The sequence below is a fragment of the Hippopotamus amphibius genome, chromosome 2 (assembly GCF_030028045.1).
Source record: "Hippopotamus amphibius kiboko isolate mHipAmp2 chromosome 2, mHipAmp2.hap2, whole genome shotgun sequence".
NCBI lineage: Eukaryota > Metazoa > Chordata > Mammalia > Artiodactyla > Hippopotamidae > Hippopotamus > Hippopotamus amphibius.
In genome coordinates, this window is record NC_080187.1 from 184054071 (window position 1) to 184123015 (window position 68945).

The 68945-nt window shown below is 52.1% G+C and overlaps 4 protein-coding genes across 7 annotated transcripts in view; all 4 read left to right on the top strand.

Annotated features, from left to right (window-relative positions):
- Positions 1–2727: 2727 nt before the first annotated feature.
- On the top strand, positions 2728–14584 carry DISP2 (dispatched RND transporter family member 2). Its single transcript, XM_057724811.1, has 8 exons — positions 2728–2837; positions 7961–8290; positions 8570–8599; positions 8750–8873; positions 9147–9262; positions 9440–9567; positions 9950–10047; positions 11318–14584. The coding sequence occupies exons 1-8, from the start codon at positions 2728–2730 to the stop codon at positions 14582–14584; spliced, it is 4203 nt and encodes a 1400-aa protein (XP_057580794.1).
- Positions 14585–22825: 8241 nt separating this feature from the next.
- KNSTRN (kinetochore localized astrin (SPAG5) binding protein) lies at positions 22826–31712 on the top strand. Its single transcript, XM_057722316.1, has 9 exons — positions 22826–23034; positions 23202–23296; positions 26105–26234; positions 27116–27163; positions 28010–28115; positions 28283–28376; positions 29377–29432; positions 30205–30279; positions 31004–31712. Exons 1-9 carry the CDS (start codon positions 22826–22828, stop codon positions 31133–31135), a joined length of 945 nt encoding a protein of 314 aa, XP_057578299.1. The 3' UTR covers positions 31136–31712.
- An 8395-nt stretch (positions 31713–40107) lies between these two features.
- Positions 40108–51615, top strand: IVD (isovaleryl-CoA dehydrogenase). The gene is made up of 12 exons (XM_057724545.1): positions 40108–40264; positions 41873–41962; positions 42201–42252; positions 44278–44447; positions 44903–44996; positions 45201–45337; positions 46648–46744; positions 48417–48510; positions 49003–49084; positions 49737–49841; positions 49952–50024; positions 50710–51615. Exons 1-12 carry the CDS (start codon positions 40112–40114, stop codon positions 50841–50843), a joined length of 1281 nt encoding a protein of 426 aa, XP_057580528.1. The 5' UTR covers positions 40108–40111; the 3' UTR covers positions 50844–51615.
- Positions 51616–67707: 16092 nt separating this feature from the next.
- Positions 67708–68945, top strand: part of BAHD1 (bromo adjacent homology domain containing 1) — a 24610-nt gene continuing 23372 nt past the window's right edge. For 3 of the 4 annotated variants that reach the window (XM_057724174.1, XM_057724179.1, XM_057724178.1), the window contains exon 1: positions 68928–68945. This exon is cut by the window's right edge and continues 333 nt beyond it. The gene's annotated coding sequence lies outside the window, so the exon portion shown is untranslated. Of the gene's footprint in view, positions 67948–68927 lie in introns of those variants that run through there. The other variant, XM_057724175.1, reaches the window with a different exon arrangement.

Here is a 68945-nt window from a genome sequence, read left to right on the forward strand (position 1 = left end):
CAAGCACATCCTTAGCTTGCCACCCCCTACCTTTGTCTCCTCCCAGCCTCCAGCTGCCTCCTCCTTCTCCTCGGCTCCCCCGTCCCCCCTCACCCTGCCTCCTATCTCCTCCTTGCCCCGGCCCTCACTGAGTTTCTCAGTAGCCTCCCCCAGCCCCACCTTCACTTCTAAGTAGTCAGCGTGGCAAAACCTCTAATCACTCTGCAAGGGTTCCTGGGTGAGGCGAGAGAGAAGATGAGATAATTCTGCTTCTTAGTTACAGATAAAATAAAGCAAGGTCCAGGGAGTGGGAATCTCAGCTCAAGGAATGGAACCCAATGAATCTAGGTTCCTCCCTTGTGTGTGCTCTGTGCTCTGGCTTCATCGAGGCAAAAGGCCAGGGCTAGGAGCAGTCCCTTGCTGTCCCTGTCTCCCAGACGTCCATCATGAGCCCCTGCTAGTGCCCAGGAATCCTGAGTCCTCTAGAGTAGGGCCTGGAGAGGGGGAAGGGAGAGGGAGAGTTGATCACAGGTAAGACTGGACTGACCTCTGACTCTAATGTTGTTCATCTGGCTTTCCACAGGGGCACTGCCACGGTGGCGGGCACCCCCCTGGCCCTGGACACTGCCATGGTGGTGGGCACCCCCCTGGTCCTGGGCACTGCCATGGAGGGGGGCACCCCCCTGGCCCTGGGCACTGCCATGGTGGCGGGCACCCCCCTGGTCCTGGGCACTGCCATGGAGGGGGGCACCCCCCTGGTCCTGGGCACTGCCATGGTGGCAGGCACCCCCCTGGCCATGGAAACCATCCTCCAGGTCCCCAGCCTGGACCAGGGCACTGTCCTGGGGGGGGCCCCCCCCCAGGGCCTTGTGGGCACCCTCCTGGTCCACATCACTGAGGAAGCAGAAGAAACAGGACACAAGAATGGGGAGGCTGACCTGGCATGGGATGTGAACCAGAATCTTCTGTTCCTAATAAACAGCCTCCTGGAGGCCATTTTCTACTCTTAAAAGAGCCAGTCTTCCTTCATAACCAGCCTGGCACTCAGGGGACCCAGTGGTCTCTAAGTTCCTTAGTTGTGAAAATCAGCACCCAGTCAGGCATTCTCATTAGTTTGGCTCAGTAGTGTCCATAGCATATGGTTGAATAAGGTCACCCCTCCTTTTGTTTTCACTTCTGCCCCACCCCCCATCAAAGGGTCTCAAGTATGGTCCCATCACATCTACCCCATCATATATACCCAGACCTGGTGGGCCTGCCAAGGTTCCATCTTGCATGCCTCACCCTACAGATCAGAAGCCTTCAATGGATCCCTAACTCTCCAGATATTATTTCTCATTATCCCCTGACAATACATAGAAATTTCCAACCCCCGTAACTTCGCACAGGTTCCCCACCACCATCACCTCCACCTCACCCCCGGATCAGGAATGCCTTCCTTCCCAGCCAGCTGAAGCTCCACCATCAACAGGAAGCCTTCGTTAGGATGAGCGAGGTCCTCTCTGTCTTTGCACACTGCCCCCTTCTCTGCAGCTCATATCAACCATCACATGGGCCCAACCACACCCTACCCAGTTGGCATCAATTAATGGGCTGGCTTTTTATCTCTCTAACCAAACTAAGCTACTCAGGGCAGGGCCACCACTTCTACACCTCTAGACTCTCCCACCCTCACCCCCTTCCGGTCTATGCCTTGCATAGAGTGGCGTTTGCGCACAGTTTAGACACACCCATAGTCCAAACACTCCTGGGTTCTGACTCCCCAGCCCCATTCTTCAGCCAAGGCACCTACCATACATACAGACAGCATGCTTGCTGTAAAGCCCCTTCTGCCCATCCAAATTCTACATCTGGGAATCTCTCCACTCCCCAAATCCCAGGCTTCTCATAGGGCCCATATCTGTTCTAGTGCTACCACACTAGCCCTTCTAGCCCCACAGCCCTCTAGCCAGGCCTCTCCACCGCCCATCCTCTCTCACGGCCATTCCCTGATGGGGAAGCAGCAAGCACCCTGGAATGAGTGGCTATTGGTACCTTCCAGGCTGACGAGGGGTGCGCACAAGAAAAGGAGCTGCGGTTTCTCTGGGTGTCTCCCTTCTCCCTACCCCCAGCCATACTCTGCACTTGAATAATAGAGTCGGGGCTCCACATCTGAGGGGCACAGACCCAGGTCCAGACCAACGTGAAGAAAGACCCAACTTGAGTAGGTGTCTCGTCTCACTGGGAAGGAAAGTGGGGACGCTGAGTGGAGCCGAGAGAAATGCGGGGTTAAAAGCAGCCCAACCTCTCGACCCCTCAGCGTCCGGGAGCAGTGACGTGCCGGCATGAAGCGCTCTCTCTTTTGGGCTGGAAAAGTCTGAGCTACAAGTTATGAGGCTCTCCACACGGTGCCTGGGGTCGCGTCTCTGGTCCCTCACGGGAAGACGGATGCCCCCACCCCGGAAAGGCCGGTGTGCGAACTACAGTCAGACAGCCAGACTCCTAACAGCAGCTCTCAGACCTGGCCAGAGTACAGGGGCCCGCGACACCAACCCGGGGGTCCTAAAGACAGTGAGCCTCTAGCTCCGGGCAGCGGCGCGGCGGGAAGCCTCTGCCCCGCCTCCCGGTGCCGTGCCCATTGGCTGGGCTCCTCGTCGGCCCCGCCCAGCGAGCGGCCCGCTTGGCGTCGACGCATGCGCAGGAGCCCGCCGCCGCCGCCGCCGCCGCCGCTTCAGCACCAGTGCCCGGACAGCGGCGCCGCCCACGGGCATGGACGGCGGTAGCGGCAGCAGCAGCGATCCGGCTCCCCGCCCGGGTCCGGAAGGGGAGCAGCGGCCCGAGGGGGAGCCTTTGGCCCCAGACGGCAGCTCCCCGGACAGGTAGGGGCGGACTGCTCCGCAGACCCAGCTCGCAGACTTCCCAGAACCCTCGCCCCAGGTATCCCCAGTAGCCGCCATATGTCGCCCCATTCATTCCCAACCCCTCCCAGAGCCCCTTCTGGAGCCTCCAGACTCTCGGCTCCCTGGTCACGCCCTCATTCTGCCGGGTAAATTTTCTCTCTCCCCATAACCCGTATTGTCAGCCCTCTTCGCCCTCACTGCCCCCGGGAACCTGCCCCACCCACTGTTCCTACCATACCACTAAGGCCCCGGTTTCCCCCGCCCCTCCGCCTCCAGAGCCCCTCCCTCTAGGCCCTGCCCCCGCGTCTCCTCTGTAAGCCCCAAGCCTGCAGCAGCCTCAGTCCGGGTTCCAGCGTGTCAGTCTGTGTGCTCGAGGGTGCGCGTGTATTATAGGCGAGAGACTCGCCAAGGTGTGTGTCCTGGGGGGAGGGCAGACACTCGGCCTCCAAGGTAAGGTCTGTCTTTGTCCATCACCGTCAGTCTCCAGTCTGCCCTGCATGGCCAGCTGCGCACGTGTGGGCTCAAGTCCCCACGTGTGGCAGCCACCTGCACTCTTTGGAGGCGCTGGGTGGGCAGGCTCTGAGGCTCAGGCTGCGGTCAGTACTGTCCCTGAAGGAGCACCAGACTGGCAGAACAGAAGGAACTCCTTCCCGCTGAGGGCGCAGATCCTGGTGCCTCTCCTCTCCCTTCCTCCACCATATGTGTGAGAGAACAACCCAGCCAGGTAGCAATATGGCACGATTTCTGTGCCCTGCCTGGTCTGCTGCCCCCAGAATCCCTCACCTGACATGACACCGCCTCTCTCTCCTGCCTGGACTGAAATAGGAAGCATTCTTTGGGGGCAAAATCAGAGGTGGACACATTGTCTCCAGACTGCCCCAGTTAAAATATGCATTCTGTACCTCAGAGTGAAGAGGAAGCCCCACAAGTGGAGAGAAATGTTTTCTCCCCTCTGTTGTTAAAACATCAGCCTGGGTAGATTTAGCCACCTTTCAGTCTGAAAGGCACAGAATTTGCTCAACGGGATGGTACACAGGATTAATGTGTTCCCTGGACCAGGGGGCTGCCTGAGACTACAGTCCGACCGAAGAGCCAAGGATGGACAAGGCAGAGACAGTGACGGGGCAAGCAGGGGCCAGGAGCATCCCTAGAAGAGGCTGGAGAGTCATTTGCTGCCTTGGATATTTTGCCAAGGATCAGCCCTCTCTGGTCTGCTCACCTCCCCTGCACATGGGGGTCAGACTTGGGCACAGGAACAACTTGCTCTCTCCTAGCAACTCCCTGAGACCTCCAGCCCCTCTCTGCACTTCCCCAGAGACCCTGGACAAATCAAGCAAAGGGACTCATTTCAATCCAAGAAACAAAAATACATTCCTGCTAAACTAAGCAGCACTCTGGGGAGTGAATAAGACAGTGCGCATGCACACACACCCCTTTACTAATGCATTGACAGCAGGGTAACTTGAAATAGTTCATTCTTTGTGTTTAAAATTACCTTTTTATTTTCCTAGTGGTGTGAATTGCTCCCTCATCTGTCCTGGCCACTCTGCAGGATCACATGGATGTCCATATGGCTATGTGTCTGTGAGCTTGGGGGCATGGTTAATACACATGTACATTTTCCCCTAACGGAGCTCCCAAGTGAGGTGTCTGGGGCAGACCCTGACTGCTGTGACTTTGCCCATGAGTGAGGCCTGTGTCATCACTTTCCATTAACCTACCTGTCTGCCCCAGTCACTTGGCTTACAGGCCAGTGGGCCCAGGCAGGAAGCCCAGGAAATTGCTCATCCCAGTCAGACCCATGGAACTGAGAGGGTAAGAATGAAAGCCCCCTGGGGAGGCAAGGCCTGGGGTGCTTAATTCATACTATTATCAAGTCTCCTGAGAACAGAGGACAGCAGGGACTGGCAGGAGAAAGCTTTTATTCTGATGACAGTTTGGCTCTTCTCCTTGGGAGGGTTGAGACAAACTCCTGGTTCTACAGCAGTCAGAATGTGGAAAGTTTCAAATTCCGCCACGTTCACAATGGTAGGCATGGTCAAGAAGGGTGAGATTTGGGAGCAGCTGATCCTAGGTCTCTGGAGAGGGACAGAAAGGATTGAGAGGAAGGGGCTGGGGCCAGGGAGACCCAGTAGAAGCAAACCAATGGTGGAGGCTGGAATCCCCCTTGAATAGGAGCCTACTAAGGAAGGAGGTGGCTTATGAGATTTGGTAGACTTGTTAAGGAGAACTGGAGTTCCTAGTCTCTGCCAGCACCCCCTGGAGTGCTGGCTTCCCTTAATGAAAAAGAAACCGAAACTCTAAGTGGGGGCCTGGCTCCTAGGACAAGCCCAAAGCTCAGAGAGTGCTCTAAGACCATGGGCAGCTGAAATAGGCACCCTGGCCGCCCAACCCTCCTGTCTCTGTAAAACAGGCCCTACTCTAAAGAGGGAGACCCAGACTAGGGGGTCACCTTCATGCCTTCAGGATCCAACCCAGACCAAGCATAGAGCCCAGCATATGGCAGGTGCTCAGAAAAGACCTGCAGAATAAAAATCTTAAAGTATCAGATGTCCACACTTACACACATAAACCCAGGTCATTTTTCCAGCTTCCCTTTCGCCCATGGGGATGGGCCCATAAAGTATTTTGTCTGCCAGGACACTGGTTGCTGTGTCATTAACTTTTATGGGGTCATCTGAGGTCTTGAGGACAACTTTAGTCAAATTCCTATTTTTCTAAATGTGGAGTTAGTTAAAAAAAAAAAATCAGTGGTTTAAATCATGAGACAAATTCTGATGCAGCTTTTGGATAACATAAAGAAAAGTACTTATAATTATATATGTAGTGAGATTCTCAAGGTGTGAGACATTCTCAAATGGAGATATCTTACCTGAGGTGCCTAAAGAGGTCAAATTGTAAATATAAATATAGTTCTTAAACTATACACTCCCTGCAGCACTGAGTGTGGGAAGAAGCAGGAAAGCAAATGTCTTCCACATGCCAGGCTCCATGCCAGGCACCTCACATATGTTACATCAGTTAATGCCCATACTGAACCTGAGAGGGGGCCGTTATCATCATTCCCTCACTCAGCGGACAAGGATGTCAATGCTTGTGTGCCTTTCCCAAGACGCAGAGCTAAAGGATGATGGAGCCAGGATCCCACCTCCACTGCACCTCCATTTTAGTCAGCCTTCTGGGAGGAAGAGGAGGAGCTTGCCTGTTCTTTCCAGTTCCTCTACTTGGTCTCTGGACAGAACCCAGCCTCTGTGGGCAATGTCCACTTGCCACCACAGCCAGGACACTGGCCCATGGCCCCTTCAGCAGTGCAGCGGGCAAGACTGGAAGCCAGGGTTGGCTGAGCATAGACCTGGCTCTCCCATGGGAGCTATGCAAGTTCTAGCAGGCCAGGTAAGCCAGGCAGATGGAGGGAAGGAGACTCGCTGGGGGGGGCCCAGAACCCCCTGGGAACCCCCCACTGCCCTCAGGCACTCTGTTCTGTGGCCGTCTTCTCCTGTCCTAGGTCTGGCAATCCTGCCACTGGGGTGGGACTCCACTTTCCCCCGCACCCATGGAGTGGGGCTGTGTCTATGCACAGAGTGCTGCCCTCATGAGTAATTTGGAAAGAAGAATCTATTGCTGACTCCTCCCTGGCAAGTTCCTTGGGGGTCCCAACTCCCTCTCCCAAGACTGCATACCCTTGCCTGTGCATACCCTTGCAACCCAAGGCCCAGGGTTGGTGAAAAGGCAGTAGTTGTCTCTGTCAAACTTTCCCTGACTCCCCCACCCCTATCAAAGTTGGGCCCTCCTCTGGGCCCCTTCCGACCTCTGTGACTTCCTCTCCCACAGCACTCCACATAGTGGCCCATCCCCATCGCACACCTACCATGAGTGCCTGGAGGACAAGGACCGGGCTGTATTCATCCTGACGCCACTATTAGCAGCCTACCCAGCACTCAGCATTCACTCAGCAAACATCCCTGGGGCACCTTCTGTGTGTAAGGCTCTGCTCAAGGCACTGGGGACACACAGATGAACAAATGTACCAGGCCCGGCTCTCCTGGAGCTCACATTCTATAGGAGAGACAGGCAGTAAACACGACAATATATAATACAATGTCTGGCTCTGGCAAATGCTAGGAAGAAATATAAAGCAGATGGGGCATAGCAGCTGGTAGGTGGTTATTTAGAGAGGGTAGTCAGGGAGGGCTGTTTAAGGAGGTAATGCTGTGAGCTGTGCAATTATCTGGGGAAAAACATCCCAAGCAGAAGGCAAAGAAAGTTCAAAGGCTCTACGGTGGGAACAAAAGTGCAGCAGGTTCTCAGTAAGTGTCTGACAAGAGGATGAAGAGATAACTACAGCAGAGAGAGCGCAGGGCTGCGAGTCAGAACTGGGTTCAAGGCCCAGCTCTTCAGGGCTCACTGAACCTCAGTTTTCAAATCTATAAAAGAAGGAAAATACTTCTCCTGTATGGTTTTTTTTTTAAGCAATCTTCTATTTTTATTTGTTTTTTTATTCATTTATTTATTCATTTTTTCATTTTGGCTGCGTTGGGTCTTCGTTGCTGTGCATGGGCTTTCTCTAGTCATGGCGAGTGGGGGCTACTCTTCCCTGCGGTGCACGGGTTTGCTCATTGAAGTGGCTTCTCTTGTTGCGGAGCACGGGCTCTAGGTGCACGGGCTTCAGTAGTCGCGGCACACAGGCTCAGTAGTTGTGGCTCACGGGCCCTAGAGAACAGGCTTAGTAGTTGTGGCACATGGGCTTTGTTGTTCCATGGCATGTGGGATCTTCCCGGACCAGGGATTGAACCTGTGTCCCCCGCATTGGCAGGAGGATTCTTAACCACTGCGCCACCAGGGAAGTCCCCCCCTATGGTTTTTAAAGGAGTAAATAAGATCACATGTGTTTTGGGGTGCATGGACAGATGACTGAATGAGATAATGAACCCCAAGAATAGGCTGGGGGTGTAGAACCAGAGCCCACACCCTCTTCGCCTCTCTCCAGGACTAGTAACAGAACAACCAGAGCCTCGTCCATCTCAGCTCACTAAGCAATGCTGGGGCAGAGTGTGGACCACCACGGTCTCCCACCCCATTTTCTCTGCCTCCTCTCTCCCCAGGTCCCAGAACAAGGCCGTGGCCCCTGAGGCAAACCCAGAGAGAAGCTGCTCCCTCCACAGCTGCCCCCCTGAAGACCCTTCCAGTTCTTCGGGACCCCCACCAGCAACTTCCACCCTCCAGCCTGTGGGCCCATCCAGCCCCTTGGCCCCTGCCCACTTTACCTATCCCCGGGCACCGCAGGAATACCGGGGGGGCAGCTCCCTGCCAGGGCTTGGGGACCGGGCAGCTCTGTGCTCCCATGGCTCCAGCCTCAGCCCTTCCCCAGCTCCCTCACAGCGCGATGGGGCCTGGAAGCCAGTGTCTGTGCAGCACCACGTGGTCAGCGTCAGGTAAGGAGGGGTCCAGCAGCCTGCCAGCTGCCCTGGAAGGTGGGCCAGGGCTTAAAAGCGAGTCTGACCCCTCCAGGCTCTAGACTCCTTCACTAGGAGGCAGCCCAAGATGTCCCCTGCCTCTGATGGAGGAGGCAGCCTGGATGGAAGAGAAAGGAAGCTTGGGAGTGGGAAGGCCTAAAAGGGTTGATGCCATCTTCCTCTATCTTCCATCCCTACCCCAACCTCGCATCCTACAAGAAGACTCTATCAAGCAAGTGTCTTTTCTTCTCTTCATAGGCAGGAACGGGCCTTCCGGATGCCAAAGAGGTAGGCCTGGGCCTTCTCTGGACCCCTAGGGGTGACCAGGCCGGTGCCCAGTTTAGCCCCACAATCCCTTCTTGGTGGCTTCTAAGGCTCACCCATTCCCTGCTAACACACTCAATAGTAATTCATGTGGAATCTCTTCCTCTTTCCCAGCTATTCCCAGCTGATTGCTGAGTGGCCAGTGGCCGTGCTGCTGCTGTGTCTGGCTGTCGTCCTCCTCTGCACCCTGGCTGGACTGCTGGGGGGCCACCTACCCGATTTCTCCAAGCCCTTACTGGTGAGGGACCAAGGGAGAGATGGGGCCCCCAGGCCTGGCCATCTCAGCTCAATCTGGGGTGGAAAGTTGGAGCGCTCCAGCTGGGAGAGGGGTGACAGCAGTGGGCTCTCCAGAGAGAGTTGGGAGATTATATAGAGGTGATCCTCGTGTCCAACAGTCCAGGCAGGCAGGCCAGCCTTCCCTGCTCCAGGGACCCAAAAGGTCAGAGCCAAGAAGGGAGAAGGAGAACTCCCCCTCCTGCCAGCCTGATCTTCTCTGCCCTCCTCTCTGCAGGGCTTCGAGCCTCGGGACACGGACATTGGGCGCAAGCTGTCGGTCTGGAGAGCGCTGCAAGCCCTCACAGGCCCCAAGAAGCTGCTTTCCCTTTCCCCAGACCTTGAGCTGAACAGGTAATGGGTTCCCATCTTTCTACTATTGGGGGGAGCCGGGGAAAGAACGAGGTCTCCAGAGAGGAGCCAAAGGCAGGTCAGAAGGCCTTGCTGGGGTCCCCCGGGCAGTCGTGTCTAGCCTCCTCTGAGCCCCCCACCTCTTGATGGTGCCTGGTATAGATTTTCTCTCTACATCAGCTCAAACCCCCACACCACTCTGAGTCCCACACCCTGGAGCAGTGCCCAGGAGGGCATGGTCTGGCCTCGGAGGATGGTGGAGCCCCTGGAGGACAGAGGGCAGGAGAGCTTCTTCTGTGGGCCCCCTGGTAAGCTGCAGCCTGGCCAGTTCCCGGCTTTAATGGTGGTCCCCCCCCCCCACCCCGCCCCCCGCCACCTATTAGAACAAGAGGGCCCAGGAGAACAAATCTGGGCAGACAGAAGGGGAAGGAGACTGGCCAGTCACATTCAAACCAAGGAAGTTGGGTTACAGCTGGGAGGACAAGGCAGGTCTCAGGTGCTTCAGCCAGCTTGGGGCAAGCTGGATAGGGGTGTGGCACTGGGGAGGGACGCAGGCCCAGGATCAGGTGGCCAGGCACAGGTTTCAGGCTCCTGAGAATCTGAACCTCATATAGCCCTGGGTAAGCATCTTCCCTCTGGTGGGCCCGGGAGCTGGGGCCAAAGGGCTAAGCTCTGAACGGTGTGTTGCAGAGAAGAGCTACGCACAGCTGGTGTTCATGTCCACCTCAGCAGGCAGCCTGTGGAACCTGCACGCCATCCACTCCATGTGTCGCATGGAACAGGACCAGGTGAGCTGGCTAGGGAGGTGCCACGGGCTGGGGGGGTGGGGGACCAGGGACACCAGGGACCTGATCATAAGGAAATACAGCTGAGCCAGGACTGCCAAGCAGGACTAGGAAAGAGCATTCCCTGCTCAGAAAATTACTGCAACCCTGCTGCGAGGCTCCGGGTTGAGGTGGGAAGAGAAGAGCCAGCTGTTTCCAGAAAAGCCAAGACACAGGTGCTAGAAGACAGACCCTGCAGAGCCTGGGGATTTTCGAAAGGTCCTGAAAAGGAGCCTCAAGAGCTGTTGAAGAGGCCCCGGCCCAAGGCCCTCAGCCCCCATAACCCAAGCAGTGCTGATCCAATCATGCTAACTGGAGAACCACATGCTGTAACATCTGAAGAAAGCTTTGCTACTAAAAACAGTGTGAACACTACTGGGTAGCCCAAGCCACCCACTCCACTCAAGGGTACTGAAGCACCAAAAGAACATGTGCTCTGGAGTCAGATCCCTGAATTCAAGGCCAGCTCTAATATTCCTTGGCTGTGTGACCTCAGGCACGTTTCTTAACCTCTCAGTGCCTCAGTCTTTGTATATATAAAATGGGGATAATAACAGTACTTTCCTCATAGGAGTGTTGTGACAATGAAACAAGATAGAATTTATAAAAATATAGCATAATGACTGACAACAGTGACCTCCCAGTAAATGTTACTATTGTCCCCATGATCTCAGGCCCAATATCATGCATCCAGTTGATGACAGTACAAGGCCTCTGATTCCCAGGCTGGCATTCTCTGTTGTGATGTCAGCATCAGCGTAGGAGAGAAAAACAGGCATGAGGTCTGAAAAAGAAACAGCCCTGTCCCCCAGAAGGTTTAAGCGGACCAGTAGACAGAGGTAGGGGGGCTAGGGTTTGGCATCGACCCTGATTCTGGAATGTTTGGGCCTGCACTTCTCCTATCTGCCCAGTTGCCTGGACACTTGGCTGCCAATTCCACTCCTGCTCCTGTCTCAGGCAGTGCAGAGTTGGGGTGTGTGACCTACTGGGGCCCTTAGGGCAGGACCTCTCAGGCTGAGGCCTCCAGCAGCATTCCTGTTAGTCTCCTCTTTGACGGAGTCAAGATGTAGCTGCTGAAACCTGGGCCTGACCAGTCAGGTTTGGCTGGGCAGTCAAGATATCTCTCTGCCTCTGCCCTGCAACCTGAAAGGAGGTGAGAGGGCCCCGGATGGCGCGGGGAAACCTGGGCCCCTGCACTGCCCCTGAGCTCTCTCCTGCTGTGTGTGCCCTACAGATCCGCTCCCATACCAGCTTTGGGACTCTGTGCCAGCGTACAGCAGCCAACGAGTGCTGCCCCAGTTGGTCCCTGGGCAACTACGTGGCTGTGCTCTCCAATCGTTCCTCCTGCCTGGACACTACTCAAGCTGACGCAGCCCGCACACTGGCCCTGCTGCGGGCCTGTGCCCTCTACTACCACCGCGGTGCCCTGGTGCCCTCTTGTCTGGGGCCCGGGAAGAACAAGCCCCCACGCTGTGCCCAGGTTCCCAGGAAGTGCTCCCGGAGCACTGCTGTCTACCAACTCCTGCACTTCCTGCTGGACCGGGACTTTCTGAGCCCCCAGACTGCTGACTACCAGGTACCCTCCCTCAAGTACAGCCTGCTCTTCCTGCCCACCCCGAAGGGTGCCTCCATGATGGGCATCTACCTGGACCGCCTCGCCGTACCCTGGGCACTCTCTGACAACGACACCTCCATCACGGGCATGGACCTGGGCCTCAAGCAGGAGCTGCTGAGGCACTACCTGGCCCAGGACACGGTCTACCCCTTGCTGGCCCTGGCGGCCGTCTTCCTCAGCATGGCTCTCTACCTGCGCTCCCTCTTCCTCACGCTCATGGTGCTGCTGGGGGTGCTGGGCTCCCTGCTGGTTGCCTTTTTTCTTTACCGCGTGGCCTTCCGGATGGCCTACTTCCCCTTTGTCAACCTGGCGGCCCTAGTCCTGCTGAGCAGCGTCTGCGCCAACCACACCCTCATCTTCTTCGACCTCTGGCGCCTCAGCAAGAGCCAGCTGCCCTCCGGGGGGCTGGCGCAGCGCGTGGGCCGCACCATGCACCACTTCGGGTACCTGCTGCTGGTCTCGGGCCTCACCACGGGCGCGGCTTTCTACGCCAGCTACCTGAGCCGCCTCCCCGCCGTCCGCTGCTTCGCGCTCTACATGGGCACGGCTGTGCTGGCGCACCTGGCGCTCACGCTGGCCTGGCTGCCCTCCTCCGCGGTGCTCCACGAGCGCTACCTGGCGCGCGGCTGTGCGTCCCGGGCGCGCGGCCCGTGGGCCGGCAGCGCGCCCCGGCGACTGGCGCTGGCGCTGCACCGGCGGCTCCGCGGCCTTCGGAGGGCGGCCGCCAGCACGTCGCGCCTGCTCTTCCAGCGCCTCCTGCCCTGCGGCGTCATCAAGTTCCGCTACATCTGGATCTGCTGGTTCGCCGCGCTGGCGGCGGGGGGCGCCTACATCGCCGGCGTCAGCCCCCGCCTGCGGCTGCCCACCCTGCCGCCGCCCCGCGGCCAGGTCTTCCGGCCCAGCCACCCCTTCGAGCGCTTCGACGCCGAGTACCGCCAGCAGTTTCTGTTCGAGCGGCTGCCTCAGGGCGAGGGCGGCCCCATGCCCGTGATTCTGGTGTGGGGCATCCTGCCGGTGGACACGGGCGACCCCCTGGACCCTCGCAGCAACAGCTCGCTGGTGAGCGACCCTGCCTTCTCGGTCAGCGGTCCCGAGGCCCAGCGCTGGCTGCTGGCACTCTGTCAGGGAGCTCGGAATCAGAGCTTCTTTGGGGCCCAGCCAGAGGGCTGGCCCACACTGTGCTTCGTGGAGGCCCTCCAGCGCTGGATGGAGAGCCCGGGCTGCGCCCGCCTGGGGCCTGGCCTCTGCTGTGGCCACTCGGGCTTCCCCTGGGCCCCCCAGCTTTTCCTGCACTGCCTCAAGATGATGGCTCTGGAGCAAGGCCCCGAGAGCAGCCGGGACCTGGGCCCCCGCTTCAATACCCAGGGCCGCCTGGCCGCCCTGGTCCTGCAGTTCCAGACCAACTTCCAGTACAGTCCAGACTACAGCCAGGCCCACCACTTCTACACTGAGGTCAGCCACTGGCTGGCAGCGGAGCTGGGCAGGGCACCTCCCGGCCTGCGCCGGGGCTGGTTCACCAGCCGTCTGGCGCTGTACAGCCTGCAGCACAGCCTGAGCACCGAGCCTGCTGTGGTGCTGGGCCTGGCTCTGGCGCTGGCCTTTGCCACACTGCTGCTGGGCACCTGGAACGTTCCACTTAGCCTGTTCTCTGTGGCAGCCGTGGCTGGCACTGTGCTGCTCACGGTGGGGCTCCTGGTTCTACTCGAGTGGCAGCTCAACACTGCCGAGGCCCTCTTTCTCTCCGCCTCTGTGGGCCTCTCGGTAGACTTCACCGTCAACTACTGCATCTCCTATCACCTGTGCCCACACCCTGACCGCCTGAGCCGCGTGGCCTTCTCGCTGCGCCAGACCAGCTGCGCCACGGCAGTGGGGGCCGCAGCCCTGTTTGCGGCGGGCGTGCTCATGCTGCCTGCCACGGTGCTGCTCTACCGCAAGCTGGGCATCGTCCTCATGATGGTGAAGTGCGTCAGCTGCGGCTTCGCCAGCTTCTTCTTCCAGTCTCTCTGCTGTTTCTTTGGACCAGAGAAGAACTGTGGGCAGATCCTCTGGCCTTGTGCCCACCTGCCGTGGGACGCCAGAACTGGGGAGCCTGCTGGGGAGAAGGCAGGCCGCCCACGACCAGGGCCAGTGGGAGGGGCGCCCGGGCCCTGCTCAGAGCAGTACGAGTTACAGCCCCTGGCACGACGCCGGAGTCCCAGCTTTGACACCAGTACAGCCACCAGCAAGCTGTCCCACCGGCCCTCAGTGCTCTCTGAGGATCTACAGCTGCATGATGGTCCCTGCTGCTCCCGGCCCCCGCCGGCCCCTACCTCCCCAAGGGAGCTGTTCCTGGACCACCAGGCCGTCTTCAGCCAGTGCCCAGCCCTGCAGACCTCCTCCCCCTATAAGCAGGCGGGCCCCGGCCCCAAAACCCGGGCCAGGCAGGACTCCCCAGGGCAGAAGGCTGAGCCCGTGCAGGTGTCACCAGCAGCCCCAGCCCACTCCCCCAAGCCCCAGCCCCAGGTTGCGGAGCCTCCTGATTGCCTCTGCTCCTCAGCCAGCACCCTGGAGGGACTCAGCGTCTCCGATGAGACCTGCCTAAGCACCTCCGAGCCCAGTGCCCGTGTGCCGGATTCCATGGGTGCCTCCCCAGAGGACCTGGACGAAACTGAGCAAACAGTACCTGAGCGGGGCCAGCTGAACGGGAAGCGGGACACGCTGTGGCTGGCGCTGAGGGAGACTGTGTACGATCCATCACTGCCCGCCTCCCACCAGAGCAGCTCATCCTGGAAGGGCCGCGGGGGGCCAGGGGACGGCAGCCCTGTGGTGCTGCCCAACAGCCAGCCAGATCTGCCAGACGTCTGGCTGCGCAGGCCCAGTACCCACACTTCAGGCTATAGTAGCTGAGGGAGGGCCAGGGAGACCGGGCCGGGGCCCAGAGCCTGTCGGGGATGACAAGGCAGGGGCAGCACCAGGTCAGAGCCTGCAGGTGTTTTCCCCATATCAGCACGGAGAGGTCTCACTCTCCAGCTGTGGATTTTAAACCCTGCCAGATGATCCCGTCTTGGTCAGGGTTGCTGCTTACTCCCCACGTCTGGAGGACCCAGTGGTGTGGGGGGGTGGTCTTTGGAGTGAAACACCAAATTCTCCTTGTGACCTGCTAAGGGCTCATCTGCCCCCACAGTGCCAACCAGGACCCACCCTCTGGAAGGGGGAAGGCCACGTGTGTAGCTCCATGTATCAGGGGATACTGACCTGGCCCCCATGCCAAGTGACAAGAAGTTCAGTGGGACGAAGGGACCCAGTCCTTGGGACCCTGCTGGGACACTTCACCAACCAAAAGAGCCCTGGGAAACCTCAGCAGCCTCCCGGGCCTCACGGCGTCCAGGGGCTTTTTATCAGAACACTTCCTTCTCTTTGCGGAGCCTCTGTGAGCCCGAATTGGGCTGGGGCCTCTGTCCTGAACTGCCTGTGCCCCTCACACTCCCCGGTCTGACCAGGAATTTGTCAAGGCCAGGCAGAGATGGCTGCTGGGAGGGAAGCAGGAGGAGGAAGAATGGTCAGCCGCAGAGCACCCCTAAATTGCTGATGGTCCCTCATGGGAAGCTGCTCCGGCATGGAAGAGTCCTCTCCCCTGTTCACAACAGTAAGAATCCTTTACATCCTGCATCTTTTAGTTTGCAGGACACTTCCACACCCATCGTGTCCTGGGAGGCTCACCACTTCCATACGAGGTAGCCTGCAGTTGGTCAGGTCCTTTTGCCCCCAGTTTACAGGTAAAGACATTGAGACCAGGTAAGGTTAAGTGACCTACACAAAGTCACATAGCTAGTACATGGCAGAACAGGTTTCTTGACTCATTCCACCTCAACTCCCACTCTCCTCTTATCTACCTGCCCCAGAGATTTTGGCCTGTGGCTGTCTTGATCTTTGGCCTCTGACACCCTCTAACAACCTTCCTTCGCAGGTGCCTCTCAGTAAACTCCCCTCCTTCCCCACTTTAGGCTTCCATCTCCGGAAAGAGCTACGCTCTGAGCAAGCCTGGAGTTCCTCCCCACCTCCCTCGTGCTTCCCTCCAGCTCCAGCTGAGAAGCCTATCATCCGTAAGGCATCTCCGCTGATCTGATTCCCAGGTTCAGGGTCAGGAGGAGGCCTCTTCCATGGGCACAGTGTGTGGAGAACCCCTGCCAGGAGAGGCACTGAGGGCAGTAGAGGCTGAGCAGAGTTCAATTAAGGCAGGACCTCAAGCCTGCTCTCTTTGGGAATGTGTAAGTCTGAAGCTGTTTCACAGGTCAAGGTCCCAGCTTCCTAAGGACAAGTCTTTCTAGGGGCACTCAGCAGACCAAAGGCTGACTCCCCACTCCCCAAAGCAAAGGGTCACTCTGGAAGGTTTTATCCCACATGAGAGCTCGTGACAACTGGAGCATCAGCAAGTTTACTGAACACCAACTCTCCCTGTGGCACCACAAGGGGACAGAGGCATGGAGGGAAAACTGGACATCTGACCTCAAGGAGCTCACCGTGTAGCTAGGGAAAGAGCTTGCACACACATGCAGGCATCGATGGGTCACTGATAGTACCATGAGCACGTGCTGAGGGCCATATGCCCGTTACCATGACTATTGCTGGAGCTCAAGTACTATTCCTCAAGTACAGGAATGGTAACTAGGAAAGCTTCCTGGAGGAGGAACGACTTGAGCTGGGCTTTAGAAGTCCAAGTATCTCAGACTGGAAGGGACTTTTACAATCATTTATTCCAGCAGTTTTCAAACTTTGAAGCCTCAGGACTCTCTCTTCAAAGAATCCTTCTGTGGAAGCAGTATATAAAGCAGATTAAAAGCAGCTACTCTGGTGGGTGCTGGGGGTGGGGGAGTACAGAGCCAGGTCAGCCTCCCTTTCTACTGCACCTCTCAGGGGACCCTGGGGAACTCCTCAAGCTCCTGGTGGCTCTGAAGAATGTGGTGCAAAAACCACTGATCCAGGCCACGTTATGGATGAGTGTCACAGAGGGGAAGGATTTTTCTAGGGCCAAAGGGACCATCTGTGGCAGAGCAGGAGGCAAATCAGGGGGTGTCTGGGTTTTTTTTTCCTACATTGTTGACACCTACCTCCCACTCCAAGTAACCCATAAGAAGTGGGGCAGGAGCCCCAGTGAGGTATGGGAGTTGTGGAAGAGACAGAAGACCGTGGGCAGGAATGACCAGTTCTATCGGCTCCTTTGCAAGATAATGATACCCATTTGACTCCTGGCACCAGGAAGGAGAGACAGTGACTAGGACTAACTTGGACCATCTCCCTAGAGGTCTGCTAGGACCTCTCTCTTCGTTTCCAAGTGGAATTCAGCCTCTCTGGCCTGGCTTCTCTGCACCATGGACTATATCCTTCTCCTATCACACAGCCAGGCTGAGAGAGCTCTGATCTCATCTGGGACCATCAGCCAGAGGGAGGACAAGGTGAACCCTTCTTCCTGAGCATAAGCGGAAGTCTGGCCTTGACTCAAAAGAGAGTCCAGCATCTTAGTGGTCTCTCAATGACTCACCCCGGCTCTTCTGCCCCATGTTGTGGGAGGGCAGCAGGGCCCTGGACCAAAAGAACCTGCTCCCCCACACCCTCTTTTGTGTCTTGCAGGGGGAGACATTGATGTCTGGGACTGGAGCTTCAGAAACTTGGCCTGAACACAGCCCCTGAAATGTTCAACAGAGTATGAAGGGGTGGGTGGGGTGGGCATCGGGGATCTGGGCACAACTGAGGGCCCTCCTCAGGGACTTCTGGGTCCCCTTCTTGCAGGCTGTGGCCACACAACCCTTCAGGAAGGCAGATGAGTCAGAGCAGCTGAGGCACTGACTGGATTTTCTTTACACCAGCGGGCCAAAGGGCTGGAAGAATCCAATGGTTATCCGAAACAGCGCCTCACACCTGGAGTGGCCGCCACCAACAGCAGGCATCTCACAGCACTGGGTAATCGCACCCACCTCTCTAGCCCCAGCTTTGGAGATCTGAAGCATTTTCCATTTCCTTTGACTTTCAGCAGATCAGTTATTATCGTTACGGGTGGTTACAGTGAGTGTATGGCCCTGGATACACGTGGGGAGAGGCTTAGAAGCATGCTGTGAGGCTGGGGAAAACCAGTCAAAGCATCCATGATTGCTCTGGAAAATTCAAGAAATGGTTTCTTAACACTGAGACCCTGCATTAACACTCATTTGGGACTTGAGGTCATTTCTCCTATTTGTGCCACAGACCCTTGAACTCACACCCAGAGCATGAGTATGTGTACTGTATGTTTTAAAAATATAACTTGGTATAGTTTGTTACTATGGGAACACCCATCCTTCCATGGCTGTGGCACTTGGTGACAATGTTAGAGATTGATTTGACTGGCAGAATCTTCGGTTTTACGGGCACATGGCCTATCCCATTCCATGATATTTAGGCAATATCTCAGCATAAGCCTGATTCTGAAAGAGACATCTCACAAGAGATTTATAAGCCAAAAGCCCTCAGCCCCCTCCAACTCATTCCCTCTTTTCCCAGTGCATGACAAGACAGGGAGGCAGGTGAGGGGTATCAGGAAAGAAGACATACTGGAGAGTTTCTGATCTTTTCTTCCGTGGTGGCCTTATCTCAGGCCTTTGATAATACACATGGGCAATGACAAGCTCTCTGGCACCCATGCCACGCATCAAGATTTGCTTGGGGGTGGGAAAAAGCCATTCCTTACCCTTTCTACCCTCACCCTTGTTCACAGGGATGACAGTAACTCAAGGTGTAGAGATGTTTATGCTTAAGAGAAGTTGTAACTCCGTTCACTGGGGAGATGTGAAACGAAAGAAAGCTACTGTGTGCCATGTAAACGGCTGGCTGTCCCCAGCCACCTTGTGCTGAGGAGCCCTGGAAGGACCTTGATAAACTTATGATTATCATGAGGGCTCTGTGTGGTTATTCATGCTATACCTCAACGTAGGGAAAAGATCAACATTTTACCAAATTCACAAACATCAGTCAGGAGCTTCAAGATTGCTAAAGAAAATTGCTCAGCTGGGCAGACTGATGTAGATTGGAATTCATGACCACCGGCCTCACCTGCAGCCTCAGCCCTGCCTGGCTAGCTTCCATTCCAGTTACTAGTTTCCGTTCTTTGCAATGATGATCATGTCATCCTTTCTTTACCTGCTTCAAACATCAGATGCCCTTCACTTCCCTGCACCCCCACTTTCAGTAGACAAAAAACTCACTATTCATAAAGAAACCTGGAGGCATCAGATAGAAATTTGCTCACCTTCAAGGCACCAAGTCCCCTACTTACCGACTCGCTTCTGCTGGCTTCTCAACCCGTCCCTTCTATTACCAAGAAGGAAGCAGTAATGGCCCCATCAATGGCTTCACACACTTTGCATCAGAGGCCTTCAGCTAAGGCTTGCATTCTCACAGAGACATGAACGCTTTCTAGAGGGTAGATGGACACAGATAGCTTTAAGGGAATCAATTTCAAGAGCTTCCTTCTTCATAAGCTCCTCTCATATTGATAAGCCTAAGAAGGAGCCTTAGGTCAGCAACTTCTCCTCCCCAACCTCCCTTTTCCCAGTTGATCCTTCCTTCATTCTGACTCCCACTCTGGCACCGTTCTCTGCAGTATGAAAAACATAAATAAATAAACTACTTGAGAATGCTCTGCTTGAGGTAGTCCTGGAGAGAGAAAAGCCAAGAACATCCAAACATTATTATACTGTATTCCATATGTTCACATAGCTAAGAAGAGACTTGGGGAAACAAATACATATATATATATTTTAAATACCCAAATTGAACTTGTACAGATGAAAACTAAAATGTCTGAAGAAAAAAAAAAAAATCCCTGGTTGGAATCAACAGTTTAGACGTTTTTGAAAAAAGGATTAGTGGACTTGAAGACACAGCAATAGAAATTATCCAAAATGAAACACCAAGAGAAAAAAGGAAGTTTAGAAATGAGTAAAGAGCATACATAATATATCACAGGCAGAAAATATGTCCTTTATAACTATTTAAAATCATGAAATGATTTAGGCATCAACTAAAAATGAAGAGGGTACATTTTAAATGTATATTTTGTGAGGGTACACAAACAAAGGAGTTTGAAGATGCTACTCTGGGTACCATCTCCCTTGCCCCTTTCTCTATGACTTTGCTTCTTCAATCATCCCATCTCCCCCTCCCCCTGCCCCTGCTTTTTTTTTTTTTTTTTTAATTTTTTGGTTGCAATGGGTCTTCATTGCTGTATGTGGACTTTCTCTAGTTGTGGCGAGCGGAGCAGGGCTACTCTTTGTTGTGGTGCGAGGGCTTCTCATTTCCGTGGCTTCTCTTGTTGCAGAGCATGGGCTCTAGGCGCGCAGGCTTCAGCAGCTGCGGCATGTGAGCTCAGTAGTTGTGGCGTGAGGGCTCTAGAGCACAGGCTCAGCAGTTGTGGCACATGGGCTTAGTTGCTCCACAGCATGTGGGATCTTCCTGGACCAGGGCCTGCATTGGCAAGTGGATTCTTAACCACTGGGCCACCAAGGAAGTCCCCCATCTCCCTTCTGAAGCATCCTTTTCTTCCTCTCAGGTGGCTCATTCCCATAAGCACAAGTATCCACTATTATCTACATCTGCAAGAAAACCCTTCCTTGACCCCCACAACACACCTCCAGTTACTGCCCAATTGCTCTACTCCATTCACAGACAAACTCTTCTGCAACTGCCATCTCTGCTTCCTTTTCTCTCATGTACTTTTCAGTGTTTCAATGTGGCTTCCACTCCAGCCTCTCCACCAGAATTCCTCTTCCTATACTCGGCAATGACGTGTGTGTGTGTGTGTGTGTGTGTGTGAGAAAACACATGCATGAGTTTATTCATTGCAGGATTTTGTACACACCAATGACTTCTTTGTTGCTAAATTAAAAGGATCCTTTTAAATTCTCATCTTGCTTGCCCTTTCAGTTATTTTCTTTTTTAAAAAATAAATTTATTTATTTATTTGTTTGTTTATTGGCTGTGTTGGGTCTCTGTTGCTGCTTATGGGCTTTCTCTAGTTGTTGAGAGCAGGGTCGACTCTTCTTTGGGTACTCAGGCTTCTCATTGCTGTGGCTTCCCTTGTTGCAGAGCACGGGCTCTAGGCTCATGGGCTTCAGTAGTTGCGGCATGTGGGCTCAATAGTTGTGGCTCGAGGGCTCTAGAGTGCAGGCTCAGTACTTGTGGTGCACGGGCTTAGCTGCTCCAAGGCATGTGGGATCTTCCCAGACTAGGGCTTGAACCCATGTCCCCTGCATTGGCAGGAGGATTGTTAAGAACTGTGCCACCAGGGAAGCCCCTCAGTTATTTTCAATAGTTTATCACTCCCTTCTTTAGCAGTTTATCGCTTCCTCCTCCCTAGCTTCCAGGACACCACCCTTTCTTTGTTTTCTTCTCACCTCTCTGGCACCTCTTTATCAGATTTCTTGGCTGGCACCTTCTTATCATTGCAACTTCTAAGTATTGCCATCCTTGTCCTTGGTCCTAAGGCTCTCTGTACACTTCTTCCCTTGGTGATCTCATCTAATATCACAGCTTTAAATACATGACTCCCAAGAGTATGTCTCCAGCCCAGACACTCCTCTGGGCTCAAAGTTTGTATTTCCAACTACCTACTTGACAGCTCCACTTGAATGTCTCAAAGGCATTTCAGGTGTGCCATGTTCAAAACTGAACTCTCAGTCTCTCCCAAAACAAAATAATGACTCTATCCACACAATTATTTAAGCCTGGGAGTCATCCTTGAGATCTCCCTCGCTCTTACCCTCCTTCCCCCACATCCAATATAGCACTGAGGCCTGAGATTCTGCCTCCGAAAGCTGTCTGAAATGTGTCTGCCTCTCTCCATCTCCAGTACTGCCACCCCATCCTGGCCAAGCCCCCATCATCTCTCACTTGAATGATTAGAGTAGCCTCCCAACTGTCTCTCTAATTCTGCTCTTGCTCCCTTTCCATCCATTCTCCATGGAGTAGTCAGAGTGAAGTTTTTAAAATATAAATTGAGGAATTCCCTGGTGGCCCAGTGGTTAGGACTTGGCATTTCCCCCTGTCAGTGTCTTGGGTTTGATCCCTGGTTGGGGAACTAATAATATTCCACAAGCCGCACGCAGCATGGCATATATATATGATACTCTCCTGCTCTAATACTTCAATGGCTTCTAATTACTCTTAAGAAAAAAAAATCTCTTTACGCTTGGACTACAAAGCTCTTTACCTTTGGCCTACAAAGACTGCCATTTGACTTATCTCTCCAGCTTTATCAGCACCATTCTCCTCCCATCTTTTAGTCCCCCTAGGAAAAGCCCATTCCTACCTTGGGATTTTGCATTTCTCCCCTCTTCCCCATTGTTCTTCTGATTAACTCCTACTCATCCTTTGTTAGTCAAACATCACTTAAGATGTCTTTTCTGACTTTGCAATTTAAACTAGGTTTCCCTGCTTTTCTCTCACAGCACTTTGTACTTTTCCCTCATAGTTTCACTATAGTTGATAAATACAGATCTATTTGGTTTCTTCCAGCTTAATTGAGATATAATTGACAAGTTTATGTGATTATTTGTTTGTTGTTTCCTGGATTTTACAATCCAGGAGGGCAGAGCCTAGTGTTGATAGTTGCTACCCTCATCCCATCCGCCCACTTAGAATTGTGGTCTGGCACATAGCAGGTGCTCAATAAATATTTGTTGAGTGAAATGAATTAATGCACTAGTGTTTGAGAACTCTGCCCTGTTCGCTAGGAGTAGCTTTGAATCTCGGCTTAAATTCTGGATAAGTGTTATTAAAGTTAGGACTGATGGTAGGTGTCTCAGATATTTCAGCTCACAAACCTCGCCTGCCACTCTCCACCCTGTAACGTGTAGTTTTCAGCCCATCCCTCTCTGTGGGCCTGGCTATCGGGCATCATGCATCATCCCTAAGAATCACAGACCAAATAAAGAGAAGGATTGTGACATGGACTCTAAACGTGACCGCGTTTGCGTCCCAGGGCCGGAATAAGACGCGGATAGCTCACAGCTTCATTTAGGCCGGCAAAGTGCACCACCCCCCTCCGCCGCCCAGACTTGGGGGCTGCCACACCCATCGCCAGGAAGCTCACGCTTCCGCTCGGATCTTCCGTACAGCATGGCAGCCCCCGAAGGCGTCGCCCACGGCAGCGCCTGCCGTACAACATGGCCGCCTACGGAGAGCGCACCGCCCCCTCTCCCGCCCGGCGACCGGAAGTTTCCATTTGAAACCCAGGCGGCGGAGCTGGTCTGCGGTACGGCAGTTATTGCCGAGCATCTTTTGAACCAGAGCGAGGAGGCCTGCGGGCAGGAGCAGCAGGCGCCTGGGTTCGGCTCTCCCGGGGCCGGGAGACTGGGCTGGATGTGGGAGGCCGATGGGCTGGGCTGGGAGCGGAGGATTTTCTCTCTCCCAAGTCGCGCTCTCCTGGGGCCCTCCGCATGTTCGGGCCCCCTGGCCCAGCCTGGGTAACTAACATTCACCTTGTACTTTCCAGGCCTCAGCCGTGCCGCCTCGTTACGATGACCAGCGTGGTTAAGACAGTGTACACCCTGCAGCCCCCCTCTGTGCTGAGCAGCGGCGTGCCCGCAGGTGGGTGTCCATGCCGCCCCTGTCCCCGGGCACTGCTTACTGGCCCGGGGTTGATCAGGCCAGGAGTATGGGGGATCAAATCGGTGGCTGGGAGTCGGGGGGGCGGGGCGCCGGCAAAGGAGGGCATTCTATCGGCTCTGAGAGCCGGCTGACTCCCCTGTAGGCGGGCTGTCTAGGCTTTTGATGGGAGTTAGGGGAAGGGCCATATGGTGGGAATTGACTTGCCCCGCACCCCTGCTCTCCCTGCCCGAACTCTGCTGCATTCACCAATTAGATTTAAGTTGCTGATTATTCTACAATATTATTCCCATTAATCTAGGAATCCCTTTTTAAACATTTACCTGTTTTATTTCCAGGTTTGAGCTATCTGGAGGATGTAGGTTTGTTGTCAGCGGGGAGAGAAGAGATTTATTTGAAAAGCGAGATACTTAGGGAGAAGCACCTAGTGTGTCTGGTTCACGCTTGTAACTGCACAGTGTCTCGTATATAGTACATTCTCAGTAAACATTAGTTGAGTGAAGTGAGAGAGAAGGGTCAGGCCTAACTAATATTCTAGAAGCTTGGGAGAAGAGACATGATTAAAAGCAATATTTGGGATTTCCCTGGCAGTTCATTGGTTAGGTGTCCACACTTTCAACTGCTGAGGGCCTGGGTTCGATCCCTAGTCAGGGAATTAAGATCCCATAAGCCGCCCTGCCTGGCCAAAAACTAAAAAATTAAATAAGTAAGCAAGTAAATAAATAAATAAATAAATAAGCAAGCAATATTTGATTGCTTTGCCATATTACTTTGTGTTACTCAGCTTGTGGTTGAAAGTCATCTCCTAAAGTCTGCAGTTGTCAAGCTGCCTAATCTAGAGATTATAGCACAGAATAGGCTTCAAACATCAGAACCTGTGGTGGGAAATTTTGAAGCAGCTAGTTAAGATCCCTTCCCAGGTGACTCCATGTGTTGGTTGATGAGCAGTAGCAGGATTGATCTATGAAGTAAATAGGCTTTTCTCCAAAGGCTTTAAAGCGTTCTGTTTGTCTTATGTTGCTTCAGAACACCTGAATGGCAATCCTGGCATCAGCAGGGCCTAGGAGTTGATGAAAGAACTAGAACTGGTCTTATGCTGCCTTTCCCTTAGCAGCGTCTCTTGTTCAGTGGGAAGTGACTGGCATTTCCCAGCCAAGTTGGAAGTTTTCATCTCCTTGCTTCTTTTCCTGTCGCAGCTTTATGATCATATGTAACCTCAAAGGTTGAACATTTTTAGGCTGCCTCTCAGGTTTTTAGATTTTAGGCATGGGTTGGTTGTTTTTTAGTTTTCTGAATAGGTAACATACATATAAAAAATATCCAAAGTGGGGAAACGATATACAGTGAGAAACAAGTCTTCCCTTCCTTGACACCAGCCATCCAGTTCCCTCCTTAGCATCTCTCATTTTAAGGAGACAGTCTTTGTTAAATCCTGCTAAATATTTCCGATGATGCAATCCTTAGGATCTAACACTATGAGTTATTGAAACCAATTCCAGTCAATGAAGAGCGTTAATTTTGATCAATTTGGTATTGACATGTTTTTACATGAAATAGACTTCTTATTGTGTATAACTTATTAATACTTGAGAGAGGAGAAGGTAAACTCATTCACTCAAGGTTACCTTTTACTTCCAACAGAGACCTCAGAAAGAACCCTTTTAATACTTGTTTTGTGGGTAGGAGTGAAAAATAGGATGTAAATGCCCATTTGGTATACTATAAATGAAATAATTTGTTAGCCTGAGAAATCATATGTATTCCAAACTGTTGTGCAGCTAGAGTCATCAAAATAAATCTCTATCAAACACAAAGTTTCTTAATCCCTGTGATCCAGTGCTTTGTACCTCATTTCTTCAACTTGAATTAATTGTCACGGCTCTTAATTTAGGTCAAGCTAAAAGGAGCCACTTTACAATGAACAAAGTGAAGTTAGTATAAACTAGAAGAATCCTGTGCATGTGTTAGGGATGCATGCTTAACTCCAGAACCAGTTACCTGAATTTGCTATGGAATGTAAGTGGTAGACGTGTGTAGTGGAGGGCTAGCATAAGGGCTAGGGGGAAATGCTCTCCTGTGGGGAAGAAGAGTGTCATGTCAGGGCCATTTCTCTGGTTATCTGGCAATAGCCTAGCAGGATCAGAACAGAATGCCAAACAGGGAACCTAATGAACCTCTAAACCTAACAGTGGATAAACAAATGATAAGGGCTGGTGGTAAAGGCACTCAGCATGGAAGAGCGGAAGAAGCTAGTTTAGAGATGGTCTGGGAAACAACCCATGACACTGTGATGTGTTCCATTTATTCAATAAGCAGGTTTTGAACCTCTGATAATATGCCAGATACTCTCCTAGATGCTGAGGCACAGAGGCGTCTCTTAGAGTCCTAGTTAGGGAGCCACTCTGGTCAAAGCAACTAAGCAACAGCTGAAACGCGAAGCAGCTTGCGTGTAGTCTCAGGAGAGCAGGCGAGTGCTTAGGAGGTGAACAAGGTGGCTCCCTTCCACTGCGGTGTGAGGAAGGGCTCAGCCGTGTTTTGCCTTGCTGACGGCCACACTGCCTCTCATCCTCTTTGCTTGTATGAATCTCCACTTTCACATCTATACCCTTTGGACATTCAGTTTGCTGTATCATCAAGCTTTTAGCTACCCTCAAACACACTGCACTGTCACATTTAAAGAATTTTGGTTTCTATTCCCAATTGGTCTAGAGGTCTTATTCTCCTGAATTTGTAGCGTTGCTCTGTTGCGTCATGATGCATGAGGTTTTACCCTCTTGTTTTCCTTTGCAGACCCGCAAACTCGAGCCACTTCTAAGAGCCTATTACCTGTGAAGTCCAAAGAAGTTGATGTTTTCAGACCTCATTCGGGAGGTTCCGAGAATGATGTTACCAGAGTCATCAAACCGAGACGCGAGAACGGGTAAGAGTTAGAGCCTTGGTGTCCACTCAGAACGTCTTGCTAGGAATTGCGCAGTACCAAGAATTGGGACTTTTGAGAGGACAAGGTACCTGAAGGATTGGCCTGTGGTCAGTGGCCCGGAGCAGTACAGCGGTACTGAGCTGTTTGTCAGAACCTTCTGTGTTGATCAGCCCAGAAGAGGCACAGCCGGGGTTATGATAAGAGAGAGTCTTTCCTCTTGCAGCATTTGCTGTGGGTGTGCAAATAACAGCACTGCAGTCAAACACCAGCCGTAAGTGGGAGTCCTGGCGGGTGGGGGCGCGTTGTCAGCCTGGGTTGCTGGCCTGAGCACGGCCCAGCCCCGCGCAGTGTGCGTGCGTGTCCGCACGCCCGGCGCTCAGCTCCCACGTGAGTGAGGGTGACGTCAGGTAGCCACGCTATTTTGAGCAGAAGCAGGTGTGTCAGATTGTCGAGGCGGTCAGGAGGGGAGCCTGCTCCCCGTTCATAAGCCTTTTTCAGTAGTCTGGCCTGACGTAGAAGTGCGTGGGCCCTCAGAGCTCCCCAGGCCTGTGCTGTCTGGGACTTCCCTGGCGGTCCAGGGGCTCAGACTCCGTGCTTCCTCTTGACGGGGCACGGGGTTCGATGCCCGGTTGGGAACTGGATCCCACATGGCGTGGCATGGCCAAAAAAAAATACACAGAAACAACAACAATAAAATGATGTGACAACAGTAATGTGATTCTCTGATTTCTTTGTTATTATTGTTTTAACTGAGGTATAGCTGACATACAACATTGTATTAGTTTCAGGTGTACAACATAATGATTTGATATTTGTATATATTGCAAAATGATCACCACACTGAGTCTAGTTAACATCCTGATTTGTTTTTGCTTTTCTAGGCAGGTGAAAGCTACAGACACTGCCACCAGGAGGAACATCAGGAAGAGGTGAGTGTCAGGATAGATGAAACCTGGCCACCGTTTTAGGGTAGTGGAGCTCCATCCTGATTGTATGTTGGAATCACTCACAGGACTTGTTTTACTGTGTTGGAGTCTGGTGCTGCCCCAGAAATCTAAATGGAATTTTCAGGGGTAAGGCACAGCCAGGTTTGAGAACCACTGTCAGGGCAGGAATCAGTCATGCTACCATCTTGAGTACCAGGCAAGAGTTTGGGTGCTCCATGCCAGGACCACCGCTCAGACCAAGCTGTGGCCCATCAACAGACGCGGGAAGCCCTCAGGATGGGAGGGGCTGCATGTGGTTAGTGATTTGGAGATGAGTGTTTTGCTGCTGCCGCTGTCTCAGGTGGTAGTGGTGGTGATGAAATCCTGGAGGAGGATCCATCTCTCTCCATTTGAGGCTTGCTCGAACGTTTTGCAGTCCTGAAGACAGAAATAATATAAGCCAGAAAGTTTGTAGAAATAGGTTTTAATTCCACATCTATTATTTGGGCATGACTTAAAAGTTCTGAAGACAAAATTCTATCAAGAAGGACTCAGAACTTTGAAAAGACTTAATATTGATGATGATAATGGCTATCCCTTATTAAAAGTTTACTATGTGTCAGTAGCTGTACTAAGAATTGTACATGTATTCTCTCATCCCTCATGATAATAATATTACGAGATGTGTGTGTTAATTCTAGAAATGAGGAAGCAGCCTCAGAGAGGTTACACAACTCCCTGAAGGTCATTTACCACCATGTGGTGATGCCAGGATTCGAACCAACCCAACTCCATAGCCCATACTCTTAACGCCTCCACCTCTTCATCTAAGTACAATTATCATTACAGCTACAAGCCATTGAGTAAACAGAAATCAGAGGAAGAACTCAAGGATAAGAACCAGCTCTTAGAGGCTGTCAACAAGCAGTTGCACCAGAAATTGATTGAAACTCAGGTAAGCGACCCACCAGACCTGCCATCAGCTGCACTGGGTGATGCGTGTGGAATCCTGAGGGAGCACGCCAGGTGCCTGAGGGCAGAAGGAGAAGGTGCCAGGCTTGTGCTGTGGCTGCCCCCTGAGGAATGGGACAGGCCTCACCTATCTGCCTGGCACCCCCACAGGGAGAGCTGAAGGACCTGACGCAAAAAGTGGAGCTGCTAGAGAAGTTTCAGGACAACTGTTTGGCAATTTTGGAGAGCAAGGGCCTCAACCCAGGTAAGAGATGGCACCCAGCTGCCTTCAGAGGAGTCAGTGCATGTGTCCCTTCCTGGGTGATTCTGGACTGCACGTCAGGAGTCTGGCATGGCGTCAGCTGACCCAGTCAGTGCAGGGGTTGCCTAGCAAAGATCTGGGGAAGCTCCTCTCTGTTTTCTTGCGATGTCGACTTTGCCCAACAGAGTTTCAGATTGTTGTGGAGAGAGGATTATCTCTTTCTTATCTGAACGCTTTATGCCATGCGTTCGGTGCTGACAGGTATGATCTTGCAAATAGATCAGAAATATTTTCTTTCTTTCAAGGGATATAGCATACAGGTAACCTTCACAGGTGGAGAGAGAGAGATGATACTGTTGAAAGGGCTCCTAAAGCTGGCTAATCACCAGAATCATGGTGGTTAAAATGTGATTTCTGTTCTGACCCTGTTGCTAGAGGTCAGAGTCTGTAACAGAGAGGAAGCGGAAGAAGGATTACCCAAAGATTTTAAGAGAGCCTGAGGATGCCCAGGGAAGGGGCCCAGGCTTCTTTGAGTTAAGGAGTTGACGTCGAATGCTGCCACTAACCTGTGCATTTTAGGGTGTATTCTTTATAGCCACCATACATGTTTTTGGATGATTTTAATTTCCGATGTTTATGTACTGTTTTTACCAAAATAATTATTTTTAAGGCCTGAAAAGCTTTTAAAAATAGTTTTATGTATTGTAAACAAAACCAAAAAAACACAACCTATACATTTCTTTTGGACAAATTTTTCGCTGAGCTGAGGACAAAGCAGAATGAAGTTTTGGTCATATCCGTACCTAGAGAGGAAGGAGGGATGAAATCCAGCTCTGGAGGCAGGCGTGGGGGACTCTGCCAAGGGGAAAACTCAGGGGAAAGAGTCCGGGACCAGAAGCCTAGAGACGTTTCCCTCACGAATACTCCTGTGGAGGGGTTTTAATTTTCTTTCAAGTTGCAGTTCCGCAGACAAGGCTGACTTTGTTGTTTCCGCTGGTTTTAGGCAGTGAGACCCTGGCGTCACAGCAAGACTCTGCCACGGATCCCGTGGACTCGATGGTGAGGGTGTGGGTGTGAATGGGAGACGGCCCAGTGGGTGTGGGGCCCTGCGGCTCTAAGCAGGGCCCTGCCATATGCTTGGCCAAGCCCACAAAGCAGCTTTTGGTTACGCAGGAGAGCGGAATAGGGTGGTGGGTGTGTACTCACAGTAGCATGTTTTACTTGAAAGATAACTTTGTGCTTACAAATAGGAGTCTAAGTTGAAAATGTACTACTTTAAAACCCATAGTAGGGTGGACCAGTAGAGACGGCTTTCTGGTGTCTCTAATTTTACGCTTTACCAAATTTCTCCCCTTATTCCTTTCCTGAGCATTGTGTCTTACAAAGGTCCAGCCTGAATTAAATGTGCCTTCTCTTTGGTTCCTTCCCTGAAGTAGGAAGGCAGCTGTTTGAGAGTAAAGCCTTTTGAGCTTCTATGATCTCTTCCCCAGGAAGATCAGTTGTCATCTTAGAATCCTAGAATACTAGGTATGGAAGCCATCCTCAGCTCCTCCAGGTGATTTAGTCACCCCTTCAGTGGCTACTGCCTTTCCTTCATATTACCTGTGTGGCACAGAGCACGTGGAGGTGGGGTCCTCTGTCTCTCCTGTGGACTTAGTTCCTCCCAGGCGCCCATGAGAAAGCCTGGCATGTGTGTGGACACTTCATAAATGACTGGGTAGAAGGGGTATTAGCGATCATCTGATTCAGCTCCGATGAAGAGGTTAGTTTATATGAAGAAGGTTTTCACATTTCAATAAAGATTTGTTACAACACTGTGCTTTTCTCTTAGTTGCTGTTAGAAACTTTGCAAGATGAACTGAAGCTTTTTAACGAAACAGCCAAAAAGCAGATGGAGGAGTTACAGGTGAGAGGCAGACATCTCCCCAAAGCAAAATTACCATTTCCTACCACAACAGGTGGATCTGTAGAGGGCGCTCTTATTTATCTGTGCATTCATTTTTAATAAACTATTTTGTAATAATTGTAGATTGCAGAAAAATTGCAAAGATAATAGAGAATTCAACTCTCCTAATATTAACATCTCACATTATCATGCTATATATGTCAAGACTAAGAAACCAGTATTGATACATTACTATTAACTAAATTCCAAGACTTTGATTTCTCCACTTTTTTCAACTAATTTTCTGTTCTAAAGACTCTTAAAAATGTTCACATCTGCAGGGCATGAGGCAGTGTGCAACATGCTAGGTTGCTCCAGGTTGAAAGTTGACACCTGTGTGAAATCCATGCTGTGGAAACTTGATATTTCAAGGAAACCTGTAATAGGAAACCCAGATTCTTTGGTCTGGACTGTTTTGGATTGCTTGGATGAACCATGGGATACTACATGGAATCCTAGAGGATTCTCTTGTTCCAGTTGAGATAACAGATTCTGTAGTAGAGAGACAATTCCCAAAACCAACACAGATAAACAAATCTAAGATAGAAAAGACAATGTCGGTATTCCAGTGGTGGTCCTCAATGAAACAGAAGTGTAATCTTGTGGTTATGGTTTTGTCTTTCCTGAAAGTGAAAGTTTTGTGGTTTTTTTTGTTTTTTGTCTTTTTTAATGCCTTTCCATGCAGGCCTTAAAGGTAAAGTTGAAGGTGAAAGAAGAAGAGAGGGCCCAGTTCCTAGAACAACAGACCTTATGTAACAGTCAAGTAAATGATTTTACAACAGCCCTTGAGGAAGTAGAGCAGCTATTAGAAATGTGATCAAAAGCAGGTGCCACATGGCTCCTTCCTGGGGATAAACTCTCAGAGGAAGCCACTTAGGACATCTGCTTCTTGGCCATGATCTTCTAGGACTCACCATCCCCGGAATGAAAACAGTTTCTGCAATAGGATTAAGGACAGTTTATGCTGGAATGGTGATTCCTCCTTTAAACAAGCGTTCCCAGCCTTCAGATTGGCCGGCTCTCCTGAACCTCACAGTATGTAATTAAGGTCTACAAGAGAGGGAGCCTGAAAGCTTGGATCAACCTCCTAGGCGACAAAGCAGCACAGCATTAGAATCAGGAGACTTAACCAGCCACAGCCAGAGAAGCCAGAAGGTGACATTCAGACGTGCAGGAAGAAACAGTGGAGCACAGGTGCTCCATGGGAGACATCCCTGAGGAGCCGTGTGGTCCCCTCCTAACTTGGAATACATTCTGTCCCATCCTGGTTGGCTCTGTAACCTCACTGTTAATTTATGAACTGGAAGTTACCTGAAATGGCTTACTAAATGGGGTGAAGGCATAGATTGCAATAACACCTATGAAACAATACACCTTGGAGCTTTTAGTCTAAATCACTTCTGTTTGTTTTTTTTATAAAGTGTTACTTAAATAAAATAAATATTTCTGTAACTATTCAGACTGAAACATTGACAAATGAAAATAGCCTTTTAATCTAAATATGTCCACTGAATACTATTGAACTAATCTAGTTAACAAGTTCAAGACTCCAATCCCAACCAGAATATTTTTCTTCCGTTTAACCCAGAGTATTTTTCTTGCACTCATTAAGTGCTCCGTGGCTAGCGCCCCCTCACCCCCCATCCCTCCGTCTTCCAGGAGCATTAGCTAGTCTTCTGTGGGTGTTTCCTGTTTGTAGCAGTGGGTGCGGGACTCTGTCCGCCGGGTTTGTGTCACTAGCGGCCTGCATTCCCAGGTATGCTCATATCTCTGCTATTGCTTTGCACGGCCCATCCTGGACCTGGGCCCCTGGATCCTTAGTCAACTGAAGCCCACAGCGGGCTGCCCCCACCCCGACCGCCTGCCAAGTTCACCAAAGGCACAGCCATACTTCATTTCTTAGTCAAACTAGGGAGACTTTGGCTTTGGCCGTCTCCCATTTTTTTCTGCACCTCTCCCAGTTTCTTCAGCTCCGCCTACTCTTCAAGCATTGTTAGGGCTGCTCAGAGCCACCCAATGAAGTCAAGTAACGTCCCACCCTAACTTACAGGGCTAGAATTCTTTGCCTTCATGCACATAAAACATTCACACAGTTGGTTATGTCCCAAATATTTTGAGGGGGAAACCCAGTTAAATAATTCTCACCAGTGAAAAGGGCTGAATATTTTCTTGTATCCATTTTCAGGATGTTTATAGTTTAAAAGACTCTTTACCCAAGTGAATTTGTGGTTGGCATTTGTGGTCCCCCCAAAAGTTCTACTTCCTTCTTGGAGGGAGAGGGTGAGAAACTCAGCTGTGAGATCCTCACCTCCTTGCCATGCCTCCCTAGTTAACCCCTAAAAAGAACTATCTCAATTCCTCTATTACTCGTCTTACCCAATGTAGAGACCCTGTTTGCTCGAGGTCTGGCCTCACAAGGGGCCTTTACCTCATGACTCTGCTTTGTACCACCAGCCAGCATTTGTGCACTCTTTCCTTTTCTCATGTTCCCTCTGACCTCTACTGCTCCATCTTCCTTTTGTACGTGTGGAGGTGTTGTGGTGCTTATTCTGATCTGGAATCTGAATAAATTCATGCATTACATGAACTCAATGTGATCTACACCCTCCACTTTGCTAGATGCTGTAGGAAACTGATGTAGCATGACATTCTTTTTTTTGGACTCATTTTATTTATTTATTTATTTATTTATTTATTTTATTTATTTATTGGCTGTGTTGGGTCTTCGTTGCTGCACACGGGCTTTCTCTAGTTGCTGCGAGCGGGGGCTACTCTTCATTGTGGTGCTCAGGCTCCTCATTGTAGTGGCTTCTCTTGTTGTGGAGCACGGGCCCTAGGCATGTGGGCTTCAATAGCTGCAGCACATGGGCTGAGTAGTTGTGGCTCACGAGCTCTAGAGCACAGGCTCCATAGTTGTGGCTCACAGGCTCAGTTGCTCCATGGCATGTGGAATCTTCCCAGGGCAGGGCTCCAACCTGTGTCCCCTGCATTGGCAGGCGGATTCTTTACTACTGCGCCACCTAGGAAGTGCTAGCATGACATTCTTAACCTCAAAGATGCTTACAGTATATGTGGCGAAACATTGCACAGGTGATATACAAGTTGAATAAACAGTAAACTAAATAGTAATACTAAACAGTAAACTATTGCCTTTGTGTGGTATGGTTGTGTGCTATAGCAGTTAACTCTGAGCTAGTTTGGTTGGGGAAGGCTTGATGGAGGAGGTAGACTAGGGGTTGAAATAAGAGTAATATTTAGAGAGGCTAGTTAGAGGGTGGAGAACTTTCCAGGTTGGTGAACACGTGGAGATTTGAGGACAGTAGCGCACGCAGAGCATGGAGGCTTCATGCCCTTTCCCCATGCCTTGCCCCATGCATCTCTTCCATCTAGCTGTTCCTGAGTTATTTCCTTTTATAATAAACCTGATCTAGCAAATGAAGTATTTCTCTAAGTCTGTGAGCCATTCTAGCAAATCAGTCAAACCCCAGGAGGGGATCATTGGAACTTCCAAGGAGAAAATAAAATTATGAGAGACTGAAGGAAAAAAAAAAAAATTGAGGGGATATCCAGATGAGTCTCGAGGAACTGAATAAGAACGCTGATTGGGCTTGTTTAGAAGGTTCAAGATGAAGAGGGGAAGAATTCCCTGGCAGTCCAGTGGTTAGGACTCTGAGCTTCCACTACGCGGGACATGGGTTTAATCCCTGGTCAGGAAACTAAGATCTCACATGCTGCATGGCAAAGCCAAACTATAAAAAAATAAGATGACGGGATTATGTCTGACACTTAACCGAGCACTTGTCATACTCCATATGTGGTGTCTGTGTGTTCCTCCTTCTGTTCATCCCCATATAATGCTTGTTACAGTCGTGCAAGGTAAGCACTATTACCCCTTTTTATAGCTAGAGAAAGGGGCTCAGAAAAACTACATGAGATTAATTCATATAATTAATTAATGAAATTAGTTAACGAAATGAAGTTGATTTGCCCAGGGTCAAAAAACAAGTATTGGAGAAAGATATGAGCCAGGGAATAATGGGAGTGGAAAGTACATGGTGTTGGGGCTTCCCTGGTGGCGCAGGGGTTAAGAATCCACCTGCCAATGCAGGAGACATGGGTTCGATCCCTGGTCTGGGAAGATCCCCACATGTTGCGGAGCAACTAAGCCTGTGTGCCATGACTACTGAAGCCCGCACACCTAGAGCCCGTGCTCCACAACAGGAGGACCCACCACATGCGAAGACCATGCATTGCAGTGAAGAGTAGCCCCCACTCACCACAATTAGAGAAAGCCCGCTCGCAGCAACGAAGACCCAACACAACCAAAAAAATAAATAAATTTAAAAAAAAAGAAAGTACGTGGTGTTACTAGAAGTTTTGAAAAACTTTAAGTGCAAGCTAGGAGCTGTGGATTTTTATCATCGAGGCCAGAGGTTTACAAACTGTCTCAGTTCATGATGCTGCTAGTGTCTCAATATTTTATGACACACCAAAAGAAATACCTACAAGTTCTATTTTTAAGTAGTTAGATCCAAACAATAATCCTAACAACTTAGTAGGTATTTGAAAACATAATACACATAAATGTAAAGAAAATATTTTTATTTTTAAATAAGTACAATTATTTACTAACGGGATCTTGGGCACAGCTTAACTTCTGAAGCCTTGGAATCAAATTGGACACTACCACCTTCCTTCCCTGTTTGATACTGAGAGGAACATAGTGTGATCTAACGTTGAAACAGACCTACTTTGAGCTAGAAGTTCACATGTTGTCTAACATGTCATGTATCATTGTGATTCCCGCAAAAGTTTATCCCATGGCATCCCAGTGAGCCTGCTGTCCAGGGGTGCCTTGGCTCACAGCCTGGGGACCATGATTCTAGACAATAAGGAATCACCGACAGCTTTTGAGCAGATAATCACCATAATGAATGTTTTAGAAAAATGAATCTAGGATTGTGTGAAAGATGGATGGCTTGTGGGATCTTAGTTCCTGAGCCACTCCTTGGGCATGCAGGAGGTCATGGGGCATTACCATAGCACCTTTTCTTTCTTTCAGTTTTATTGAGATATAATTAACATACAGCACTGTATAAGTTTAAGGTTTACAGCATAATGATTTGACTTACATACATCATGAAATGATTATCACAAGTTTATTTTATTTTTTTGGGCGTGCTATGTGGCATGCAGGATCTTAGTTCCCCGACCAGGGATCAAACCTGGGCCCCCAGCACTGGACGTGCAAAGTCCTAACCACTGGACCACCAGGGAATTCCCATTAATTTACTGTTCTTTTTCTAGGTTCTTAAAATAGAAGATTAGATAATTTCATTTCAATTTTTATCTTTTCCAGTATATGCACTGACAATTATAAATTTCCCTCTAAGGGATGGGTAGCTGTACCCCAGGTTTTGCTAGGTCCAATTTTCATTATTTGTCTTTCTGTTTAAAATATGTTCTCATTTCCATTGTGATTTCTTCTTTCATCTGTGGATAATCCAGCTTCCTGTCTCATTACACTACCAAGACAGTTTTTGATAAGGGTGTGAAATAAAATTCACATTTTATGGCAAGACAAGAAAAATTTAAATATAAAAAAATTTCCTCTGCACTTTAGCCTCCTCTCTCCCCTCTACTATGCATTGTATATCTGCATTTTGCATCAACAAAACGTTCCCCATTGGCAGAAATACCTGCTCAACCATAAACACCAACATTCTCCTAGCAGAATGTTGGTATCTCCTGAAATTTCTCCTAGCAGAATGTATCTCCTTAAAAGATAACATTCCTTCTTGATCTTGTAAGGGGATCACAATGACCCATCAGTTTGTACTTGCCAATTTGGATTGTGTAAACTGTCAGTAATACGTCTTCTAATGTAAAGCCCTCTGTCTCAAAAAACTTATGTAACTATGTTTTAACTTCTAACAGGCAGAATAGTTATTGGAACCCAAACTTGAGTCCTCAAATTTGGCTCAAATAAAATTTTCCATTTGCTTCATAGATTGACTATTGATTAATTTTTTGTTAACATATGCTTGGCGTAGTCATCAGGATACTGGAGACACCCACCAGAGGACACCTGGAAGATGCCTCACACAGGCACTCGGTACCAACATGGGTGCTTTGAGCCTCACTGGCTTCTGGGCATCTCTCAGGTGTTCTGGTGAGCTCTCATGATATCCAGATCTCATTGTTTTGGTGATGATCTTGAAAATTTTATTTCAGCTGGTTTTTACTTGTCTTAAGAGGCATCCATGCATTTCCTAGGCAAGGTTCTAGGGGGATCTTGGAGAGGAAGTCCAGGGAAAACGGGTGGCTGGTTTTTGTTAAGTTTGGCTTAAATTAAGGGGAAAAAAGGGGTAAATTTATATATGGTTGGAACAAAACTTTTTGTTAGTGAAATGAGAGACTGAGTTATTTGGCTCTGAAGAATAAAGGGACTTGCTCCTTCCGGCCACAAGGCATCCTCAGGTGACTGAGGACCTCACAGAAGTGTCTGAGGATCAATCCTCACTGTGTGCAGCAGTCCTACAAGGGAGCCCCACTATGACCATTAAGTAAATACTGCTCATCTGGAGGGTGCAACAGAGGCTGAGAACTTAGCACTCCCAGCACCCAGGAGAGTTTTAGACTGTCACAGGGAGAAGCTGAGACACAGAATAGAGTCAGATCGACTCAAGGGTCACTCCTCGGGGAGCTAGATTCAGAAGCAGCACACCAGTCCACCACACTGTCCTCAGAAAATTGTTCAGATCATATCTCATGCCTGAAGCAGACTGCAAATTAATAATGGGACATTGTGCCTCAAGGGCCAATCAGCTCCTGGATGAACAGCCACCTATGGGAACCCCAGCTGGATTTATGTATAACACTATGAAACTGACACTCGCAAGCATTTAACTTAATGGGAAGTTCTGACCAAAAATCATTTGTCCCTGAGATGGCTCAAATGGGGCACTTTCGATTTACTTCAGTTGGTTTATTGGCACACTAAACTAGAAAAAGCCGGCTTAAGATCAAACAGCTGGAATGGAAACATTTTAATTGGTATCTGGAAGCCTCAGAACAAGGGAGTGATAGAATGGCTTCATTGCAAGAGACAAATCAGAAATTATCAGAACTGGTAACTAGATTAGAAAAGACCTTAGAAGTCATCACTGCTTCTCTTCCTTTCTCTCCTCTTTCTTTGGCTCCTTCGTAACCTCTTCTTTCTGAGCTCCCCTAGCCTGACCTCTCTGCTCTTCCATCTCTAATCTCAAAGGAAGAACTTGTCGAGTCTAAGGGAAAGGATAAAGGCGACCCTAAGGTAATAGCCACCCCTTTACAGAGAAATCTACAGGTAGAGGGGAGCCTACTCTTACCTATACACCCTTGGACTAGGACAGAAATTAAGGCCTTAACTAAGGAATTTCCAGATCATTCACAGGATCCCTTGGACTTTACTAAACAATTTCATCTTATAGTAAGAACTTATGAGCCTAGATATTCAAACTTGCCCCAGCTTATACATTTACTAGTCCCTGAAAGTAAAGGAATGGCTCCAAGAGACAAATTGGAAGGTGCCTATGGAAGATTTCTGCAAACGTGAGACTGCAGATCGTCAGAAATGTAGAGAACTTGCCCACAATCTATATCAGGTTGTTCCAAAAATCTTCTTCACCTGGGGCCGGGGGTTGGCCGGGGGCGGGGGTGGGGGTGGTTCCTGCGCGGGTGTACCCTTGATATGAAAGGCAGTGAGCTGAAGAAGAAAGCATTTTGGTCTGGACAAGTTGACAGAGCCTGGCTTTTGTCTTAGCTGTGTTTCAGATCTTGGACTAATGGGGCGCTGTAAGAAGGAACAAAAAGTGTTCTCATTAAATATGTAATCTCCTTTATCCCTCCTTGCAATGGGTGGTATTGTTTTCATTGAAAGATGATGAAAGGCAATTCCCTGGAGGTGCAGTGGTTAGGACTGTGTTGTCTCTGCTGAGGGCATCGGTTCAATCCCTGGAGGTGTGGACAAGGGGAAAAAAAAAAGATGATGAAATAGAGTCTGAAAAGATCCAAAGTTGCCCAAAGTTCCACATCTAAATAGCAGGACTGCAATGCTGTCCCTGGACTAAGGGCGCTAAACTAACTGAGATGAATTGTGCAAGGGTATTGACTGCCCCACAGAGGAGGAAATTAGCAAAGTGAGGAAAGGGATAGAAGCTGAATTCTATCAGCCCTCCTCTTTCCCTTCATATACATTCTTCCTTTCCTGTCTCCCTGAAATGGAGCAGGACTCTGTGAGGCCCTCCAGGGTACCAGTCCTTTTGTGTCCCCATTTCTTGTTTGTAGGAAAGAGGCTTCAGCTTCATAGACCTTCCCTGAGTGCCAAAGGGCACATCCAAACAGTTGCTAAACAGAAAAATGAGAGAATGCAGAAACAAAGGAGGTGCAGTCAAGAAACTGTAGTACAACAATAAAGCAGGGTCCTGATTCCTCCTCAGGGAATATACACCTAACAATATCTTTGAGTTCTTTTGCTTGAACTAAGGTCCCCACTCAGGTGGAACTTCAGGCTGAGCACCAGATTCCTGGAACACCACCTTGTTACCTCACCACCAACCAGTCAGAAGAAAGTCTGCTCGTAGTGGAAGATAAAGAAGACCCTGACCCCCTCTTCCCAAATGATTAACTGCAATTAACTTCCCCCCTTTCTCCTTTAAAAATCTTCATAGTGGAGCAGACTCTTCGGAGTTGGTTCTTGGACACCAGTCTGCCTTCTCCCCAGGTTGCCTTCTGAATTATGCAACCCTTCCTTTCCAAACAACACTTGTCTTTCCAGCGGGGAGCAACTGAACCTGAGTTCGGTCCACCACCACCCCACCCCTGTTAAACGTAGGTCCTGACTCCTATTCTTAGGTACATGGAATAATTTGGAAGACAGAAACCCCTTAACAACCCCTTTCCCATAAAATTCAATCAAAGTCAACAACCCTGTTACATAATAAAGCAAATTTTACTGAGTTATAACCAGAGTGCACCCTAGAGCAAGCGCTCTTTTCCCAGATTTGCTTTAACAATGTATCGTCAAGCGTGAAGCATTTGGAGCTTTTGCTGTTTTAACACTTGCTTTCCCACAATGTCTGCAGTTAGGGACTGCTATTTTCAGCGCAGGCGGGATTCTTATCCTCCACCCAAAAAAGAAGACACTGGGCTTCCCTGGTGGCGCAGTAAAGAATCTGCCTGCCAATGCAGGGGACACCGGTTGGATCCCTGGTCTGGGAAGATCCCACATGCCGTGGAGCCGCTAAGCCCGCGCCACAACTACTGAGCCTGCGCTCTAGAGCCCTGAGCCACAACTACTGAGTCCACATGTGGCAACTACTGAAGCCACTGCAATGAGAAGCCCAAGCACCATAAGGAAGAGCAGCCCCGGCTCTCCGCAATTAGGGAAAGTCTGCATGCAGCAATGGAGACCCAACTCAGCCAATAAATAAATAAATTTATTTTTTTTAAAAAAGAAGAAGACACTCCTCCTGCTGGTTCACTTTAAAAAAGACCTAACCAGGACAGGACGCCAGCAGGTCCTGCTCCCCCAGCAAGCCCTCCCGCCTCGCGGGGAGTTTGCCCCGGGAGGTCACCGCTGATTGGCTAGTGCCAGGGGCCGCGGAAGCGCGGCCTTCAGCGGGCAGCGGAAATGGATTGGCCGCTGGAGACCCACCCCCTCGCCGATTGGCTGCAGCGAAGCCGGGGATTGGTGGAGCGCTCAGGGCTTGTTCACAGCTGCTGGGGCTCCAGCTCCGCCCACAAGGCAGAGATGGCGACTGCAGCTTGGCTGCTGGGTCGGCGTGTGGCGAGCTGGAGGCTGCGGCCGCCACTGCAGCCCCTCGCCGGCTTGATTACCCAGCGGGCCAACTCGCTGTTGCCAGTGGACGATGCAATCAATGGGCTAAGCGAGGAGCAGAAGCAGGTAGGGAGCCTGACCCCCTTCCCGGCCCCTTCTCCGTGCTCGGTGGTCGCCCCGGCGCTCTTCTGCCCTGCGCGCACCCAACCGCGGTGTGTGATCCGGGGGCTGCGGGAGCGCCAGCGCGGGGGCGGCCGCGGGCCCCAGCCTCCCTTCTGTGGCGGCAGCAAGGCCCAGCTGCCGGAGTTAGACGAGGAGTTGAGGACAGGAACGGTCCCGGCGGGGGGAGGGAGGTGTTTCGGTGGAGAATTGGCAGGACTACCCGCGTGTGGCAAAAGGGCCCTTGATCTGTCTGAAGTCCTCTTACACCTTCATACTGTGTAAGGCCGTGGTTCTCAAACTTGGTTAATCATCACCATGCAATCTTTTTCAAATACACACCTTGGGGTTGGGGATGGAATTAAAAGGCCGTGTATACCCGTCAACCTATCGGGTCAAAGCGCAAAGCTGGAAAAGAAACTTGAAGGATGTTGTCACTAATGGAGCTGAACCAGAGCCATTCCTTGACCAGAGCCAAACCAGGGTCCAAACCACTTGGACCCTGGTTTGGAGTTCCCGGGAATGTGAGTCTCCTTTTCTAAGCAAGTGCTTGAGCTTCCCCAAAACTCCAATGTCCACTTGCATTTACAGTCTGCAGACAAGAGTTTTGAATCACCTGAGGCAGGAACTGTTCAATCCTTGTTCTCAATCTCTTTGGAATAATTCTTTTAGCCAATGGCTCAGGGGCAAAAAAAGAGCCTGACACGAGCCAAGAACTGAAGGGGGCGTGGCTGGAGCACAGTGAGTAGGGGATGAGAAAGGTACTGGGGAAGGCTGGAAGGGCTTCAGGGGTCACCGCACACAAGGGTCTTCCAGTCCTGGGTAAGGAGTTTGTCTTTTTTTTTTTTTTAACCATTTTTAAAAAATTGAAGTATAGGACTTGCGTGGTGGTGCAGTGGTTAAGAGTCCGCCTGCCAATGCAGGGAACATGGGTTCCATCCCTGGTCTGGGAAGATCCCACTTGCTGCAGAGCCACTAAGCCTGTGTGCCACAACTACTGAGCCTGCGCTCTAGAGCCTGCGAGCCACAACTACTTAAGCCCGTGCACCCCAGAGCCCGTATGCTACAACTACTGAAGCTCACACACCTAGAGCCCGTGCTCTGCAACAAGAGAAGCCACCTAAATGAGGAATCCAGGCATCACAACAAAGAGTAGCCCCCGGTCACCGCAACTAGAGAAAGCCCATGCGCAGCAGTGAAGACGTAATGCAGCCAAAACAAAAAAAAGAGGAAGAAGGAAATATAGTTAATTTACAATGTTGTGTTAGTTTCAGATGTACAAAAAAGTGATTCAGTTATACATATACATATGTAAGGGGTTTGTCTTTTAAGAGCAATGGAAAGCCATTAAATGATACATGTAGGGGAGTGACATTTAAGAAATAATCTTCAGAAAGAGGTGAAGATCACCTTTGAGGAAGCATAAACTGGTGGGGCCTCTAAGTTTCAGTCTGATGCCGTTTGTGAGGTTACTTGTGTCCCGTTTCCCTGAAGGTGTCCTCAGTAGTAGAGATGCTGGCCTCAGGGGCAATTATGTACTGTTTCAGCAGCATCTGTCCACCTCTCTCCCTCTAGCTTCGTCAGATCATGGCTAAGTTCCTTCAGGAACATCTAGCCCCCCAGGCCCAGGAGATTGATCGGAGCAATGAGTTCAAGAACCTGCGAGTGAGTCATGAGGCCCACACTGAGGGGGGCAGGAGGGCAGTCTGGGAGCTGGGCTGGGATGGTCTGGGAATTGCCCTGCTGCCTGACAGGGCCCACACAGTCTCCTGGTAAATGAAAGCTCCCTAAGAATGCAGCCCCCTTCTGTGAAGCCCTTGGGTCTCATTGTTCCCGATGTGCCAGGCCCCTGTGACTGGCTGCCTTCTCACAACCCACTGCACTCACTCTGTTCTGTTGGCAGGAGTTTTGGAAGCAGCTGGGGAACCTGGGAGTCTTGGGCATCACAGCCCCTGGTGAGTGTAGTTTCTTTTCCTATAGAGAACTTTTCTTGCATGTCCTTTAATACCATTCCCAAAAGAAGCAGGAAAGGAGAGGAAAGATCACACTCATAGAAACCTAGAGTCTCTTCCCTCTTGGGCCTGAGAAAGTGCCCACTGTCAGCCCAGAGAAAAACAAGCTCTTCTGTTTCTTTAGGCAGTGTTGTTAAGAAGGTAATGGATTTAGGTCAGTGTGGTTCCCTTGGGTCGCCCAGACCCTTGAACTCTGCATGCTTCACAAGTTCCCCCAGGTGATCTGAGGAGTTTAGAAAACTCTAGATCAAGCAGTGATCTTAGTACCTCAGTCTTACTGCCTCCCCTAATCCCTAAGCTCTGCCCTACCAATAAGCATCAAGGCAGGACCACTCAGGGCAATGTTCACCTATGGGGAATGCCTGTGTGCTCTGCCCACAGCTTGGCCCTAGAGCTCTTTTGGAAGCAGATGGGGGTGTGGGGAAGAGGGATGCCCCTCTGAGCCTCCATATGAGATGGCCAGATGATGTGTTTAATAAGCTATCCCTGGTCCTGTCTAGAGTCCCCTATGGGTCTTACTGCTTGTTTCCAGGGGGAGAGGGCAGGGAGCAGTTCAGATGTTGGCCTCTGAAGAAGAGGCCAGGCCTGGCTTGCACTGCTTAGTAAAGAGATGAGCCTGTGGCCTCGCCAGCCAAAGCCTGGACAGCCCACCCTGCTTTGGCTTATGTTCACTGGACATTAGAGTAGAGGTGGATCACAGTCTTCTTCTCCTTACATCTTCCCCTCACCGCTTGCAGACAGTTCCTGGGATTTAAGCTGATCGTAGAAAGTTACATCATGAGGAATGATGTAACCACTTAAAAATTAATTTAGACTATCTTAACATACAAGAGTAGGGGGAAGGTTGCTGGGAACTCAAGCAAGACTCTTTCTCCCGCTGTGTCTTGGGGGTTTATGAGCCCCCATAGAGAATATGCTTCTGAATCAGATGCTAGTTAATGAAGAAAGAGGCAGTTACGAATCAGAGGAAAACACTATCCAGGGGGAGCCTTGAAAAGAAAGCCAGATATGAGCTCTGGTTTCCACATGGTGTCCTGGTAGCTATTTCTAATGTCACCTGCCCATGGGCTTTCCTTCCTAGAGCTGGGGGAGTTGCGCTAATCCTTCCCTAGAGCCAAGGATAAGTCTAACTTCTTGGGCAGAGTGAACATATACAGAGGGCCTTACGAGGGTTTACCCAAACAGCAGGGCAGAGGGAGGGGAGGCTGGTGCCAGATGGCCCGGCCTCTTTGATTTTAGATCTGCTGCCAAGGGAAAAAAAAAAACACATTTTTTTATGAGGCGTTCTGAAATTCCCTCCCAGCATCTCTTCTGCTCTCTCCAGACTTTCTCTCGGGCTGTAGCTTTTAGGTGCAAACCTACACGATGAAGCGCTCACCTTCCTCAGGCCTTCTGCATGCACATCCTCTGCTTTGTATCTCATCTTAGGGCTTTCACCTTCCCTCTTTGTGTTTCTCTGATAAAACCCCAGGTCCTCTTCCTTCATTTACTCAACAGCATCAGCACTTCTGTAGCTTTCTGAATAGTGGGTGCTCAGGTCTTCTTGTCTCCATTAAGAGATCTGTCTGGGAAAGTGAATTCCCTGATGGTTCAGTGGTTAGGACTCTGTGCTTTCACTGCCGAGGGTCTGGGTTCGACCCCTGGTAGAGGAACTAAGATCCTGGAAGCTGCGTGGTGCGGCCAAATAAAGAAATAACTAAAATATTTTTTAAATAATGTTTGGGATAAAGCAGGAGTTGCAGTGACTTTTCTGAGCCACACCTCAGCTGACCAGAGGCAGCAGGCAAAACCAGTTCTGTGAGCTCTGCAAGCAGGGTCCACAGCATCAGCCTGTTGACCTTGCTCGAGGGAACTTGATGCTGTGACAGTGTTCCTCTACGGCGAATAAATGCAGGATTCCGCTCAGGGTCCTCATGTAACTTGGGCTGCCTTTTCCACTCCCCTGCGCCCCCCATCTGCACCCCCCAGTTCAGTATGGCGGCTCGGGCCTGGGCTACCTGGAACACGTGCTGGTGATGGAGGAGATATCCCGAGCCTCCGGAGCAGTGGGTCTCAGTTACGGTGCCCACTCCAACCTCTGCCTCAACCAGCTTGTGCGCAACGGAAGCGAGGCCCAGAAGGAGAAGTACCTCCCCAAGGTGAGGAGATGGGGATGGAGGAACACGCTGATCGCATGGTGCACCCATCAGCCATGAGGCTCCTCTTCCACTGGGGAGGGCCGGTCAGACGTGCTTTCGGTAGCATGCTGCCCTGAATCTGAGAGGGCTAGGAAGGGGTCAGAGATTTGCTTTAAAATATTTCAGTCAAAAAAAATTAAAAATAGGGCCAGAACACCCGAGTCAGTCACTGGATAACATTTACTGAGCATTTTAAGAAACAGAAGCTTAGGACTAGCTTCCCTTGCAAAGGGAATGGGAAAAGGAGAGAGAGCGTCAGCCTTGTGGATATGAGGCTTCTCTTCTAGGGCTTTACCTATACCAGGATCTGAGAGAAGTTGCAGGGGTGTCACGTGACCAGGCAAGAAGCGGGATCGGTGAGCCCCTATAGGGTACTTCTGAAGTCATGACAAGGTCCTTTGGGGTTTTCCTTGCAGCTGATCAGCGGTGAATACATTGGTGCCCTGGCCATGAGTGAGCCCAATGCTGGCTCCGATGTTGTCTCCATGAAGCTGAAAGCAGAAAAAAAAGGTGAGGCTCCTCTTGACTTGGGAGCTGAAACGGGCAGAGTGACAGACCTTTGGGGTGAGGGGGCAGTGATCGGAGGTGGCCTCTGCTGGGTTTCCAGACACATTTGTCCGCTGGACAGCTTTTTGCTCAACAGAAGGTCTGGTGGATTGACGGGCTAAGACAGGCCCATACAGCTTGTACAAGTAGCCAACTTCCTGTCCTTAGGAGATCACTACATCCTGAATGGCAACAAATTCTGGATCACCAATGGCCCCGATGCTGACGTCCTTATTGTCTATGCCAAGACAGATCTGGCTGCTGTGCCAGCTTCTCGGGGCATCACAGCCTTCATTGTGGAGAAGGTGAGTGTAGGCGAGTATATGGCGGGAGGCTTTTGTCTCCTGAAAGTGGCACCAGAGATGACCTCCTACGAGTGATCACAGAGATCATCAGTGTTGTGTGCCCTGCCGAGGCTCCCTCCTGGGATGGGGCTGAGGCAGGAGAGGAGACTGAAAGGAGGGTGGCCAAAAAGTAGAGTCTGGGGAGGAGGGGTCAAGTCTGAGGATGGTGGAGCCATCCATAGAGCCATCCGGAGGTCCAAGAAGATGAGGGCTGAAGGGAGGCCACCAGCTTTGACGCTCAGGGTGTCACTGGTGGACTTGGACTTGGAGAGAACAGCCGTGGAAGCCCAAGGTGTCAGTGAGGGAGGAGGCAGGGAGGTTGGAGACTGCACTTTCCAAGTCATGTCAGTAAAAGCACAAGGGAGACAGCAGGGGTTAGAATGAAAAGTTGGGCGCTTCAGTTTGCTTTTAGGAGTGGGAGAGAACTGAGCAAATTTTTTGGTAGAGAAAATAGAAAACAGAGAAAATGAGATATGTGAGAGCGAGTGAGCAAAGCACGATGGTGAGTTGAGGGAGAAGAGGCAAGGGTTGGGGACGGGTGATGGTGGAGGAACCATCCGCCTAATGGCCATGAAGTAGGAGACCAGGGCCCCTGGGAGGGCAGGGGGCCCATGGGGGCAGGGAAGTGGGTAGAGAGTTTCATGAATGAGTGTTGTAAAGGTTTGCAGTACCTTCCATAGGGAGGAGGGAGAGTATCTGGCTGGGACTGGAGGACAAGAAAAACAAGTAGCCCAAAGGGCGTGGCTAAGACGGGAAGTCTCCAGGTTGAGTTGCGCTGCTCCTGTCTCCTGGAGGAGAGGGAAGCAACACCTGGCAGCGCTCTGCGGGGCACCTGCCAACGCGTTCTGCATCTGATTAGTCCAAGCCAAAGCACACAGGTGGCTGCGTTGAAACCCGGATGGGACTCGGTTAGGTACAGGTGGCAGAGGAACAAGGGGGCAAAGGAACTGAGTGGGCTGGGGAGAGTGTCTTAGAAGTGATTTCCCCCGAGGAAAGGAACCAAAGCCAGGAAGGGTCAGAAGGCCCCAGGGATCTGGCATTCCACTGGGAAAGAACAGGTCTCAGAGAACTGGGGACAATGTCGCCAGCAGCAGGGGACGCTGCAGTGGGGTGTTAGGGGCATACAGAATGGGGCCCGGTGAGTAGAAGGCTGGTGTATCAAGCAGGTACGGGGACTTGATGGGAAGATGGGCACTTCCCAGCGGTCTTCCCTTTTCTCGGCCCCCATGGGGGCGGCTCTGTAATCAGGACCCCCTTTTATTCCCGTAAAGGATATGCCAGGTTTCAGCACCTCCAAGAAGCTGGACAAACTGGGGATGAGGGGCTCGAACACCTGCGAGCTAATCTTTGAAGACTGCAAGGTTCCTGGTGAGTCTCTGAGAATGAGGGAGCCCCTGTCCTGACCCCATCAGATGCTGAGAAAGCCCATCTCTGGACTGGAGAGCCTCACCGTTGTTAGCTTACCAATGGCGTGGGGCCAGACGGTGGGTCTTCCACTGCGCCCTTGCCTGCCGGCCCATAGGGGTGGGTCTCAGTCTGGACAGCTGTGCTTCCCGGCCAGAGCTCCTGCAGCTGTGTGCCCGACTGTGGCTGCAAGGAAGGGTGGTGTTTCCTATGTGGACGACACACCGTGCCTGGGGCTGGTATTCCAGTATCTGGAGTAGTATCTGCCCTCACCCACTCACGTCCTTCAGACTTCCTCATATGTCCATTTGCCTGTACAGCCTGTGTAAGGAATTCATTAACGATGCTAAAAATAAATAACGACGCATCTAAATAAACTGATGGAAGCTGGACTCGGTGCAGCGAAGGCATTTCCGTTTATGAGTATTTCTCCCCTGAAGTGTAAGTGAAAGTGTACCACATCATGAGAGAGCCAGCACCCCCGTCATGCACTGATGAGACTGGGCACAGATTTTTTTTAAATACTATTTTTTATTGTTTTATTTATTTTTATTTTTGGCTGCATGGGGTCTTCATTGCTCGCATGGGCTTTCTCTAGTTGTGGCGAGCCAGGGCTACTCTTCATTGTGGTGGGTGGGTTTCTCATTGTGGTGGCTTCTCTTGTTGCAGAGCATAGGCTCTAGGCGTGCAGGCTTCAGCAGTTGTGGCACACAGGCTCAGTAGTTGTGGCGCACAGGCTTAGTTGCCCTGTGGCATGTGGGATCTTCCCGGACCAGGGATCGAACCCTTGTCCCCTGCATTGGCAGACAGGTTCTTAACCACTGCGCCACCAAGGAAGCCCAAGGGCACAGATTTGATCATCTTGGCTGGCTCTGTGCCTCAGCCACAAACCATCCCTCTCCCCCACAATCCACCACCTGAGAAAAGTGTGCTTGGGTTATAAGGAGCATCTAAGGAGGGATGATCAGTACAGAGCCTTCTTTGTTGGCAAGAAAAAATCCCACTAGCATGAAAGCAGATCACTGGTGTCAACTCTTTGCCCTCAGCTTTCTGCCCACACCTCCCCAGGCCATCCACTGTCCTTGCTTCCAGGGTGGGGAGGTGTTCAGCAGCTCCTGCCACCAGCATCGAATGGCCCATCTCCTGGACAGACTCCTGCATGGACCACCCTGGAGAGGGTGGAAGATAGTATTGACCAGAGCAGACTCAACCTGGGGGGAAAGAGTCATTCTCTGGTTCCTTTATGGGCACAAGTGTGTAAAAAAATAAAAAATAAAAAATAAATGGGAGGGCTTGGATGACTTCTAGAGCAAACTAGCTTTTCTTCTTTCCCATCCAAGGCAGCTCAAGAAGAGGAGGGGAGGATCTAAGGATTGGGCCTTTGTGTCTGGACTTGTGGATGCTGTGTGTGTTGGGGGTGGGGCATGGGGTAGGGGGAGCGTGTCCCCTCTAGCAAACTCCACTTCTGACTGGAAGTGGTAAACGATCCTTTTCCTCACCCGGAACCCTAGTTGAAGCTCCGCTGGCATATGTTAATGCCTTGTGAGAGAGTCATGTTACTAAACCCAGCAGCTTTTCTAAAAGTGAGGAGGCTGTGGACAGCCCTCTTCGCCCTGACCAGCACTTTTCCCTGCAGCTGCCAACATCCTGGGCCATCTAAGTAAGGGTGTCTACGTGCTGATGAGTGGGCTGGACCTGGAGCGGCTGGTGCTGGCCGGCGGGCCCCTCGGGTGAGTGCGTGGCTCGCGGGAGCTGGGCTCTTGCCGTGTCCTCGGCAGGTGGTGCCGCTGCAGCCCTCGCCTCGGGGGCCGATGGGAGCCGCCTCCCGGCTTCTGTACCTTCTCTGCTGGAGACAAAAAATTACCTTCCCTCTCATATTTCCTTTCTTTGCACTGAAAGCAAGTATCATTGGGTGACGGACAAAAGGCCTGAGGAGCCATCCTGCGTAGTTACTCAGAACGCGAAGCAGGGTGCCTGAGCGCTAACCACCTACACCAGGTCCCGCCACTCCACCTGGTCTCCGGGGAGGGGGCACAAGTGCTGGGCCGTCAGTGCAGGGACTGAGCAGGGGTGACCAGAGTCCTCACACTCCTCTTCTCCTCCAGCTCCTTGTCTCTCTGGGCTGCCCCCAGACCTTTCCACACTAGCATCTGCCCCCACTGCCCCAACCAGCACCGCGGCGACAGCGAGGCCCCTCACCGGTGTTTTTCTCCTTCCCCCAGGATCATGCAGGCCGTCCTCGACCACACTATTCCCTACCTGCACGTGAGGGAAGCCTTCGGCCAGAAGATCGGCCACTTCCAGGTGAGTGCAATGGTTTTGTTAAGATGTACTTTTTCATCGGGTTCAAGTTTTCTTTAACAAACGAGCAAATGGGGCACGTGCTGTGGTCATTTACTCTCCTTGGTCCAAAAAATGAGTTTGAGGGACTTCCCTGGCGGTCCAGTGGTTGGGACTCCGCGCTTCCACTGCAGGGAGCCCAGGTTCGATCCCTGGTCGGGGAGCTAAGATCCTGCACGCCACGTGGCGCGGCCAAAATAAACAGAAACAAAAAATGAGTCTGAATGCTTGGGACACGGGCTTCCTCAGCACGCTGCCGGGCTTTGGAAGCTGTCAGGTAGTTCGTCTCATGTCGCCTCCCGTCCCATTTGAGATGAATGAACAAGGCCCTGTAGGGTTGGAGGGTGAAGCGAGCAGGTTGTGGGGAGGGAGGAGCATTTCAAGTCATGCTTTCTGGGCTGCAGGACGGTGAAGAGGGTCGCGGGAGCAGAGGTCCAGGCCCACGCTGCAGCAGCAGCTCGCGGGCCTTAACTCCAGACCCACCGCCACGTCTGTCATCCTAAGCAAGTCCCACCTCCTCTCTGTGCTCTGGGTCCCCGTTCCCAGCGAACTAGGGAATGATGCTGAGAGGAGCCTGTCTCCAGCACACTGACCTGTGGCCTCCCTTTGTGTGAAGCTGATGCAGGGGAAGATGGCAGACATGTACACCCGCCTCACGGCCTGCCGGCAGTACGTCTACAATGTTGCCAAGGCCTGTGACGGGGGCCACTGCACCGCCAAGGTACGGGCTGGGCCCAGAGGAGTGTGTGCCGGGGCGGGGGTGGGTGCTGGGCCCCCTCCCCTCCGTGCGGCCCCAGCGGGGCCCCGCTGACCCAGAGCCTCCTCCCGCAGGACTGCGCCGGCGTGATTCTTTACTCGGCCGAGTGCGCCACACAGGTCGCCCTGGACGGCATCCAGTGTTTGGGTGAGTGGTCCCCACTACCTACTCCTAGAGCCTGTGGCTGCCTCCAGGAAGAGGCTCCTCTGCACTCCTCCCCCTGTGCTTCAGCTGAGCTGCACCCTTAGGCTCCTCCTGCCGCAGGTACTGGGAGGACATGGAAAAGCAAATGGGAAAACTGCCAGAGGCCACACGTTGCTACTGTCCTCAGCAGGCGGCCCCCCCGCCAGCCTGGTCCTATGGACACTGGGAAATGGGGAAAAGGAGGCGCCTCAGAGGTGGAACAGCCTCACTTCAATGCCACATAGTGGGTAAGAGCACAAGCTTGAGCCAGACAGCCTAGGTTCGAATCCTGGCTCTACCACTGACCGGCTTTGTGACTTGTGCAAATTACTTCACTTCTCTGGGCCTGGCACCCAGTGAGTGGTATGCAGTCGTCTGTGGTCCCCCTTCTCCATGTCTGCCAGTGGTTCTCCCGCACCCTAGCCTGGCATCCTCAGCACTTGGAGCGGCCTTCCGGCCCCCTGTCCACTCTCCCCACAGCTAGGCAGTCCCCACCCCCTCCCTCTCACCACCTCTTGCTGCTTCTCTTCAGTCAGTCCCTCCTGTGCCCATTTCTATATACTTGATCTTCTGTTTGCATTCCGTGCCTTGCCCACGGCCCGTCACTTTTCCTGTCGTCCTTTCTTCTCTGCCCAAATCGTGGCTGCAGGTGGCAATGGCTACATCAACGACTTTCCCATGGGCCGCTTTCTGAGAGATGCCAAGCTGTATGAGATCGGGGCTGGGACCAGTGAGGTGAGGCGGCTGGTCATCGGCAGAGCCTTCAATGCAGACTTCCACTAACCCCAAGACCCTTCGCCTCCTTTCCCAGCACCTAGAGGCCTTTCTCTGGAAGGAGAGACGTGGCAGCTCTCCTCCAGGCAGGCCCTGCCCACCGGCCCAGGAGGTGTGCAGCAGCTTAACATGGAACCCTCAGGAAGCATGCGGGCTTTCTGGGGCTTGATGGGAGGACTTTGGTGACTCTGTGCCCTTGCTCTCTAACTTCGAGCCTGATGCCTTCCCTCCTCCCAGGGTGGGCACCTTATGTTCTGGTGAGCCTCTGCCAAGGAACCCTCTGCTCAAGTACACCAGAAGCATTGCCCCTCTCCTTCATTTGAACTTGGTAGCCTCTTTTCTTTCTGGGGAAAAATACCCCCAAAACCTAGCCTTTGTTTCTGCAAATGTCTCGAGGCATCAGCTCCCAGCAGCTTGCGAGTGGGCACCCTCTCTGCAGCAGCCCCTCCATCCCTCATTCTCTACAGCCGAAATCCTGCCGCTGGGGTGGAGCTCTGGGAATAGGCATCTCAGAACACCTGTGCCACCCACAGTCCACGGTGGGGCAGAGGTCAGCGTGCCCGTGAAGGACGGGCTTAGTGCCTCCAGCACAGCGCTGCTGCTGCCACCGTCCAGTCCTGGCCATGTGACAGCCCACAGCTGACTGGGCAGCAGGCTGTGTTGGCTGGCTCCACTCCAGCCAAGGCTGCCTGCGTACATTTCTCTGGACACCCTATGGCTAATTTTGTTACAACTGCACAGCGGCTGCTGCCATTTTGTATTAAACGTATCATGAAGAAAACCCATCTGCTTCTAAACTGGTGTTTTTGGGGAGAAGCAGCCTACTTGCTACTGCCTTCTGTGTGGCTCCCGCCTTATGTCCTTGGAGAGTGGTCGGTCCAGGTCCTGCTTCTGGCCCTCCAGCCTGCTCATTGGTGATGGGGGACACAGGGATGGAATCAGCCCTCAGGGTAGAGGGGTTCTTAACCTCCCTTTCCCAGATTTCCCAATGATTTTTTAAAGAAAGGAGGGAACCCAGAGTGGTAAGAGTCTTGAAGCTAGAAGGAAGCTTATAAATTTCTGGAAGCCATCTCCATGTTTTTTAAAAGATCAAGACAAGTTGATTTTCCCAAGGTCAGAACTGGAGCTAGAATCCAGACCAGCGCGAATAGGGGTTCTGAGAATGCCAGCCTGGGGCCCCCCTGCATGGCCGCCTGCATGGAGCACAGAGTCGGACAGGTTTTGGGTTGTCCCACTCCATCTAATTCCCTAAAAGAGAAGTGGTTTTCTTGGCCCTCAGCCCAGCAGCGCCTGTTCTGACTTCTGGTCCTGGCCTGTAGCCAAGAGCTGTTCCCAGCCTGATGCCTGTGGCAGGTGGAGTTAGCTCCTTACCAAACCCAGCCCAGTCCTATCCTGAGGGGCTTGTGGCCCAGTCCCTTTACTTCCCCACCCTGTTCCCTACTATGCTGGAGATGAAGGTGGCTAAAATGGTGGTCTTGCTGGGTTTAAAGTGTAGCTGGAACAACAGCCCAAAGACGTTCAGAATGGGATGTTTCATCCAGTCAGTGTGGGTAATGGAGTTCTGCCACCAACTTGGGGAGAATGATTATTCTCCTGATGCTATATGTGAAATAGAAATTTTAAAAAATAAAGCCAAAAAAAGTGTAGCCTGAGTCATGAATGATGGGAGAGCAGGGGGCACCCAGTTCTTGGAGTTTTGGGTTGTTTACGCGCATCGTGCAACTCTGCAGCACCAGCTGCCAGCACCCCTCCTTCCTGGGGCTGCCTCATTCCACTCCAGTTTTAGGCAGGTCACTATCAGCCCAGCTCCCCTGTTCACTGCCATCCTGTTCTTTGTTTTCCTACTGCATCCGATGGCAACAGAAGCTAAGGGAATGGTTTTCCAAGTGTGGTCTGGGCACATCCTTTATCAGAATTTGGCAACCTGAAAAAACCCCAGATTCCTGGATGGGACCCAGACCTAATCACATCTCCAGGGGAAATTAAGAGACACTACCGACCTTTTAAAACAGCTGATGTAGGGCCTAGAGGACACGCCCCCCAGAAGCCTGAGTCCTAATTCTAAACTCATATAACCTGGTAATGACAAACCCTCACCTACGTAGACCTCTTAAGTCTCATGTTGACATAATAGCTCTTTGATCCCGACCACCGGGTGCAGGAGACAAGGTTGCTCATGGCCCGCTCGCAGAAGACCGGTGGGTTGCCCACAGAACCCAAAAAAACGGTGTGTGAAGCGGCCACGCCCAGACGTGGAGCCAGCGGTGCCGTCAGCTAGGCGTGGGGGCTGAGAAGAGGCGCCTCTTTTTGATTTGGGGGCGGACACCCGGTCCACGCCCCGCCCGGCGGAGCCGAGACCCAAGACGGTTACCCGCGATCCCCAGCTAGGGCAGGTCCAGGGTCCAGGGTCTTCCCTCTGTTCCTCACCCCGGAGGCACCGCGCGCACGCGCGCGTGGCGGAGCGCTGCTCAGGCTCGCGGGCTCGGGCCCGGGCGCGGCTCCGCGGGCCCTGCGTGGAGCTCGCCTGACCCCTGCCGGCCGGCCGCCGCAATGGCAGGGTGCTCTGGACTGGCGGCTCCCAGTCTCCCATTTCAGGATGCACAGGGCTCAACGACGTTTTGTTCTGCCAAATGACGACATTAAGAGGAAAAAAAGCCGGCTATTCTCTGTCTTGCATAGTTTCATGCAAGAAAGGCCACTTCTGGCAATTTAAAAAGTAGAAAGGACAAATTCAGAGCAAAGGGCAATTTTTCTTGGTGGGCAGGGGGTTGTTTGTTTTATATGCATGGGTTTTAAACTATGATAGATTAAAGCCTTATTAAAAACAAACAAACAAAAAAACTGCAAACCCTCCACTCCACCCAGTTTCAGGATGAAACTCCTTTTGAATCTTTAAGAGATTTCGTTTGGTAATTCACTTTATGCCTTTAATTGATACAATGCCTTACTGATTTAATTGCATATAGATCTATAAAGGGCACACATTTGATTTATCAGAATTTCACTACATGCCTCGTTTCCACAGGCCAGCATCTGGGGGCCCTGGGATCAGATGGTTCAGAGCCCTAACCACATTCTTGGCTGTCCTGCCTCTGCCCACACTCCTCATACCCAGAGCCCAGAGCCACACTAGTTCCAGGCGGAAGCCCTGTGTGATGCGCCCGGTCACTCCGACAAGGAGCTGTTCGTGAAGCTGGCCTCTCCAACACCCACCACCCACCCTCCCACTCTCAGACACAGCTAGCCTGTCAAAATAGTTCTTGGATCCACAACAAACCGACAACTTGCCTGCCTTCTTCCTATTCATGCACCTCAACCCTTCCTCTGTATTGAGCCAGACTGAACTATCAAGCCCCCCTAAATCCTTCAGTGTCTCCCAACACCTATAAGATCTAAGGTTTTGCAAAGCAAATGAGACCCTGATCTGCTTGGCCTTCCCCTCCGGCGGCTCCTCTCCCCATCCCCGCTGAGTACTTGTGTTCTGGTTGCAAACAGTCCTCGTGACTCTGTTTCTTACCTTGTGCTTTTGCTCCAGCTGATCCCTCTGCGGAGGATGTCCTAGCCCTTCACCTTGTTCTTGCTTCCTCATCCCTAAAGCCTCAGTTCAGCGGCTGCCTCCTTCAGAAAGGCCTCCCTTCTCCAACTTTTCCCACTCCTCTGTCCCCATCTCACCCATCCTGAGTGGGCATATCTGCATCAGTGGGCTTACCCCCCGGTTGTATTTATCTCATCTGTATCTGTTTCCCATGCACCAGGCTAGGAGCTTAAGGGTCAGGATTGTGATTGAACTGCCTTTATATGCTTACCATCCAGCACAGTTTCTGGCACATAATAGATGTTCAACAAATTGAACGTGCAAATGGGAGGTCATGTTATACTTAGCTCACATTTTGCTAGTACCATAGTTATTTGTATATGTGATTACCTCTGTATGTGGTACAGATCTTTGAGGTCAAAGGCCATTTCTCACTTATCTGAACACTCCCAGCAGACCCAGTGCTCACAGTAAACGCTCAGTGCCTACGTTCATGCTGAATGAGTGAAACAACAGGTGGGCCAGAGCCCTGGCCTAATCCCCAGAGTTGGCAGAGACAGCAGAGCCAGCCGGCCTCGCCTGGCCCTGCTTCCGCCAGGCCTTCCCACTCTGGAAGAGCAGGGCCCAGCCCCAGACGCGAGGCCCTCGCCTCCCTTAGTCCTCTGACCCCCTCAGAAACAGAAAGGAGTTGTGATGAGGGACCCTGGCCCCTCTCTGCCAGCTGAGGACAAGCTCAGGGATTAGATACAAAAAGAGGGCAGAGTTAGGGCACACACCATCCTTCTTCTCCTTGTATAAAACATACACTGTACACAGAAAAGTATATAACATGCACATATGCAGTGTGAAAAACAAGAAAATAAACTCCTGTGTAGCCAGCACCCAAGCGAATGAAAAGAACATTCCAAGTACCTTAGAAGCCTGTGTGCCCCTCCCTGACACATTCCCCCCCAGAGGAACCATGGTCGTGAATTTAGTGATAACCCTTTCCCTGCTTTTCTGTATGGTTTCTCACCTGTGTGTGTCTCCCTAAACGATATTATTTCGATCGTCTGTTTAAGCTTTGTGCAATGGAATTCATACTAAATATATTTTTCTGTGTCTTGCTTCTCTGGCTCATAATTGCATAGTTTTAAAGATTCATTCACGTTAATGAGTGGAGCTTTAATTTGGTTACTTTTTTTCTTGTATAGTATTCCATTGTGTGAAAATACTACAGTTTAATTATCCATTCTTGTGTTGATGGGCATTTGGGTTGGTTCCAGTTTGGGGCTACCCTAAAACATTTCGTACGTGTCTCCTGGTTTATGTGTGCAAGTCTCCAGGTACATTCCCAGGAATGGGATTTCTGTGTTGTAGGGTATACATGATCAACTTTACTAGGTAATTGCAAACGGTTTTCCAAAGTTGCTGTGTGCCTATATTTTTTTAGAATGATGCCACAAGAGGTGACCCAGGGCAAAGGTGGCACCCCAGCCCCAGGGCCAACACCATGAGCTTCTTTTCAGCAAGGGGGAAAAATCAGATAACAAAAGAGTGTGTATCACTGCTCCCCTGCCCAGGCCTATAAACCACAGTCAACAAATCTTTACGGACAAGCTGAGAACATGCCCTGGGCCAGCACTGAGTTAGCACAGACCAGCCTCGGAGAGCGACAGTTTTGTTTCCTCTTACTCTGCCAGGCAGCCTGACACAGCTTTGCCCTGGAAGACATGGAAGAGTACGGGCTAGACAGGTAAGTGGGAGTTTTCTTGGAGAGAGGAATGATATTCCAGGCCCAGGGATATCTCAGCATAGGCAGTATCTTCCCTCCGCAGAGGACAGGGGATCCGTGGAAGAAGTACAGAGGGCAGAAAGAAGAGAAACCTCGGGCTGTGCAGGGAACCACAGAGACAGGAACATCTCCATCCAAACACACCTGTGCCCTGTGCCCACGGGCACACACTTACAGACACGTACACGGCTGCGTGCACCAAGAGACAGGCTGTTAGACGTGCCACAGGAGCAGAGGCGAGGAGCGTGAGCTCGCAGCTGCCCGAAGGAGATAAGCCCAGCACGGGGGGCCACCTGCCTGGCCTGCCTTGAGAGCCCCCCACTACCCCACCGGTGCATCCACCTGGGCTCTAAGAGGAAGCCTCTGCAAAGCTGAGTGTTTTCAGGGCAATGCAGGACCCACCCCAAATGCTTGTTTCATTTATGGGAACAGAGTAGCAGAGTCTCAATGCACACCTGAGCACCTTACCTGATGCTGCCAGGTTGGGCAAGGTTGGGTAAACAGTAGGTTCCTTTACTTGCTGAAGTAAAATTATTTACTTACACTTATTATAAGACGAATTAAGATCTAAAATCAGGGGAGGAGGAATCTGAGATGAGAAGAGGCTCAGGAGGTGAGACCTGATGTCCTTCATAACTGGCCTGCAGCCTACTCAGCCCTTCCTTGCTTTCCAGACTCCTTACTGTTGGCCTAGAGTGGAAGGGTGGGGTCGGGGCCATTGCAACGTTGTTTATTAAGACTGGAGGGATGGGATTTTGTATGACTGCAGCTGCCGGGGAGAGCGGGGATCTGCTCTCCAGTGCTGACTCTACTTCCAAGGCCCAGAGCTGGCAACAGTTCAAGCTAAAGAATCACCACCCAGATATGCAGACCCAGAAGGTGCTGGCACCTCCTGCTATCTCCCTGCCCCCACCTCCCAGGTGCCTCTGGGCAGTGTACACCTCGTGGTAAGTCCTGCAAGGCTGAGAAGAGGGCAGTGGGAAGCAGGTGGACCTTTGGGATCTCCATCGGCCCCGGGTACCCGCCTTTCCTGGAGGCTGCCTGGCTCGAGTGAAGGAAGGTGAACCCCTCACTAGAAAGCAAGTGGGGCCCTGCCTTGTCTTCTGTGCCGGATGCCCGGGTGCTTGGAACCCTGCCACACACACCCCTCAGGCCGCATTCACTGACCCCTAGGGGCCTTTCGAAGTTTCATGCTGCAGTTTTTCTGCTCTCCCCACCTAATCATCCAAACTTCCAAGTGGGCTACAGACTCATGTCCTGGACTCCTGAGTCCTGGAGAGGCCCCGGAGGTGCCTCAGAGTACGTGGAGCCTGCTGTCAACAGGCAACAGGACAATCTGTAAGCAAGGCTGTGATCCCTCCCCAAAGAAGGGACAAACACGGACTCCCCAGTGTTAGCTCTGAGGCATCTCCCTCACTAGTGGATACCCTTCCCTACTTCCCTATCCCATACTCTGCATTCCTTAAACTTAGGCATTTCCCCTCTGCCCCGAAGATGGGAGCCACTCCTGTGGGCTCAGACATCTTTCTTCTCCACGAGGTTTCCTGATCTGTCCCCTTCTCTCCACTCCCTGCCACCCCAGCCTGCCCCACTCACCAGGAAAAAGCCACCCAACTCATTTCCCCGTAGCCTCATGGAAACTTCATCACTCTGCATCTCAGAGAGTCTGCAAGGGTTTCCTGGGGTCCACCACCCAGTCCCACCACCAGTCAATGGATGGGCCTGCTTATCCAGCCTCCTGTCCCTCAGCTGGGGCACCCCAGGCTCAGCCCACTTAAGTGACCCGCCTCTCCATCGCCCCCAACCCCCAACTTGATGAAGAACAACTGGCACTTGGGGTGCCAGGATTCAAAGGCAAGGAACAGTTATGGGGCCAAAGGAGCTTACATTCTAGTTGGGGCGATAGATGTGAAATACTGATAGATATTTAATCACTCCAATCAGTTCTAATGTTATCCATTTTTTAAGACCCAGCATGAGCCCCACTCATCCAAACATTACCTGTCTGATTTGCTGCTGAATCCTCGGCACTAAGCCTGGCTTAACGAAGGTACCGACCATTAAATACTTGCATAATGAATGCCTTCCCTGGGGGGCTGCAGGAGGGGACCACCTGCCTTCCTGTCACCCTTCACCAAGCTTATTTAAATGAAATCAGTTTTAACTAAAACATCCAAGGCAGACTCGCAGAGGGAGGGGTAGAAGAGGACAGGGGAAACCCCAAGGCTTCACCTCGAACTACACGCTCCAATCTTTTTACTAGCAGCTAAAAGAGCAGGGTTCTGGGGCCACAGACTCTAGCTTCTTGAAGAAGCCATCTGGACTGCCAAGGCCAGCACCGTAACTTTGTCTTCAGATGTCAAAGAGTCTGCCCTGTCGAACCCACAACTATTGTAATCCAGTCACTGAATTAATCAAGTCAGAAAATTTTATATTAAAAATATACACAAATCACACATCTCACGTACATTGGAGACTCAGAGGCCAAAATAACATCACAATTACTCCTGAAAACAGGAAACTGGGCTGGGAGGAGTGAGGCTAAGGGCAGCAGGCAGGGCCTGGCACGCAGTGTGGCTATAGGAGTTAGTTTTCTAAGCTGATCTGAAAGCCCAGTGCTGTGACCACCTGGCAAAGCAGGCAGACCGCAGAGCCACTGCAGCACAGGCAAAAGCTTGCTTTTTCTGCCAGCCATTCATTTATTCATTCATCACTCAGTAACTGCTACTGAGAACTACCATGTGCAGGTACCCTGCCAAGCTGTGGGGAAACCGTAGGACCGAGCACAAGCATGTTCTTCACCCCAGCCTCGGGGAGACAGGCCTTACCCTTGCTGGCCCGGCCGGGCTTGGGAGGGAGGGAGCGTTGCCGGTTCAGAAGTGCGATTGGAAGGGGGATGGTGGGTAGGGATCAGGGAGCCTCCCAGCTGCGGCAGGGTCACTTGTCAGTTTCAGATTTGGATTTTTATCCTGACAGCCAGCAGGAGCCATAAAAGGGTTTAAGTAGGAGAAGGATGCGATATGATGGGTTTTGGAAAGATTCCCCTCTGGCTGCTGCATGGAGAACAGGTTGTGGCGTCGGGGTGGGGGCGATGGGGTGGGGCAGAGCGGATATAGGGGCCAAGGCTGCTGTCACTGGGGTGGGGAGGAGGTGCAAGGAGTGGAGGTAAATGACAGGCTGTGGTGATGGATTAGGTATGGGTGGTGGCTGAGGAGGGAGAGGGAGGTGCCAAGGATGACTCGCAGGTTCCTGGTTTTGGAAAGTCGGTGAGGGGTGGTGCCTTTACCCCCAAATCAACACACTGGGAGAGTTCTGGGTTTGTCTGTAGTTGGAAGTGGGTTGAAGTATATCTGATGTCCGTGAAAGACCACATTATTTCAGTGTCAAAATGAGTGCAGAGGACAAGGAAAGGGCACTTTTGATGAGGCTTTACAAGAGGAATATTCTTTTTATAAAGAAATATGACCATACACTCACAGCATTTTGCCTCCCAATCTAATAGTGAGATGAATGTTGCTCACAGCAGCTTCATGTGTAAAATCCAAAGTAGCTGCTAACAGACATTCGGAACACACAAGAATAGAGAGTTGTTTGGGGAAGTTCATTTAGGAACAAGAGATGAAGGAACAATTAAAAGTGACAAGGCTGGGATCTGAACCCTGGCTCTGCTGCTTATTAGCTGTGTGACTCTGGGCCAGCTATAGAACCTCTCTGTGCCTCAGTTTCTTTATCCATAAAATGGGAATAATAACTACCTATTTCATAAGACTGGCTGAAGATCGGAAGAGAGTGTATAAAGAACTTAACATAGTGCCAAGCTCACTGATCCTTTCCAGGAATGTTACCTATCACTACAAAACACACTCCAACAGAGAGAAACAAATGAAAAAGAAAATTGCTGATTTCCCCATATGCACTTCAATAAAGAAGAGTTGCCCATATAACCAATCATGATTTTTGCAAATCCCCTTGTAAGATTTTTAAAAATTAGGATGACATTCCCAAATCAGGGGAAATGTTCATCAGACCTCACACCTGAGTCTTGGTGTCACCTGCCCAGCTATTTATTGTGTGACTCAGTCTTGCTTGGGTCATATACTCTTGGCTGGGTTCTTCAGTTTCAGAGGGGCTCTCCTCTGCTGGGTGGAGGGGAGGCTGTCCAAGTCGGAAGGAGTGTAATCAGCTTCACCTTCCAAGTCCACTGGTGCCTGAACAGTGCCGAGTGTCAGGGGTGCTGTGGTGGGTTAGCATAGCACTCGTGGCCCAGACTTTAGTTTGGGGACCTCTCCAGGGGGTGCCACTGCTGGGAAGAGCTGATCTTGGGCTCCTGCGAGTTCACTGCGGTTGAAGGAAGATGGCAAAAGAGCTACCAGTGACTCTCTGCCTCTGCTCTTGGTTTCAGAAGAATGGGGAGGTCAGTGGCTATGGCTAGAAGTCTGTAGGAGATGGAGGCTTGGGGAATGTGATCAGCTATGCCACTGAAAATCTTTCCAAATGCAGAGGAAGACAGCTTGAGGTCATGGAGACTGCCCTGGTGTTAGGAGGGTGAAGTAGGGAAGCCACGAGGAGAGAGGCTGGTTCCTCTCTCAGATGCAGCAAAGAAAGGCATCTAGCCTGACTGAGGCCAGAGTGGAACACACTGCAGCTGAGTGGACAGAATACAGCCATGTGCGTCTCATAGCAGGGGCTCCCAGTGTGCGAAAGGGATGCAAGCAGGGGTTGCAGGACTGGATTCCAATACCAATACAGGGAGAGACTGCAGACATGGCAGGTTGGGGGCATGATGAAGTAAACTCATAATTGCTAATGCTTTGAGGGCATTTGCCATGGGTCAGGCACTGTTCTAAGTACTCTGCACGTTGTAAGAAGCTATAGAGCCAGGACTCCAACTCAGGGAGTCTGGCTAAAGAGTTTGTATTCTTTAACCACTACACTATGTGAAATGTGAAAAGAGCAAAGGCTTTGGACCTACAAAAGGTGAGGCTTCTATTAACCCTTTATGCTAAGTGCCACATTTTAAAAAGCAAAGGTGTGGAACCACTCCAAGCCTGTGTGATCTTGAGCAGTTACTTAGACTCTTCAGGTCTCAGTGTCCTTATTCATTTGTAAATTTGAGAATAATATTAACCTAAAAGGGTTGTTGAAGATTAAAGAAAGAAATGCATGTTGAGTGCCTGCCCAGGCCTTCTGTAGGACTCCTGGCTTTGGAAGACACTGTCCACTCCAGATCTGGGTTTCCTCATGGTCCCAGGAGTCTGCAGGTCTGGGTTCAAGGAACCACAGCGGGTACACTCCTGGATTTTCAATCCATAGACTCCCGGGTTCCTCAAAGAAGGGGTCCCCTTAACATACTCCCATCTGATATCTGAGCAGACAAATGTCCTGGTAACAGTGACCCCAAGGAAGCTGAGGTCCCAAGCGACTCACACCCAGATCATCACAGACATTTCTTGTTTCCTGGATCCCATCCTCCCCACTCCATTAATTTATTTATTCAGTTGCCATTTACCATTTACTATTCAGCTCATCAAACACTATTAGGCACCTACTATTTGCCAAGCATTACACCATGTTCTCAGGAGTAGCCACCCAGAGGAGCCCACACACTCTGAACCACATTTAACTTCCCTTTTCACCTGCAGCCTGGGTCTGTGGATCTTGGAGTGTGCTCAGCAAACAATAATAAAGGTGTTCTGAGAAAGAGGCTCAGGGAGGCAGGCACTCCAAAGGCCTGGACCATGACACCCTCTGTGTCTCTGTCGCCACAACGCAAGGATCACAAACCTGAAGACTTTCAGGGGTCAGGCACACATAAATACTGGAAGAGGGCAAGGTGGAACCATGGCACACTGGAGCACGCCTGCCCTGTAAAGGTGGCATTTGCTGTGAGGCACCAGCCCATTGCTGCAAGTGGAAAGATGGGCCAAAGGTAGCCAGATCTTCTGATTTTTCAAGAGAAACTGTAAATCTGGATTTTTACGTTAAATCTCCAAACATTTCAGAATTGACTCCTAATTTTAATCTTTTTGGAAAGCCCTGTCAGAAAAAAAAGCTTGTCAAATAAAACTTCTCTGCTTGCTAAATTCTGCTCAAAGCTTGCCAAATTGGAACCTCTGAGTGGAGTTGTTCAAGGGGAGAGGTAAAGGGCTGTCCCACAGCTAGGTTCTGAGGGACCTAGAATGCCATCCTTCCTTGGATCCAAGGACATGTGAGACACACAGGAAACCATAAACATGAAGATGAAGCCACAGTTCTGCCTTCCAGGGGTTTACAGTCTCACCACAGAGACCCAGGCAAAGCAGCAGATGGTCAGGAAAGCATAGCAGGAGGCAGTGTGGGGCCCTTGGAAGTCCAGGACATCAGGGAGCATGGTGGACCTAAGCTCTGGGAGAACTTCACCTGAGCTTCAGAAGACCTTCCCAGGGAGTCAGGCTTGAGACTCTGAGGATGAGGATTCTGGAGGCAGAGAGCACAGGGAGCTCTAGGAACAAACATGAACGGGTATGACCTATGCTGGAGACCCCAAAGAAAAGCCCCAGAAAGTTTGCTTCCAGATGTCATGGGAAAAGACTCGCTAGAAAGGGCAGGGCTACAGTATGAGGCTTCACTGATACCCTCCCATCCTGTCCTACTCTACCTGGTAATACCAACAGTGGTTGTGGTCCAAAGAGGCAGAGAGTGGGGCATGGCTGTCCAGGCTCATAGAAAGCAGTGCTGTGGTCTGGGACCAGGGTATCCAACCCTGACCTGAAAGTTAGACAAGCTGGGGTATAAGTCTCAGCTGTGTGACTTGGGACAGGCATTAACTGCTCTAAGCCTCAGTTTCCTAATCTGTGAAATGGCGGCAGTAACCGTGCCTGCCTCCCGGAATTGGGATGAGAATGAAACCAGCTCTATGGTTTTCATCATTGATGTTCACTGCCTGAGAATTCCAGTCCCAAGTAAGGTGGAGAAAGGGCACCTGGAGGGCAAAGCTGGTCCCCCTGCTTGCCGACCTCTTTCTTGTCGCTGCTCCAGGAAATGGCAGGACTGCTTAGAAGGGGCAAGGGAGGAGATGGAGGCATCGGACCTTCTCCATCCCTTCCCCGGGGAGAGAGAAGGTAGAACCCATGCGTGGCGGTGGGAGCCACACTGAGAGAGAACTTCTCCCCAAGGATTGATCCTTTCTGCCCAAGACACCTGAAGGGGAGGGGGGGCGAGGCGGGTGGAGACCCGAAGTAAAACGTCCCTCTGAGAAGCCAGCGCTGGGTGGAAACCGAGGGGCAACATCCCCCCTGCACGAGCCACACCCCTTTGCTCCCCCAACTCGCCTCCCCAGATCTCTGTCACACCCAGATCTGGCTAGTACCTTCCTTCTCTTAAAAGCCTCCGGTGCGCGATGCCTTGGGATGAACCCCCTGGCAGGGCTTCCAAACTCGGGTGGCTCCAGCTGCCTCTCCAGCCTCAACTGCCGACTCACCCCCTACTTCACAGCTCCGCGCCTTTGCTCAAGCCAGGACCCCTGCCCGGGGCGTCCTTAACTTTGCCCCCACCGATGGCAGGTCTGCGTGGAGAATGCCCGCTCCTTCGTAAAGACTTTGCTCACGGCTTAGCCCTTCCTCGAACGTTCACGCACTTCACCCCAACTCCACGTCAGGGGCAGACCTTGGCACCACTCCTTTGGTTTCCTCAGCAGCCATTGCGTGTTCCTGTCAAGAAGTTATGTTTGTCAAGCTGTTTTCTGTCTACTTGTCCTTCTACCCCGAACACATCCCAGCTCCCGACTGGAAGCTTCTTGAGAGCAAAAAAAAAAAAAAAAAAAATTAAAACAAAACAAAACAAACAGTCTGGTTCCTCGTGGTAACCCAAGGGCTGGCCCTTTGGCCGGGGGCATTCCGGCCCCTCCAGGCCCTCAAGGGATGGACAGCTGGGCGGGGGCAAGGGCGAGTGGGCGGCTGGATGGAAGAACCACCGCGGCGGCTGGGGCCTCTTTTGCAGAACCTGCAGGGGTGGGGGTGGGTGAGGTGAGTCCTTGACCCTCTGCGGTCCGCTCCCGCCGAACTCAGCCCACCCGGCCCCGCTCCCGCTCGCGAGGCCGGTGCCCACTGGGCCAGGTGATCTCGAACCTTCTCCCTCTCACACCCCAACAACAAACAACCCTCGCGCTCTCCCTCCGGAGAAAGGAGGTGGAGCCTGACCTCAGCCGGAGGCTGCAGCAGCTGCGGGAGGTGCGGGGGGAGGGCTCACAGCTCGGTCCTTGGGGGAGCCTCTCCTCCAGGGAGTGGCAGGGGTGGGGGCCTTGGCGGGTTCCCAAGTGCCTGGGAAGCCCTCCGGCGGCAGCCTCGACCCTCCGCGGGCGAAGGGAGGAGGGGCAGAAGGGGTGGCTTCGTTGGGAGCCTGCTTCCGACTCTCCCTCTCGGTCTGGAGTGCCTTCGGAACCCCCTCCCCCCCTTCACATCTACCCTCCTGGAACCCTGCAGCCCCAAGGGCCGGGTGGGACTAGGTGCCGAGTAAGCAGCAGAGAGAGGATGCAGCTCTGCTGGGCTCCCGGGAGGCGTGTGCCCATCCCCCACCCCCTCGGCTGGGAGGGGGGGTTGGAGGCGCACGGGGGTGAGATGAACCCCCGGGACTCGCCGACAAGGACGGGAAAGAGCCTGAAATGGTGCTTAGTTTGCAGTTGTTGGGGCTTTGGTGGAGGCAACTTGGATAAGAGACAGAGAGGGCACCCCAAGGGGAAGGCCTGGGGCCCTAAAGAGGGTGGGAGTCGGGAGTTGTGAGAAGGAAGGAGAACGCAGAAACAGCTTTTTGGGGGGTGGGGTGGGGGGAGGCAGCCTGCAAAGACTTCCCTTGGCCAGCAGTCTGGAGGCTAGCCCTGGACAGATGGGGGTTGTGGACACCGCGCCATGGACATGTGTTCCCCAAGGTCTGAGTGTATGTAGACCCCCCTTGTTCCTTCTTATGCAGAGACTGGGCCCACATGGGCCCCTGTCTCACCTTGACCTCCCCCTCATCCTGTGGCAGTGGGTGCCATTAAGAGGAGAGAGAGGTCCTGTTCCTTGCTGGGCACTCAACAGCTGGCTCCTCGGCGGCAGGAGGGGGCTTTTCCCCTCCAGCTCAAAGTCACAGGGAGAGCACGTCTGCCTCCCCCATCCCTAGGGAAAGGGGCCCCAGCAGGTAAAGACCAAACAGACGGCTGCACTTGGATTTGCCTGGGGGCAAATAATTTCTGGAGATCCCTTTAAGGAGGGGGTTTCGATCCCTTTAAGAGGGAGTGGGTCAGATAAAAGGACTATAAAAGTCCAGCTTTCTTCATTCCCTAACAACCCCCCCTTCCTATGATGGGGGAGGGGGACAAGTGCTGCAGCCGCATTTAATTGGTGCCCTGGTATCCCTGCCCCAAGGTACCGTGACCTCCAGTTTGTCCAGTGGGGCTGAGGGACCAGGTAGCTCAGTCAGTGATCCTGACACCTAGAGTTCAGGCACTCCTGGTGGGGGTGGGGGGGCAAGGGAGCGGCTGCCCCACTCCCAGGAAAGATGGGACCGGGGCATGGAATGGAGGAAGGGGAAAGTGGTTACCGCCACCACTGCAAGGACTGTGCTGCCCGCTGTGGTGCCCTGCCCGGTGCCAGGTGGCTGGAACCGAGGGCAGGCGGTCTGCAGGGACTGCGGCGGGCAGTGGGGGAGGTGCCTGGCGGCTGGACTGGAGATGACGGAGCAGCCCGTCTGTCCCGGCTGTCAGTCTGGTCGTACGTGGTGGGGGAGGGGTGTGCAGCGTGTTTTCTCTCAGCCCTGGATGTTTTTTCTCTCCGCATCTCTCTCTGCTCTCCGGTTCTGAGGCAGTTAACCCTTCCTGATGGGTCTGGAGGCGACTGGCTAGAGACACCCCCCTGCCTGGAGGCGGGGAAGGGGTGGCTCTGGAGACCTGATGAATCCATTCCTCTCTCCAGATGAAGCAGTAAATCCTTTTCAGTGGGGGACCTCTGGGCTACTGGGCGTGCCAGGGTGAGGAAAGGTGAGGGGCCTCGGGCGCTGGCACCGCTGCCTAGGTGGAGTGGGGTGGGGGCAGCATTCATTCAGGAAAGGTTTGGAGGAAGAGGTGCAGTCCTTCCACACCTGCAACAGGCTCTGGGCTGGAAAGGAAGGAAGCCCAGGTGAAGAGGTCCCCGGAAGTGGGGCCAAGGAGAAGAGAGACCAAAAGGTCCCTTGGGGAACAGGCAGGGTGTGCAGCCCCTGATCTCTTGGCTGGCTAGTTGGCCCGCACTGACAAGGGGCATGGGGAACAGAGGTAGATCAGTGGGCTGGCAGCGGAGGAACATCAAGTGCCCTTAGCCAGCCTCTGTCTCCAAACCACAGCCCACTCAGTGAGCGCCTCCTGGGGCAAAGGAGACAGCCACCCACATGGGGGAGGCTCTGAGAGTAGAATTCCTCCAGCTGCTGGGCAGGCTGGGCAGGCTAGCATGGGCTCTCATGACCCCTCTGCCTCCTCTCCAATCAGTTTTCCCTTTTTTCCCTCCCACCAGGGCCCCAAATAAAGACAACGTTCCCCACTCCCCCAGCCCAGGACCATCATTCCTGGATGCAGGGGAAAACGTCCAGTCCTCCAACCTCGCCCTGCAACCGCTTCCTAGGCCGAGCATAGGCTCCCTGACACTTGGGTCTCCTTCCCTGTGACTAGGTACATTTCTTTTCTGACCCTCTTGGCCTCAGTCCCTGCCCATGAGTGGGCATGAAGCCAAGGCCACCATAGGCTGGGCTGCTGACAGGGGCCCCTTCCCCTCTTCTGCCTTGGCTCTAGGCTGCCACAATGGCATGGCTCGGCTCCAGCGGCCACTTCTGCTGTGACCCTCTACCACCAATCTCTGATGAGGGGTGGGGGACATCAGCCCATGGGACAGACTGAGACAGGGGGAGCGGGTACTTTGTGAGGTAGGGGTAGGGCTGGCCTGATGGTGGTGGGGGTACTGCTCAGAATCTTCCTCCTGGGAGGCTCTGGGAGGGGAGACATCCTTTAGTGTTCTATTTTTACAGGTTTGGGGATTTTGCTTTCCCTAAGGGTGGGAGGTGGGAGAAGTAGTGGCAGTTGTTTTAGCAGAACCTGGCCCTTCGAGAAGTTGCCATGTCACAGTCTTAGCTTTCAGCTTCCATTCACACCCTGCTGGGTGCCCCCCACCTTAAACATGTCCCCCAATACAGCTGACTGTCTGGGCCCCACTGACAGCTCTAGAGGCAAATGGTGAACTGTCTCTTAGGCTTCTATTTCCCAGCCATAGGGGCTGGCAGCCCTGATTTCTTAAAGTGCTGAATCTCAAGGTCTAGGAAAGGCTAGACATTATGTGTGGTGCAGGAGGAGCCCCTCAGCCACACTCCAAGGCTGGGTTTCTCCTCTTGCCTAGGCAGCCCCAGCAGTGGGGGTGCTTCTCTCTGCTAGAGGTGTTCCTCCACCCAGCCCCTCCCTGGGCTGCTCCCAGGCTCTGGTGACTTGACACTACTCTTTTTGCTGCTCCTCCTTTTACCTCCCAAAGCTCCCCTCCCCCGGCTGAATTGGGAATGGGGCTTTGTTCCAGGGTGGACTCAGCATTTCTCAAGAACCTACTATGTGCACATCCAGTGCTTGCTGAAGTGAAGCCTTTTGCCGGCTCTGGCAATACAAGGAGCCCAAGACACAGCCCCTTCCCGCACCTCACAGGGACCTCCCACACCTCCGTGTGACCTCAGCCTGCTGTGCCCACCCACCCCGCTGACCCCGCGAGCGTGCTTGGGCTTGGAGAGGCACGTCTGTGGGTGTGAGACGGAGCCACAGCATTCGGTGACGAGGGGGAAGCCAGGTAAGTGTCCACACTTGGTCCCATCCTGGCTTGGGGACGCGAGGGAGGGAGTCCAGCCTGGGCTGTCAGGCTGCCCGCCCCCTCCTCCCTCCCCCGGAGGGCTCTGATGTTCCCCGCGGTGGTGGAAGAGGGTGTGTGGGTGTCAAGGACTCACAGACCAGGCTCTGCTATCGGCTGGAAATGGATGATGGTTCCACACTCTGCTTCTGAGAAGGGTGAATTAGGAACTGGAGTGGGGGGGGGGGGGGCGGTAGGTGAAGGGGAGAAAGAGGAAAAAGAGATGCGGGTGAGGGGTTACCGAGCCAGGACCGACCTTGCTTGAAAGGAAAGGAGACGTGGCAGGCAGGGAAGTCGGAAAGATGAGGCAAGGGCGGGAGGGGCTTCTCAGCAGTCGGGGCCCTTTCGTTGGAGTCTGGGGCCCTTTCTGCAGGAAAGGGGGGTTGTCCTCGCCTGATTTTCGGCTGGTCTTCCCGAAGGTTTGCCCTGGGGGCAGCAGCCGCTGGCGGGCGTGGGGGTGTCCCTCGGCCCGCAGTTTTCTTCAGCGGGTGCTGGAGAGAAGGGGGACGAGGGATGTAGAGAGGTGACGGCCAGGGAGGGGGCGAGATTAGATTTCTCGGGGGGGTGGGGTGGGGTAGCAGCTAGGGGATTGGGGCTCCAGGGTCGGGTCACCATAGGATACGGGCTAATGTTCTGGAGACGATGGAGACGAGAAAAATCCAAGAAGCCGGCAAAGAAAACCAACCCCCTCCACCACCCTTGGCACCGTACCCCTCCCCCCAGGCCCCACCACTCCCCGCACCGCCTCCCCCGGCCGCCTCGTGCTGCCCCCTGCGTTGGGACGACCGACCCACGGTTCTGATTGGTCGGAGACCGGGAGGGGGAGCCGAGGGCCGGATTGGCTGGCGGGGCCAGCGCAGGGCGGGGCGGCTGATTGGCGGAGCTGGCCGAGGGGCGCGCTGCTGATTGGCTGGGGACGAGGAAGCAGGAAGGAGGGCGGC

Bases quoted from the DNA above. Each gene is read 5' to 3' on its own strand.
- DISP2 (XM_057724811.1), top strand. From the start codon at position 2,728: ATGGACGGCGGTAGCGGCAGCAGCAGCGATCCGGCTCCCCGCCCGGGT. The intron at 2,838-7,960 runs GTAGGGGCGGAC...CTCTCTCCCCAG, and splicing joins GACGGCAGCTCCCCGGACAG to GTCCCAGAACAAGGCCGTGG. The intron at 8,874-9,146 runs GTGAGGGACCAA...TCCTCTCTGCAG, and splicing joins ATTTCTCCAAGCCCTTACTG to GGCTTCGAGCCTCGGGACAC.
- IVD (XM_057724545.1), top strand. From the start codon at position 40,112: ATGGCGACTGCAGCTTGGCTGCTGGGTCGGCGTGTGGCGAGCTGGAGG. The intron at 44,448-44,902 runs GTGAGGAGATGG...TTTTCCTTGCAG, and splicing joins AGGAGAAGTACCTCCCCAAG to CTGATCAGCGGTGAATACAT. The intron at 49,842-49,951 runs GTACGGGCTGGG...CTCCTCCCGCAG, and splicing joins GGGGCCACTGCACCGCCAAG to GACTGCGCCGGCGTGATTCT.
- KNSTRN (XM_057722316.1), top strand. From the start codon at position 22,826: ATGGCAGCCCCCGAAGGCGTCGCCCACGGCAGCGCCTGCCGTACAACA. The intron at 23,035-23,201 runs GTTCGGCTCTCC...TGTACTTTCCAG, and splicing joins CAGGAGCAGCAGGCGCCTGG to GCCTCAGCCGTGCCGCCTCG. The intron at 28,377-29,376 runs GTAAGAGATGGC...CGCTGGTTTTAG, and splicing joins GAGCAAGGGCCTCAACCCAG to GCAGTGAGACCCTGGCGTCA.